This window comes from Cyprinus carpio, chromosome A5 (assembly GCF_018340385.1).
Source record: "Cyprinus carpio isolate SPL01 chromosome A5, ASM1834038v1, whole genome shotgun sequence".
Classification (NCBI taxonomy): Eukaryota; Metazoa; Chordata; class Actinopteri; order Cypriniformes; family Cyprinidae; genus Cyprinus; species Cyprinus carpio.
The window spans coordinates 23,787,425-23,849,541 of record NC_056576.1 but is presented as its reverse complement, the minus strand read 5'-3'; the positions used below and the strand labels follow the sequence as shown (position 1 = coordinate 23,849,541).

Genomic DNA, 62,117 nt, shown 5'->3' with positions numbered 1-62,117 from the left:
TAAAAGAAAAAAAGAGAAAGAAATACAGCAATGTCTCTCCTGAGACAGGGAGAAATTATTCATCCTCAAATGCTTTCCGCCACCACAAGTACTGTAACATATTTCCCCTTTAGTGTCTTTCTATCTTCTCCCCCTTGAAAGCAGAAGTGTTATTTGTTTAGAGAGAGACGAGTGGAGTGAGAGAAAGACAGGGAAGGAGACGAGGAGGAAAGAGAGAGAGAGAGAGAGAGACTAAGCTAAGCTTGTTCTGAGCAAGGTCAGTGTCAGAGGCCGAGGTGGCACCAGCTGAGGTCAATTCAGCCACCTGTTAGATGGATGCACACTTCTCTTTCTTTCTTTCCCCTCTGAACACTGCCCTGCTCTGCCAGCCCCTCAAATTAAATTAACCAGCAAAATGTTAATCTCACAGGAATACACAATCAGATTCCCTCAATTCTAATGAGGTTATTCCTGAGGAAGGGAGGGTGGGATGGACAGAAATGAAAATATGTTCTTTTAAAAAGTACAAAGTGGTGCCATCTTGTTTTGTCTGCCTCTATTTACTGAGCCTGAAAATTCTATTGGAAAATGTAATATTCTAAATCACTGATTCCCAATCAGTGGAACACGGACCCCAGGGAGCACCTAAGCAGGTCCTTTGTATTGCTAAATCTATAAATGACAATTTGTTGATGTATTAAAATAACTAATTATGAATAATGCCACATTTTTTTCTAATGCTATAATCCACTTTTAATGATTGAAAACAAAATAATGCATGCACATTTGCAAGAAGACTATCCTCTGGTGGTTTATATGTGACAAAATAACTTTCATAGCTGCTGATGTGAGAGTTTTACAGTTTAATCTGCCCCGGTAGTTGCTTTTTGGAACTATCAGTTATTGGCCAAAACCTACGCCAACAGACCTTAGTTAGGGCAGACACATTTCATTTTTGACAGTGTGTTAAATGGATTGATCTCTAACAACATGCCAGTTGTTCAGCTGATGAAACATCTTTCTACAAATCTTTCACTATAAAAAAAAAAAAAAAACATGAAACAGTTTGATTGGTGAGTTTTTAAAGCATATAGACTGTAAGTCTATCCCTCACAGCCTAGTTTTCATCTGTGTACGAGGTCTAAACTTCTTCTTTTGCTTATTTTTTTATTTTTAAAATGCATTTTTAAAGAACAAAAACTTAGAAAAGATATAAAAAGAGAAAACTTACAACAGGGTTTATTTATTTTATTTTTCTCTCTCTCCCTTTATTCTGCATCATTCATACACTGACAATGACAATACATCGAAACTAGTGATGAAGCATAGCTTTTTTTTTTTTTTAATTTAGCCCTCATTTTGTTTTTAGTCATTTCGATTCAAAGAGGATTTTAATTTTTCTGAAAATGCTAAAATGTTATCGCATTGGACTAAATCTTATTGACCAGAGCTCACACAGGGAATATCAACTTTCCAAGAAAATGTGGATAAATGTTGTACTTTGTGGGAATTTTTTTTTTTTTTTTTTTTTTTTTTTTTACCATCTGGTGAATGGATTATCAGCACAGCACAACAATTAATTTATTTTATTGCATAATCAAGCATTTCTATAGTTAGGTCATTACTGTTAATTTCTTAATATGTTTCAGAATTAATTTGCATAGCATGTTAGTTTTAAAATTATGTCTTTGTCTTTAAAAACTATCAACCGATTAATCAGTTATTGGCCTGATTTCATTCCTTAGCTACTGGTATTAGTAAAATACACTATCAGTTGACTTAAAGTTAAAAGGAACAGATTTCTTTTTTGTTTTCCCCAATGGGAAATAATGTTCATCATTTTTTAAAATCAGATTTCAACTGTAAGATATTTTAATCACTCTTTATATATACATAAAACTATACATACATAATCTCATAGTCATTCTTTATCACATCATCTTTTAAATTAATGTAAACTGTACAAATGATCCCTGCTAAAATCTTTCCATTTGTAACAAATAAATGTTTAATAATTTGTAATGTGATTTATTACCATGCATTAACTCTTATTTGAGAGAAGAGTCAGTGAGGCAGACGAGTGAAACAAAGAGTGATGGGGAGACTTGCGGCAGACACTGTGAACCCCAGCAGTTGGCTAGCTCGTGCTCTCCACACATCCTAATTCAATTAGATCCTAACCTTTCCTTTATAATTTAGTGCCCTCTCCCTGTCTGTGCCATTCATCTTTCCATGATAAATATTTCATTGTTTTCCAAGCTCCCCCCCTAAAATGCAAACCATAAATGAATATCCACTAAAGCTCTCCCCTCTCTCTCTGTGCTAACATAACGCTCGGCACAGCCTTAGAAAAGACATTTATATGAAAATCAGCAGAGCATGAGGAAAGGCAGAAACACAACAAAATGACTTCTAAATTATCTTTTGTTAAGGTAAATTGTAGCATTACGCAAATTTATGGAAATACTGTCGATGCAATGGTTTGTATTGAACTTGCATATACTGCAAATATTAGCTGCAAAATTACAACCATAGAAGGACACCCATGTGACATCAATGTGTCAGAGCACACATGCTAAACTGCAAAGAAAAGAGTTTAATAAAGCAACAGTAACAGGTAAAATAGTTTGCCTAATGCTTAATGCATATTTAAAATCGGCAAAAACACAATTTTGTCATCCACTGTTTATCCAGTATACTGTTTAAAAAGGTTTTATGGAAATAACAATAGTAACAAAAAGTTTTAAGGGTCCCACCAAACCAAATCCCTTTCAAGCATATCTCTGCGTGAGCTCCACCCGCAGTCTTTTTGAAAAATCTGAACATCCAGCAGAGACTAACACAAGATAAAGCACTCAGGGTAAGAACCAGCAGGACAGATGGCAACAGTTTGAACTCAAGGGTCGCTAACAAGCTAGACGGCATGTCATTGCATACCCGGCTGACATGGAGGGGGACAATGAGAGAGAGCAAAGGCCACCAAGGGGCCTGAGGTGGTCTGGGACAAGGCACAAGTCATTGCTCTGACTCTGGTGGTATACAGACCAGATTGGGAGGTGGAGACTGACATAACTAACATTCTGGGAGGGAACGATAGGGGTGGTCATGACGGCGTGATGTACGTCTTTGATTACAGCCCCCCGCAACTGTTCCCCAGCACTACAGTTTCTTAGTCCTATGCTTTCAAGTGCTGCAGAACTATGAGGCTCTTGCAAACAGTCTGTGAGGTAAATAAATGATGAAGAGTAGCATGGCATACACAGAACAGTACTCTAGTTCAGACAACACCGGGATAACACACTCTTCCAGGGGAAATATTTGTAGTCTTTATTACTTCCTATCAACATGACACCAGCTCCTGCGAATTTTTCACAATCGGCTCAGGGCCAACTTGTTAATAAGATATAAAACACAAAATTTTGTTGAATAGTGAGATACAGTTCTCTAGAAATAGCAGTTGTAATGATTCATAACTAAGAATTTGACTTGGTCTTAATGGTTCAAGAAAAAAAAAATCACTCTGAAATTGCTGAAACATGACATTTTGAAGTAGAAAGACTGAAATAGTATTTAATTTTCTGATAAACATACTTTAACAATATTTGTTTTATTTACAACATCAAAAAACGATTTATTTTTTTTTTTGCAGTGCATACTACCCCATTTGATGAAAACACTAATATTTAATAAATAAATACTATATAAACCATCACTTTGGGCCAGTGGTCATAAGTGGGTTCATGAGTTCACGCTTGATGTAAAAATCAGAATGTTGTGAAGCGTGATGCAAGCTCATTGTGAAGCTTGTGCGATAAGTGATGTGGGGTTTCAAGCGTCAACTCATGAATCAGACAGTTGACCAGAAACGATGGTTTATAGTTAAAAAAAAAGTTTAAAATATTAGTATTTTCATTACACAAACAACAAAATGCTTCTAAAACACTTTAGAAGACACTGATACATCACTTGGGGTTGTATGGATTCCCATCATGTTCGTTTTGCATGGTTTTTGAAGAGTCAACATTGGTGGTCCCATTGACTTGCATTATATGGACTCACAGAGATGGATTTGTTTTCTTTCTAAAAATCTTTATATTCATCTGAAGAAAGAAAGTCTTATACATTTGGGAAGGCATGAGAATAAGTAAATAATGAGAGATTTATTTTTGGGTAAAGTATCCCTGTAAAAAAAAACAATCAATTTGTTTATGTTTATTTTTGTGTGCACAATTATGGTTACACCCTCTTAAAATCTGGAAATAGGATTAATGACAGAAAAGAAAAAAAGAAACAATCTAAAGTGTGAGAAACAGAAACAAAATAAACCACTGTAATCTATTAACTATGAAAGGAAGTGTCTGTATTTATAGTCTGCTGTTCATTGGTCCAGGTCTGTAATCCTGAATCACTGAACAATGTCAAGATAAGTTCCTCTTTTCCCTGGAGTTTAAATGCTGGTTGTGTTGCCACCTCTCTCTCCTCCCAGGGCATGCAGATGCCAGATGCAATGAATAGAAGCTCACAATGACAAACAAGAAAACAGACAGAAGAGGCAGTGAATTATCGCAGTGCACCGCCCCACTAATTAAAATTTTCGCTTGTAACTTATGTCAGCATTGTGGGAGGGGGGCTGGTGATCTTCCCTTTCCTTTTCATTCCAGTCGTGTGTGCACGGCGGGTAAATTACAGGGACGGACTGAACGGGCAGCTCTTACGAACCCAAATTGAATACGCCCGCTTGCCCTGCAGCCCCGTTTGCGAGCACACTAGGGAATGAAATATTGGGAGCGTTCCACTCCCCATTGAGAAGCCCTGATTGATCAACACCAAAGGAGGATTTGTCAAAACAACAATGGCTGAGCCCAGTGGGACGTCAATATGTTTCATTTAGTCACCCGCTAAGACACAGGGCTTAGCTAGCAGGGACTGTCACAGGAAATCAGGGGACGCTGCTAAGTGGGTGCTAAGCTAGGGAGTGTGCATTAGCAAACAGAGCAGCGCTTTGAATGTAGATACAGACTAGCAGTGGGTTAAAATGTAAAAATGTGATAAATACAAAGAAAGAAAAATAAAGAAAAAAACCAAAGAAACAGAAAAAAAAATATAAAGAGAGAGAGAGAGAGAGAGAAAAAAAAAATAAATGGGGGGCATTGACCTCTGCTCCAGCGGCTAAATCAGCAGGCTCAGCCGGGAAGGCTTTTAGCTACTTGCAGGACAGATGCACTGCCCTAAGCCATAATCTGTGTCCCGCTTCAAATGACAAATGGCACGATGCAGTGCAGGAATATTGCATTATATAGTAAGTACCTCCTAGTCAGTAAGTTATAGGGCTGCACCTCGGCTACATACACTGCTGCAAATGTCCGCCTGCGGCCCACAGCACTCTACCACTCTGCCAGCCTGGACTTTGTTTTACAACACTCAATTAGATATGGGGCATAACCCCTGACTTCATTTAAGGTATTTAGTGACTTGTTGTCTGTTTTATCCTCATACATCCTGTCTTTGTACACATATTGGAATGGATGAGGTGTTTAGTGGTATAATTTACACTGATAAAAATTTGCATGAAAATATGAGGCTAGTGTTGAGGCTACTTTAAAACTCTAGCTTGCCATGCTAGTCATTAATTGAAGTAAGGTAAACTAGGATTAACGCTACTGTTAAAAACTACACTGCAAGCTGTCAACAAGCTAACTAATTGATCTAATGTAACAGTAAAGACATAACTTTTATATTTTAAATAAATGCTGTTCTTTTGAACGTTTTATTCATCAAAGAATTATGAAAAAGTATAACTGTTTCCACAAGATTATTAAGCTGCACATTTTTCAACTTTGATAATAATAAGAAATGTTTATTGAGCACTAAATTGTAATAATATTTCATTTTTACTGCATTGTTGATCAAATAAATACAGCCTTGGTAAGCATAAGAAACATATTTTAAAAACATCTTACCGATCTCAAACTTTTGAATGGTGGTGTACGTGTTTATGTATATATGTGAACATATTGCCATTCAAAGACATTGGAACCTTGCAGACTTTTGCCTGCTGTATCTGATTTGCCATATGAACAAATGGAGAGAGCAGCAGTGAGGGGAAATGAGAAACAGACAGAAATAGTACAATAGTATAGACAGCTTTGTGTTATCTGTGTGTACTAGACATGAGATGGCCAGACTACATGTTGAAGAAAGATATTCATTAAGCATTTTTTTTTTCATTATTAATGTAAGCTGATTACCATCTGCTGACCAATATTCAAAAATTAAAATGAATACTGAAAAATGAATTCCAGGCCAAACCAATTGGACTTATTTCCAGACATTTATATTCATATTATGAGAGTTTGTACAATTTAATTATAAAATTAAAATTAATACTAAACAAGCAGATAATATCAAAATCAAAGCAGACATAGCTTTTACTTCTGTAATGGGCTGATGAGATTAAAATTCTCCAACATCAATGAGAAATAGATAATGTGATAAGCTAAGAAATATAAATAATAATAATAATAATAATAATAATAGAAGCAGTAATGGTAAGGAATATAAATAATAGATAAATAATATCATATATAGGATCATATGTCGCAATACCTCTTCATTAGACAAATAATTCTCATCATAGCAACAATGAAAAGTGTCTTCAGAGGTACAAAAATATAATTTTTGGCCATTTGGCCTGGTTACTACAAGACATTAGTGCAAGACCAAGGGAAAAGTAAAGGGCAGAATGTGTGTTAAGACCTTTACAACCTCCTGTAGTGAATCTCCCCAAAGGGCCGTGAGTGGCTTTTACACAACAACTACTGTACCTTCACCTAGTGCAGGAACAATGATGTTTGTCTTTCACATGAATGTACTGTATGTTTGAATGAATTAATAAATTAATACTGTTATAAAATAAGTGTTGCTTTCTTTAATCTTTCAAAAATAAACACAAACAATTATGTCATCTTTAAAAGTGTCATAAAAATCATAGCATTTGCTGTGTTGCTTTGTCATTTCCATAACTAATATGCAGAAAATGAAAAGCAGCAAATCTATTTAGCTTTGTTCACAGCTGCACTGACAGATATCTTACACAATTTGTCTACTCCCCTTAAGTAAGCGTGATATCTATACTAAAATTGAAAAGCTGTGGCTACATTTACTTTCTTAGACAGGTTGTTAGCTCAACATACATAATGCTAACATTTGTTTAGCTTAAAAGCAAATCCCTTTGACTGGGCACACAGGGCCTCACAGCTTGACAGGCAAGTCTAATGACTGTGATGATTAATTGAAGCCCTAAGGACGTGTTTTTTTTTTTTTTTAAGAAGGGGCCCATGAGTCTAACCCTTAGGAGTCAGTAAGATTTTTGTTTTATATATATATATATATATATATCAAAATACATATATACACAAAAAAATATAAAAACACACATACATACACACACACAAACACGGTGTTGAACGGGTAACTGCTGTCACAAACAAAAGTCTATCATAGACGTAAATAGTTCCTTGCTTTTATCTTGACTAATTGAAATGGAGACACATTGTTTATGTAAATGCATCAACAAGAAATTTTAGTTTAACAAGAAAAAAAAGTTTGGAATTACAAAAAATAACAAATTACACATACTATCCCATAATATCACTATAGAATACTAGCATGCTTAGAAGTGTTTCCATACTGTAACTTGTAGCTGTAAGTTAGTCAAATTGTCTTAACTCAACTGGTTTTCATACTACTTTCGAGATGTTATCAGAGAGTGGGGCTCTAAAAATCTCCTTGCAAGGTCTACATTTATCCATTCTATCACCTCAGTCCAAAGATTACCAAAATGTTTACATGTTCATTAATCCTGAATTTCCGCTAATGGATCACTGACAATAACATAACACCCCCACTAGCAAGACCCTTCAGCTTAGTGCCAAACAAATAGCCACACAATAACATCCTTCCCTGCTAGTGTGCAATGCTAGTAGAAAATCAGCATTCATTCAAATATCCTTTTTTTATTACACAGCTGGAACAGTCTTTATATTTACCTTGGCAAAGACATCTACGACTCACAATTCCGTGACACCAGCATTTTGTGTAGACGAAGAGTATACAAAAGGAGGAAAAAAGAGTGAAAGAAATCTCTGGCTGGTTGGCTACTGATAAATGGAGGCCATCTGATGCTTGAGAGATATAAAAGAGCCTGGTGAAGTACCCGCACCTGTCAAACCTTATTGAGGGAGTATAATTTAGTGCAAAGGTACATTGTAAAATGACTTTATATATTACTCAGAGCCAGCGATCAGAATCATTCATCAGTCCGCGTTTCCAAAGGTATAGACAAAGGGGTTCTGTAGCCCTTCCTCAAGACATATGATGCTCTCTTCTGCCCTTGCGGGTTGGCAGAGATGGCTATATTCAAGACAGATGCCTGTTTCTTAGACGCCTAAGTGCTCCTAAGGACAAAAAAGAAAAAATACACACACAATCCAACTGGTGGGAGAGTAAGTGGGAGGGGTGACAGGGAACAGAATTGTGGACTTATCTTTGAAATTAAATCAAATTGCAGTCCCAAGGACAAATGAAGACACAGTAATGAGTGGAAGATTTCATGTACTCAAAGGAACAGGGACAAACGTGAAGGGTTTACAGACACACCTTGTGACCTTTTTCTCATTTCCTTTTCTTTTGTTGAGTAAGTTAGGCAAAATAAAGGAAAATGTTTACTATATTCTGTGCATATATGAATAATATTATACACAATAAAGGCTTATAAGCATGCAACTAACCGATATATAACAATCTTCAGCATAAATGCTTCAATTATTTATAAAATACATCAATAAAATGCACATATATTTAACACAAACCTGTATTTCACTTGTTATGATTATAGTATGCAGTTCTGCGAATGCACTAAAGAATTAATACTGTCGGGACTTTCGTTCTAATAAATATAAAGGTCAGTTAGCATTCTTTTGTCTAGAATTCAGTTGTCTGACTGGGCTGGGAAGATGTGGGCAAAAAGCCAATCTCTCCAATTTGAATCTGCTTGAGAAATGTAAGTCATTTTTTTCTCTGTGTCTAGCTAATAGCAGTATTACATCCTTTCAGAGACAGGGAAAAGTGATACAGTGAAAACTGTAATTAAAATGTCTAATTGGCATATTTCATAGAATGAAGTAAATTACCAGAGCCTCAGCAAATAATTGAAAAACAAAGCAATTACCTTCCGTGGGCCCCATTCACTAAGATAATTGCAGGGGAATGACTCCTGCATATGAAAACAGGATCATTCTGCTTGCCTCCCTGTGGAGTACTGCATTGCTCACATCTACCTTTCCACTCATAAGAGTGATTTCCACTGCTTGATTCTTCATAATTGTCACAAACACTTTATTTAAAGGGCAACTTACAGTGGTCTTACAACTATGTGTCCGATGTGTATATGGCACACTTATGACACGCTATGACGTGGAAAGATTTTTTATTTTATTTTTGCTGTTTAAATATAAAAATATAAAATATAAATATAAAGATAAATAAAATAAAAAATATATATATATATATATATATATATATATAAATATAATATATATATAAATAAAAAAAAAAAAAAAAATAAAAAAAATAAATAAAAATAAATAAAATAAAAAAATAAAAAAATCAGTTTCTCATAAAAAGCCATCACATGACTGCTGACTACTTGGAATAGACTGCATGGCATGAGTCATATGCACTTTAGAAACAACACAAAGTTAAAGGTGGGGTAAGCGATTTCTGGTAGCCAATGTTGACATTTAAAATCACCAAAACAAACACGGCCCTACCGCAAAAGGGTCTCGCCCCTATTTTGATAGCTCCGCCCCACACGTACGTACGCAACCCAGGCAACGATTAGCTCTGTGAACCAAAGCAAAATCAATGTTACACCGTGTCTACACCAGATGCGAGTGGCACGGTGCGACAAAATACTATAGAACTCATTATAATCAGTGATGCTGTCTACACCATAGATATATCTATTGTCTAGACTGGATGCGGCGTGGCACGACATGACAAATCCCAGACTGCTGCTGCATTCTATTTATGATGTATTTACACAAATTTCAAATGATTTTCAACATTCGCTTTGTCGCGTCCAGTTTACTAGACAGACTTTAGCTGTTGCGGTGCAGACACAGTGTTACTCACCTATCGAGAAGAAACAAAGCAACCTCGGCGTCCGATCGCAGGCCTTCCGCTCCTTGAGTTCTCTCCAGCACTGGAAATCTGATCCGATATTTACACGGGTCCTACTTCTTGCCTTATTTCCTGCCTGTGTTTCGCAGACATTTTCCTCTTTTATTTGGCTGATTGGCTACAAGTTTGTTTTGCAACTCAGCCCGAATCAGTTTTCCAAAGCGTTTTTGAAAAATCGCTTGCCCCACCTTTAAATAAATGATGACAGAATATTTATTTTTCCGTGAATAATTCCTTTATCTTCTAGAGAATATATATTTTATATATTTTACATATATATATATATATATATATATATATATATATATATATATATATATATATATAAAGAAACCAATTATTTTATTCAGCAAGTTACACAAAAAAAGATCAAACGTGACAATAAATACTTTTTATAATTATTTCAAAGAAATGCTGTTCCTTTGAACTTTCTTTTTATCAAAGAATCCTGAAAAAATGTATCATGTTTTCAACATTGATAAGAACAAGAAATGTTTCTTGAGCACCGAATCAGCATATTAAAATGATTTCTGAAGGATCATGTGACACTGAAGACTGGAGTAAATTCAGCTTTGCCATCACAGGAATAAATTAAAAATGTATTAAATTGAAAAACAGTTATTTTAAATTGAACTAATATTTCACAATCCTACTGTTTTTACCGTATTTTCGATCAAATAAATGCACCCTTAGTGAGCACAAGAGACTTCTTTCAAAAACATTTAAAAATCTTACTGATCCCTATAAAACTTTGGAACTATAGTTGTACTAGTTCAGAAAAAGCTTTCAAGGTTCACTGCTCTTCTAAAAGTGTATGGATGTTTTGCACCACTTTGTGCTTTTCAATACCTTTGCTTGATCTTTGGCCTCTTGTGTTTTTCAAATAAGGGTAGGTAACCGCTCCTGAAGAGGATGTGGAAGAATTCTCATAGATCTCATTTCTCATGCTGCTGACATCTCCAGCATGGTCAGATCCTTCTTTAAGATGCTCTTTGTACCAGCACTGTACCATGACAAAGCTTACAGCAAAACCTCATGGAGGATTCACATGGATGTAATTGGGCATTTCAGGGCCAAATTCACACTTGGATTGCTGGTCGTTGCGGTTTACCTCACTGGTTATAATGGCAGAATGTTGGGATAGGATATACTCCAATCCACTTAGGAGGAGTGGAGACAAGTCGGAATGCCAGGTATGTCTTTTTTGTTGTTTGCTATGGGCCTGCTGTCACCAAGGAGAAAGCCCAAATCTAACTATTGGGTTACAGTTTTGTCTGATGTGTATTTAGCACGAAACATGATACTCATTACAGAATTGTTCTCTGTGTGGGTTATGAAAACCAGTCAATGACGCTTCAGTCTTATTCACACTGTGAAATTGAATTCCTTTAGCCATGTGGATTTGAAGTCATAGTTCATCCAAAAATAAAAAAATCAGTCATCATTTACTCTTCCTCGTATTGTTCGAAACCTATATGAGGTTTTTTATTCTGTTGAGCACAAAAAAATATATTTTGAAAAATGTTGGTAGCCAAACAGTTGCTGGTAGCCACTGACTTCTATAGTGTGGGGGAAAAAAATGCTGTGAAAGTCAATGGCTACCAGCAATGGTTTGGCTACCAACATTCTTTAAAATATCTTCTTTTGCGTTCTTCAGAAGAAAGTCAATACATACAAGAAAAGAAGACAAGATAGCCACTGCCTGGGGCAGGTAGGAAGAAAAGGGGTGTCAGTTTCACCAAGGTTACATCCTAGACAGCAACATAGTATTGGCCTACATCCGGCCCACATCTGGCCCGCGTGAAATCCATGCTATCCATCCATGATCTGGGCCAAAACTTGTTGCTGTTTGGGATGGAGCATGAAAGAGCCTTGTAGTTTTCTGGGAGGAACGCTGGGAGGGATTAGCCCTTTCCTATTCTTCTCCAGCTTCCTCATACACTGAAGACTGGGATGCCAGCCTGACTTTTCCAGACAAGAGATGGCCTGTCATGTTAATGTACTGCTCCAGGCTGTCATGTAGCTAAAAGTTTCAGTTTCTCACCTTGTAGTTCCTTCTCGATGCCCTGCCACTCTACAGGCCTTCAGATCACCTGCAGGTATGCACTCTGTGGTAGGTAAGGAAATGAGAGGGGGGAAATCCCCTGGAATTTTTTTTTTCACTGTCATCACTTTAAGGGCCTCTTAAAGGTGACATTTTGCACTTAAAAAATAAGAAAAATCCTTTTTTTTTATACTTATTTTTGCACAACAGGGACTGCATTAAGTCACTTGAAAGTTGAACAAAAAAATAAGACTTGAAATTTTCCTGCACAAGAAGTTAAATGTAACAGAGCATCTTTACCAATTCATCTAATTCTGATGTCTTTTAGTTATTTTTCATGATTTCCGTCTAATTTTAGCTGATTTGGTGAATATCACCCTTCAACTTTGTTCTTCTAGATCAGTGGTTCTCAACCAGAGGCCTCAATATGTGGCCTCGCCTCTGCAAACTTCTAAAGAAGCCTCAAGATGACATACAATTATTAAAATAAAGACAAAACAGGCACTAAAATAAGCTAAATCAGCAACAACATCAAAATATTTCTCATTTTAAATTGTGATTTCTAGACATAAACAAGTCTTATAATTTGCAATCTTATCAATTTATAGGCATTTTTATGGAATACATTTTTCTAGTTATACCAAGCTCTAAATTATTTATTTTATCAGGTAGAAACTGGGAGTAAAATAATTTTACAAATCCTTATACAGTAAATCACATGGAACTGGAAAACTCATGGGGTCTTTGAATACTTTTGTGGACAATGGGGGCTTTCGCGTCAAAAGGCTGACAGGATGGATACACTGAATGATGAAATTTATTTAGCAAACCATACTGTAGGGACGTATGTTATTGAATATTAATTGCATCATCATATGCATCTACTACAATTGTTATGCCTAAAATTAAGTATGTATCTATATATCTATATCTATGTATGTATACATACATACATACATACATACATACATACATACATATATATATATATATATATATATATATAAATATATATATATATATATATATATATATATATATATATATATATATATATATATATATATATATATATATATATATATATATGGGCCAGTCTACAGAATTGGTCCAAGCTGCTGCCCCACAACCAAAAAGCACATTTAAAAAGCATTTAAGTATTCAAATCATAGATGTTTACTAAGATCGTTCTATTCTCTATTGAAACCAACAATAATATTTTAAATATTAGTGAAGGAATGGATGCCGAGTTGCCATATCCTTCATATTGATATTAATTATATTATTACATTATTTCTTGTTTGACTATAAATCAAGTTATGGCAAGAGTGAAATGTGTAACCTTATGTGCGCTTATGAGATATTAAAGAATCCTGCTTTATGCTGTACTTCTACTCTCTATGATGATGACTTCATTGTGTGTGTGTGTGTGTAACGAACCATACTGATAAAATTCTAGCTAGGGCTAGGCGGCCTTGAAGTTCTGATAAGTTTTCTGCGTATGTGTGTTAGTATCTGTCTGTACAGGGAGAAGCTCAGACAATCCCAGGACAAACATTGAACTGCCAATGTCCAGCGTATCAGATATACGTCTTTGGAGAGACGTATTGCGTCTTACCTCGGATCACTTGTCACCAAAATAGTTGTCAGAAGATATGTTTGAATCGTTTACGTCCATATGTGGAAACTAAGTTGATCTAGGTTTCGGAACCAATCAGAATTTTGTTGACTTATGCATTGACACAATTAGTATCCTCTGTCAGGGTATAATTGTTGGTGATTTTGAGTTGTATGCAGAGCGGCCTACGAACTCCATCGAGAGTACTGAAGCTGACTTCTGCTGATGAAACTGCAAACCATGTTCTTCAGTAAATTTTTCTTTACTTGAACGCATCTCTGACTCCTGGTCTTCATTCATCATATCTGGTCCTTGGGTTTTAACTGTAAATTCCCCTAAATTAGTAAGATTAAAATATATAAAATCATCATTTATTGGGTACTTTCAATTGGGAGGTGGCTGTCCTGAACCCTAACCCCTAAATTCCAACAATGATATTGAAATAATTTTCGTATTTTTTTTCATTGTTGTTTTTAAAAATATATTTTTGATTCTTTTAAAAAGTGAATTTAAAAACAAAATATATTTATTTTATATTTTCTTTTTAAATTATGAAACTTTATGTTAAAAAATGTGTCCCACATTTTCCATGTCACTTCTGAAACATGCATATTTTAGTCCATTGGCAGAGCCTGAAATTAACTACACCTCTACATTTATGATCAGGAAATATGTATGTGTCACTCTCTCTCACAGCTACAGGGTAAGTAGATAGGCCCCATAATTTTGAGAAAAACATGTTTAAAAATTCTGAAAAATCTGTGTGTAATGAACACCTTTTTTCTGCAATTAATCACACTTTTTTGGAATTATTCCATATTATTTAATTTTTATGTGTGTGCAGCTGTTCAGAACTGTGCTAGCTAACCATGTGCTGATTAGCATCTTTGAGCTAGGCTTCAAAAGTATCTGAAATTGTCACTACCAAAACATTTGGTGGAGTTTCGGTAGTGACATCTTTGTTTATTTTGGGTGTTATCCCATAAAATTGTCATTACCGAAACCGTTTCTGTAGTGACAAAAACAAACATACATAATCCTCATATCCTCAAATAAACAACATTTTAGTACAGTTATGTGTTGTTGTTGGTTTTTTTTTTTTTTTTTTTTTTTTTTTTTTTTTTTTTTTTTTTGTATTTTATTATATTTTAGTAGTGTTTTAGTATGTAAGTTAAAATTCTGTAATGGGATGTGGTCGCTACCAAAGCATTATTGTCTCTACTGAAAATGTGCAGTCACTACAAAACATGGGATGTATAAAGTATAAAGTATACTGAATTATCAACTAAGATGTTATGATAGTTTTGAGTTTAATGAAAAATTCAAACTGTTATTGATTTACCTCTGAAAAAAAAATAGTAAAATAGATAAAAATATATATATTTACAATGTAGATTAATAGGTCAATAATAGGTCAATTACTGTGCTTTGCTAGTGACAAATTTGAGGAGAGGACAAATATTCCAAAACTTTCTGAAAATACAATATGAGAATTAACTGCACAATTACTAGAAATGTGTACCTTGGATATTATACATTTTGCATACGTACAAATATTTTTTTTCCCCAAGACATTCTTAACTCATTCTGTAGAATGGCCCATAAAAAGTAATATATATATATATATATATATATATATATATATATATATATATATGTGAGTGTGTGGCTGCTTCCGCTTGTGTGTGTGTGTGTGTGTGTGTGTGTGTGTGTGATTTTAAAATATCATCCCAAAGTGAATCTATCCAAGAAATGTTATAAAAAATATATAAAAGCAACCTTCAACTTTCTATTTATTTATGTCCAGTACTCATTGGACAATGAGTTGTGGTCTCCTTAGCATCTAGCACAGAATTCTCACCTTGCTGGGGGGATCATCTTGTAATGACTAGACACCAAACAAACCACTCCCTCAGCCTGATGCATCAGCCGCCTGCGCTCTTACTGCTCCTCCCTGTCTGTCAGAGGACAGCAAAACACCCATTTACTACATCCACAAATCCCCGCTAATCTGATGAAGAAAGCAGATTTGTTTTCCATTTGATGTAACATATCAGTTTGATTCAGCATTCGGTATACAATTAGAGATGGCTCTGAGAAAGTTGGATGAATGTGTCATCTTTATGTCAGTGCAACGTTAAGTGTTATGCTAAAAAAACAAGAAAGTGATAGACAAACCAGTGGTCTGATGATAATTGAATATTTAGAAGACATTAAATGGAGATATGAATATGTATTAATTTAAGATCATCATTTGTATATGGTTTTATCAGTACAACTGAAATTGGCATTTTAAATATTTTATGAATTTTCACTAATGGTATGCTAGTCATGTTTCATTTTTTTGCATGCATGATGTGACATCATCAGTGCTGTAATGTTCGAGGGCTGAATGAATAAATTCTTTACATTAGAATTGTACATCTACATATGGACAGATGCAGTGCAGTAATATAGCAATAAAGAGGAAGGGGAACAAGTATGTTAAAAAAAAGAAAAAAAAATCTAATAGATAATTCAAGGCACACTTTCAATTCAAGTCCTTAAAAGGCCTTTATTAAACTGGCTATTTTATAGTAGAAACATTTAATGGTAATGGTTACAAAAAAAAAAAAAAAGGAATTCTTTGCTGAAGTGTGTGGGTGTGCAGCCCATTATTTGTTTTCTTTTTGAATCTTTCTACTATGAAATAGCCTGTGCTATAAAGGCAGTTTTGCCTTGGACTATCTTTTTTGGATCATAAAAAAGACCCCCCCCCAGGTCCAGGTCAGTTTAATTGCTGTTATATATTAATAAGCTGCTTTCATTGACACACACACACACACACAGAGAGAGAGACACCACACATAACTCACATGCACAGATAGTCGTTGTTTTTGAAGCAACTAAACTCACAGCTTCATTGTTTTTAGAGAGAGATGCGCAGACGCAGGTAATTCACACATTTAACTGTCACCTCTCTCTCTCTCTCTCTCTCTCTCTCGATCAATCGATAATAAACTCAAGTAAATGTTAAAATTCATTCATTTAAATAAATGTGATCTTACCGCACTATATCATCTCTGTCTGATTTGAAGCGGGCAGCACGCTAGAGCTAATGAGCCCTAACTGTCAAAAATAATAATTTTACCCTTCTGGTCAAATATTTTGTTGCAAACATCATTAACAGTTTTACTGTAACTTGTCAATGTTGGCAAATGACCGTGGTGTAAGTGGGATAATGGATGGTGCTTTCATTATCCCTTAGATATACAGTAGGTGTCAGTACAAAATCCAAACCCACTTGGCGAAAGATGAGTTTTGGCTTATCAATGACTTAAATCAAATTTTTCATCCTTAGATATAAATCAATATTAACAATCAACACTGTTCAAACAATAAATTTATTAGAGCCATTTGAACATCCTAGCTGTTGTTGGTGCATCTTGCTCTTCCATGCTGTTGTGTATGAAATGCCATTAAGTGTGTTGAAATTTGCCGTCAGCCATTGAGGCTGTGGATTGTAATGCCGTGGGGCAAGGATCCACCCAAGGGACAAAACAAGAGGAGGTGGGAAGCATCTCATATAATCGTCCCTGACACATCATCACCTTCATTGTGCATCTCAGGCCGACCAAAGCCGAGGCGAAAAGGTTTGCAGTGCTGGTGCTTAGTTTAGGCAGTAGTCCTGTACATAGTCCCAGGAACACCATCTGTCACTCTGGTGTCAAGTGGCACTTGTCTTCAGTGATTATCATTGCTGCTTCAGGTAGGCCATGACTAAGGCAACCATATGGTCTGTGGTTCTGTGTTACCACAGTGACCCAGATGAGATCTTCACCCCTCCAGCGTCTCAGTGAGGACACAGACTCATGTGTGTGGCATTAATTCTGACAGCTAACGAAAATTCAGGCAAGATTTAATGGAAACAAAAGACGTTGATAAGGCCTTCTGGAGAAGCATATCAAGTCCTTGACTTCAAGAAAAGCATCACTGACACTGTATTCAAAGCTGAGAGGTTTTTAGTGGTACAAATAGTGCATCAATAGCTCTTCTGTTAATGATATTAATTAGTTATTTGCAGTCAAATGGCCAAATTGCAGGACATAGACACATTTGTGTCTAAAGAGTTTGCCTGATCTTAATTGCATTCATGAAAACATTAATGCCTTGAGCTGCAAATAAAATGACCTAAAGCCAAGGTTCATGGTGGGCAGTGAGAGAAACAGCTTTCGTTTTATTCTGGCTCAGACATAAATATGGCTGCCAGCCAGTACATTACAGCTGAAAGCAACAATATATGTTACTGAGATGGTTAGACTATCAGTGCTATACACAAAGAGCAGAATGTTGGAGCGTCTGATGCAAATGTAAAATAAAAACCGCTGCTTTTAACAGGAACAGACCTAAAAATAAAATGTCCAAAATGGGGTTTCTGCAGTGATACCACTGAAGAACCATTTTGGGTTCCCCAAAGAACCTTTTACTGAACAGTTCTTTTTTTGTGTGTGTAAAGAACATTTTAATGAATTAAGAAATCCTTTTTACACTATAAAACACCTTTAGTGCCATGAAAATAATGTCAAATATTCTTCATAAAACCATACAAGGCAAAAAAGGACTTTTAACTTTTAAGAGGAAAAAAATAATGTCTCATGTGTTTGATTGGATATTGTAAACAAAGCAGTGACCCACTCCAGCCTGTAGCTGTTTGAATTAATTAAACAAACTGATTAGTATCGGCCAAAGATCCTGAACAATCTGATATCCGTATATCTCATCGGCTGAGGATGTTAATTAGAGAAGAAAAGGTCTATAATTTTTCTGTAGTGACACATGAAATATAATAAACAAATAAACAAAAGCCGAAGCTTAAAAATTACACATTGTAGCAAACACAACTTTTGTGATATTTATTGACAAGATTGGTCTGAAAAGGATGGAAATTCAAAACATAAAATCAACCATTCAATGAAAAAAGAAAGAAAGATTAATTACACACAAAATTTATATTTTTAAAATTCAGTTTGATGCTGATGCATGTTTCCAGCGTATTTGTTAGATCTTATCGTATCCATTTATAGTATAATTATTTTAATAATCAAAATAGAAAACATAATGTTCCAATACAAACCAATTCAACATGTTTCTGAAAAGGTGCATGATCCAGCAGCTGTCTTTATGGTGTACCTCTGAAAAATTCCATAAATGGAAAGAAAATGTGATCCGAAAACACTGGATACGGCACCTAACAATGACAAAATCACTGATGTCTCTGTCATTGAGAGGAGGCAGAAGCCTCTCTGTGATTTTCCAGCTGAAATATGTGTGTTTTTAGTTACTCAGAACATGCTAAACTGTAATCATAAGGAGTCATTTTTAAAGGCGGAGAAAATCTAGTGTGGACACATGCACACACCAGAACACAAACACAGTTGCTTAGTCTGAAGAGATGACAGCTAGAAAAGAAAGCATTAGGTCTAAAGAAATGATGACACACGCACATACACACACACGCTTGGACATACACGCGCAAAGTAGCTGAAACGCTGCTCGTGCCATTCATCTCTAAGGACTCCTGCTGAGCTGTAAGAACTGGCTACTGTGGCTGAGGGAGACTTCTGCATCGAATCTAACAACCTAAATTTACAAGCACATTGTGATTTCTACTCCTGAGAGAGCACACGCCGCTGCGGTCTTTGAGAACAAAACACTGCAACCATGTAAACAATTTATTAAAGAAATATAACTGGTACATATAGTCAGGCCACACATAGACATATACAGGCACATTTCCAAGTGAAAACATGTATCCAAGGTCTTCAGTCTGTGAGGTCAAGAGGTTGCTCAAAGCAACATATCACAAAATAGATTTGCTTCTTCTCTATCTTTCTCTCTCCTTACCGATGGAACTAATGCATGCTATTGAACTGAATGAGATTACATAAACCGTACTTTGTCAATAGCACACATCCTTCAGGTTGTGCTCTATCCTCCATTACCTCTCAGAGATATTTCCAAATTCGGGCCAGACTGGTGAAGGTGATCAATGAAACCAGAGGTTAATGAGAGGTCAGGATGAGGGACATACTTTTATTCAGACACCATAAAACAGGATACTAGGAACCTGAATAATTATACTTAGCTCTAACATTATCATAATTAATCTTATCTCAACATTATTAGCTTACTTATAAACTTAAAGAGAAATTATATGAAGGTTAAGGCTGTATTGTTAATGTACGTGTGTGTGTGTGTGTGTGTGTGTGTGTGTGTGTGTGTGTGTGTGTGTGTGTCTTGTTTCCTTGTTTTGCTTGTCTCCGAGCATTTATCCAGTGATTATCATACAGTAAGGATTGCAGGTTCTCTTGTTAAGAGTATAACACAGAGTAAGATGACTATTTTAATCCTAAAAGAAAACACTCATTGTTCTGAGTTAAGTAATGGACCTTCAAAGGATTTACATCTGCAAGTAAAGTTTTCATATTATGATCTAAGACATTACATTGTTGAGTTTTAAGTCCTATAATCATTTCATCTGAGCATTTTTTTTTATAAAATAAAACTGATCATGGGATGAGACTATTTTGTGTTTATGCATTTGAAATATGACGAAAACAGCATATCCCAGTAAAAAGTGATTAACAAAACATGAACCATGCTACGAAAACAGCATATCCCAGTAAAAAGGTTTCACAAAGGTTAGACAAATGTTAACAAAACATGAACCATGCTTTCAGTGATGCAGCTTTAAAAAAAATGTGTGAATTGTGTGAATAAAGTGAAAGATTAAATATTTCTTAAGAGAATAAAATTATTATCATGTTCTTACTGACATGATGAATCCATTGTCCCTCTCTTAAAATAACTGAACATAAGGGTGGAAAAAATTCCAATATTTATATACACACATACATACAAGCCTTTGTAAAATGTTCAGCGTGGTGGAAATCTTTCTATTCTAGAATCATTTCTACTGCCAAACAAGTGGGGGTGAAAACCATTTTAAAAAATGATGGTGGTGGTCATTACTGTTGATGAAGCATAGGCCATCTGCACACCACAGTTTGTAGCAAAATACTAAAATTCTTGCATATCGAAAATGTTTAATTATTAATATTATGATTGGATGTTGCTGAAGAATATACCTTCACAATCTATTTTATTCCCTTGTTAACTAATTTCTTTGATGCACCGATTTGAATTGAATACACAGTGCATATCAGGCTTCATTCCCTCCAAATATCTCTTTAGTATCCTGCTGGATTTCAAAACAATGTTTTATGGCTTTAATGAATGATGATCACATTGTATTGAACACCCATACAAATTCACCTACTAAAGTGTCTATCTATCATCCATCACTATTAAACACACACACACACACACACACACACACACACACACACACACACACACACACACACACACACACTTTAGTATCATCATGTTTCATATAACATATGTATGATGTATTTGTAGATGTTCTTTGACATAGCTGAACTATAAATGCTAAAAAGTGATCAAAAAGTGAAGTAAAACATGCTTGTGGTTTAAAAATATGTCAGCATTGTTATTACCAAAGACCACAGTGCAAATGCTGTTCCCCAAATAACTGTAATTTAGCGTTAAATTTTGTGTAACTGTGATCTTACATCTGAGAATCTGAGAAACACAAGACAGAAACTATTTGGATAATTTTAGCAGAAACAACGCCTAATTTGAAATATTTTTTATTTTTATTTTTTAATTCTCAAATATTTAATAATCACCGGTCATTAACGTGTTATTGAACATTTGAGCAGAATAAAGTGTTAATGCAATCTCTCGCCCATGTTTCCATATGTCTTTGTTTGGTGGTTGTGCTTTGGGTCGTGTTGCTAACACAAGAGGGCGTGTTTGTGTCTGCTATAGGACAGTGATGCTCTGCTGCCTGCATCCCTGCTGGCATATTTCGGCCACATGTTTTGTCTTGTCCCTCACTGTCAATGGGAGACTTACAAATTCGTTAAAATGTACCCTACTTTAAATTAATTCATTGTCAATTTAAAAGACATCTATTGAGAATAAGTTTTTGTTTTTAAAAACAAATCACCAAATAGTGTTGAAATACAATGACTCTCAAATGTTTTGTATAGAATAAACACAGTACAAATAAACAATTATAAAATTCCACACGCATTTCCTATTTATCAGTAAAATTTGTCCTGTCGTTGTAAAAGTTTGGTAACTCTGTGCTACGCTCTGCCTGGTTGTTCAACCATTCCATCCCTTATATTGAGCTTATATTACCACGTGCCTCGCGCAGTTTAAAACGGTCATTATATGCAATTATGTGCTGTAATTTCGTTTTAGTTTGAATAGCGACAACCCTGAAATGTGCCATCGATTTCAATCGTGTTATGCACCCCTGTGTGCAACTGCCTAAATAATGATTTGAGCCTTTCCCTCTGAAAATCTGTAGCTGGTCGAGGGAGATTCACTTCACATGACCATCAGTCCAAACAGAGATTTTTATTTATTTATTTATTTATTTATTTATTTATTTTTACCTCTTATAAAGCAAGAATTATCATAACAGCTTGATAAAAAATATCCTACAACAAATTTCATTTGCTCGATTGTTTATAATATTTCATTTTCGTATATATTACTGAAATAATAGCCTATTATAATTGTGTTATTTTAAAACGGGTTTAAACATGCTAGAATATCATGACTTAAACAGCATCAAACCGACATATTTTTCCCTTCTCAAATTTGAAACCGATTCTTTTAAAACAAACATTAAAGCGTAGATATTAAATTAACAATAATATAGAAAATGTTGTGATGCTGTTTAATTATTATTGTTGTTGTTGTTATTATTATTATCATTATTAACATATTTCTCTATTTAATTCGAAGCTGCGGTAATTAGGGGGGAAAATGTATGAATGAAGCAAGAAAAGTAGGCTAAACGCAACAACTCGTATGCATGGGCTCCGAGCAGCTGGTCTTCTTTCCATAACCAATCAGCTTCTCATAAAGGTGACGTACGAGTGTCCTACGTCAGACCAATAGAGAGAGAAGAGCTGAAGCCGACGGAGTTTGAGAGAGGGAGAGAGAGATAGGGACAAGAGTGGCCCATCAATACTGTGACCAAGCACAGGAGCTCAACACACACCCCTAACTTTAATCGCAAGCATCTCGATTCCGGGAAGTCCTGCAACACCTCGAACCCTCGGCCACTTTCCCAACCTCTCAGATCAAAACACGGGCACTAAGGGCCTTTTGTCCGGTTTTAAAGTGGACCTAACACCGCCTTACATTATTGACATGGGAGACATGGGGGATCCACCAAAAAGTAAGTTATACTTTAATGTCTTATATGTGTCAAATGACACTAACTGCTAAAATTGGCGATTTCTGTTGAACCACGCCTGTATGCCGATCGTTTTATTTTGACTTCAGTACTTTGTTTCGCGCTGTGCAAAAGTTAAAAAGTTCTGAAAATATCGTCACAAGCGTTGTTATAGGAGCTGATACCGGTCTTCCTCACTTTAAATCACTACAAATAGGGCCTATTTCTAACCATTTATTATTTGTAAATGTATTATTATTATTATTATTATTATTAGGCTATATGAATAATAATAATTAAGCTATATGTCGATACTAATTCTATTCCAGTCATTTTTCAGTTATACATCGTTATCATCCGCATCCATTATTGTTTTAAACATGTCGTGTGTTTAATCCTACATAAGAGCTTTTTTATAAAATTGGGAAATTAGGCCTAGGCAACTGTTATAATTAAATAAAAAATATATATATATTTACAGATTTTGAATTTTCCAATGCTTTCTCTTTCAATCAGAAAAGCGTCTAATCTCGTTGTGTGTCGGCTGTGGAAATCAAATCCATGATCAGTATATTCTGCGAGTGTCCCCGGACCTGGAGTGGCACGCGGCGTGTTTGAAATGTGCAGAATGTAACCAGTATCTGGACGAGTCCTGTACGTGTTTTGTGAGAGACGGAAAAACTTACTGTAAACGGGACTACATCAGGTAACGCAGATCAATTAGGTCATGTTTTAGTTTTCGAGTGTGGATGACTGAATGACAGTAACCTCTCATTATTCACTGCTGCATTACGGCAGCATGCTGTCATTCATTCATTCCTTTTTTTTTTTTTTTTTGTACTGGACAGCACCTATATGCTAATCTCCTGTCTTAAATGAGTCTGCAGCGCAATTACTCGACAATTATTGTGGAGCTTTGTTCATAGCGTAGGCTAGGCATTGCTGCATGTAGCAAATTTCATCGCAATATTGAATTGACATTTTTGACAGTAATGTAGCATTATTTTAAGAGGACACGTTTGTGTGGGAGACAAACACCATGGTGTAAAAATAATATACACAATGCGTTAAAGAGAATTATTATTATTATTGCTGTTATATAGGCTAATAATAATAATAATAATAATAATAATAATAATAATAATAATAATAATAAAGCTAACGAATTTTGATAATTACTAAGTCGGTTAATGATTTAGTAAATAAATGTTATTATGGTTGTCTTTAAATATATTTTATTTTAACATGGCATTTGTTGTTCTTACAATTATGTGCATTTAATTTCGTTTATAGCCTACCATATATTCAATATTTTTTGTTTTGCTAACTTATCCAGTAGCTGTTAAATCTGTTATTAGCTATGGATTTTTTTTTTTTTTTTACAAATTATAATGTACTTTTGGTGTTTCAGGTTATACGGGATCAAATGTGCTAAATGCAACATTGGTTTCAGCAAGAATGACTTCGTGATGAGAGCACGCTCGAAGGTTTATCATATTGAGTGCTTCAGATGTGTGGCTTGTAGTCGGCAGCTCATCCCAGGAGATGAGTTCGCTCTGCGGGAAGACGGGCTCTTCTGCAGGGCCGACCATGACGTGGTGGAGCGGGCAACAATGGGTGCTGGTGACCCATTAAGCCCATTACATCCGGCGAGACCTTTACAAATGGCAGGTAGGCATTCTACTTCGACTTACAAAGCGTTGTTTGCTTAAGGACTCGGGGATTATTTGTCTTAGGGAATTTCAATAAACACAGAGCTCTTCTGAACATTTTGATTTTTTTAACCCGTGTTCGAGATAAGAAAAAAAGAGCTTTATGATGACATTATACATGACGAGTTTGAGACGTATGATGAATAAATGCTGTGTCATATCAAGGCGTGAATGTTAATTTCTAGCAACCACACGTTTGGGTTGCTTTAACAGCATAACTCGTTTTATTTGTCCTGTTTGTCTGTTATTGAATTCAGCTATTCATGCATGAAATAGATATTCTCTGCTGATTAGAGGCCAACCACGCGACAATGTCAGCTTGTACATGTACTTGATAAAGAAATGAGATCCTTTGACAAATAAATACAAAGAAAATTGAACTTAATCTTAAATATTTATATATTATAATAGAAATATGCGATACATGTATTTATATGTGCGTAATAACGTAAAAATCATTAATGATATACATAAATAAATATAAAATAATCCTGAAAGTGCTTAAGAGTGTTTAACTTAGTACTGCTATTCTGCATTCAATACATTAAGGCATCTAATTTTCTCATAACATAATAAACACAATAATATAAATCTTTACAAAATCAGTTGTTAATGCGATTTAATAATAAACAGCTGCTTTTAAGTATTGTCATAGGCAACACACCGCTCGCACCTTATTATTTAAAATTCAGAGCTATGCACAGATTGCTTTAATTAATTGTCGTAAACCTATCTGGGTCATACTCGCCATCCAAATTTACTGCATCCAGCAGGAACGTATAATTGCCAGAAAAGGGACTGCAACCATGGCTGCATTTCAAGTTTATTAAAAGAATATTCGCATCACCATAGTACAGAATTAAGAATTTCGCCTCTGAGGGAGCAGATTTCCATGGAAAGAAATGACTAAAGAATAGCCTATATTTTTACACTTATTTCGAGATTTCCTCTCGACCTCGGAAACAACACTCCGTCCTCACGAGTGATTATTTGTAATATATTATTTATGATTGCTGTTATTATTATTTAATATTAAGTACCTCCACCCTAGGTGGGCCTTAGCCACCTCCGACTTGTCCATTTAAATTACGTGACAGTTTATTTTAGTATTCACGCATTCAGGACCTTATATAATATTTCTTTGCATTTAACAATTTTTTTTTCTTTTTCGTTTTTCTTGCAGCAGAGCCCATTTCAGCACGTCAGCCTGTGCTTCGACCTCATGTGCACAAGCAACCTGAGAAAACAACCCGCGTCCGGACAGTCCTCAACGAAAAACAGCTCCATACCTTGAGGACTTGTTACAATGCCAACCCTCGACCTGACGCCCTCATGAAAGAGCAGCTCGTTGAAATGACGGGTCTCAGCCCGAGAGTCATCAGGGTTTGGTTTCAAAACAAGCGCTGCAAGGACAAAAAAAGGAGCATACTGATGAAACAACTCCAGCAGCAGCAACCCAACGACAAAACGGTAAGCTTCAGTAGATGAACCAAAAAATATTCAACTCCGTATTGCGTAGTCATACACTTCACGCGGTTCCACTGTACTGTGTGTTGGGGTAGGCCTACTATAAAAAATGCGTTTCCAATATTTTAAAGCACTTTCTAAATATTAAGTTTGAATGTATAGGCTATTCAGAGCTTAAAAATATATTATCTTAAAATAACCATGGCGATTTCAGTTATGGTCTCATTCAGAACATCCTAATTCTTGGATCGTAAGACCTGAGATGGGCAGTTTCTGTAATGCGGCCACTGAACTCTAAATATGACTGCAAATAAATGATTCGTGGTCATTTGCAGAACATCCAGGGGATGACGGGGACTCCAATGGTGGCGACCAGTCCAGAGAGACACGACGGTGGTTTGCAGGCAAACCAAGTGGAGGTGCAGAGTTACCAACCGCCTTGGAAAGTCCTGAGTGACTTCGCACTGCAGAGTGACATCGACCAACCTGCTTTCCAGCAACTGGTGAGTGCGCACAGCTGTGCGTAAAGACATAATACCAGTAACAGTACTAAAAACACCGCAATAGTCTACTATTATTAATAATTATATAATTAATAATACAAATTTAAAATAGTAATAACATACATTGTGCATGTTTTAGGTGAATTTTTCCGAAGGAGGGCCAGGCTCGAACTCCACGGGGAGCGAGGTCGCCTCAATGTCCTCGCAACTGCCTGATACACCAAACAGCATGGTACCGAGTCCTATAGAGGCCTAGGCGAGTGGATTATCTCCTGCACCAGAAGTTTGGAAAAGGACGTGTCCGGGAACCAATCTCAGAGAGCGGCTCGTGAAGTTTCTTCCACCCCTATTTCATTTAGGGCCGCTCCTGAATAAAAACTCATCCTCCAGCTGCACGAGGCCTCTATATCGAAACAACCCTTGGTTGTATTTATACACTGTGATGACAATCATGGGATTTAAACACACTCCAACGAGCAAGTCCAACGAGTGTTGCGAAAAGACCATTTAAAGTTACAGACTCCAGCGAGAGTGACCCAGCCGGCGCACTTATTCACACACCGAACCTGACATGATGACTGCAGTGCTCCGCGGCCGAGTGGACCTGGTCGGCTACACTTTCGCCAAATACTCCTCCACATTTATTTATTTATTTATTTATTTTCACTTTTAACGACAAATCATTGGACCTTTACGGATACAAGACGCAAGAGAACTTAATCCAATTTACATTCATATAGCCCACTTTTGTGCGCAACGTGAGTAGCCTATGAAACCATGACTGTTTATTCAGTTTCTAGAAAAAGATCGAAATTGGACTAGTTCACAAAAAGAGGGTATGGCAGCCGAGGTCTACTGCGATTACAGTTTTGTCATATGGTCTCTTTTCAAACATCAAGCCCAAGTACTAAAGCATTGCAACAAGGTATACCTCTATTTTGCCACAAGCTTTGTGGGAATTTCATGTGTTCGTGTCCGTCCAAGAACTTTTTTTGTTTGTTTGTTTTCCAAAGATATGTATAGGTTTAAGTTAAGTTAATATGACTGATTCGCTCTGGAGGTTACGTTTTGTTCCTGTATTACAAAATATTTTATTATTTATTGTCGAAAGACATGCCACTTTTGTGTACTTTTACTTGCTGTAGAAGTAAAAAGGAGGAAAAGAATATTGTCGACTCCGAATGATCTATCACAATCGACGTGTCCTGTCGTTTGATCAAAGACTGATGTAAGAACAACGCCATATGTAGAGTTATCTTCAGGAATATTTGATCAATAAAAAAATGACGTGTACTGTAAGTAACCGGCCGGACACGTTGGGCTTTCTTAAATGTGACCATTTTTGTAGCCTATATGTTTCTCGCATGGCAATTTGAGTTTTGGTCGTTATATATTACACAAACAGAAGAAGATTAGGCAAGAGAAAAAAAAACAGGTCTCGTTTGATCACATAATGTGGTTAATGGCACTGCAGGCCAAAGCCCCCTTAAAGGGACAGGTCACCCAAAAATGACAATTCCATCATTAACATATTTACTTTCTATATACTACGAAATTATTAATAATATATTCAAAGACCACTGTGTGATTGAGAAAGAGGATAAAATCAAGAATTTCAAAATTACTTATATGCGCATTTGACCTGCAGTGAGCTTGCTACAAACAGTTAAGTAACAGAATTAAACCTCAATATCAAACTCTCCAGACTTTCAAAATATCATGTCAGGTGCTGGTACAATGACCTTGACTATTCCTCTTTACATGACTGATCACTAAGGGCATTATTCTCCTCAGCTTTCATGCTTCCTTTGTGCAAACAGTTGCTGCAAATTGAGATCATTTAGATACTCATCATGAATATAGTATACCTATTCAATACTATAAATTACCTTTGAATTAGAACTCTCTGATTATTGTATGCTGCACCTACCACAAAAAATATATTTATTTAAAGGTAAAAACACAGTAAAAACAGTGGGTAAATAATATTAGTTTTTGCATTTTCTCTTTGCATTCTAATTAAAAGTAAATTAAGGCAAACTGAATTAAACTGAATTTAGAACAAAAAGTACAAGACTATGACAACATGTCAACATCACATTATGAATTACTGAAGACATAGCAATATACCAGTCACGAGATGTAGGACACAATTAAACTGCAAAGCTTTACTCTTTTATTAATGTTGAAAGTTCTTAATATTATACGTCACTTTACAAAAGTTGTTTTCCCATGTCAAGCAAGCAAACTGTTTTTATTGTACTAGTGGTTCCAGTGACTAAAACTGATGTATAGATTTAATTCAGGCTTCATACAGATCAGAAATCAAGAATTTTGTCTGCTACTAAATTTAAAACAAATGTATATATATATATATATATATATATATATATATATATATATATATATATATATATATATATATATATATATATATATATACAGTATATACTGTGGCTCAATGCACATTTGGATTCATTGAGTCACATGTTGGTGAATTTGCTGTGAATATGTCCATGACTGAAGAACAACACTTGCAAGCAAATATGAAACAGTAATATTTAGCAAAAACAAAACATAAAAGAACCCACATTTGTAACGTGTCACTGTTTAGGTCATTAGTTGAGCAACGCATTGAGTGGCATCGAACTTCTATGAAGTAGGGATCCCCTGTTTAAAATGTCAGCTCTTTTCTCTAGTCCTCTACAGCCAAAAGAAGGGCGCTGGGTAGTACAAAACCTCCTGATAGAATAGTTCCCAAAGCTGGTCGAGCCTCCCGGACTGCATTCAACTTGCTGACTTACCGGAACAAAAGCAGCACTGTACCTGGAAGAGGCTCCATGGAACAATCACAGTCTCCTGGATGAGACCCGATTGCATTGTGAACTGGGCAAGCAATCCCTCCCCAAGGTCCAAAGCCTGACCACAGAGTCACAACACCAGGGAGGCTGGTGAGCTCAACCCACAATTGTTCAGCAGTGGCAACCAATGGCAGATGGTTGACGGAACTTTACTGTGCATCTGTAATTTTATGAGAATATTACAATATATTTAGAAGAACGAGACTTACTTGTAACATTGAAGAGAACAGAAAAGGGAAATTCATTTACTGTACTCACCCTCATGTCATTCCAAACCTGTATTACTTTCTTTCTTTTACGAAAAAGGAAGATATTTTGAAGAACATGGGTATAAACAACACTGGACCTCAATGACATTCATTTAAAAAGAAAAAAGAAAAAAAATACACTTTTCAAAAAATCTTTTTTTTGTGTGTGTTTTACAGAGTCATGTAAATGATGACAGAATTCAGAATTTTACTTTTTGGGTAAACTATCCTTTTAACTATTTTAATGATTTTATGTGTGAAATCATGTACAAGATCAGACTTGTGCTACTTGGCAACAGTATTTTAAACATTTACAATTCCATATTAGAAAAGTTTCAGAGATTATAACATTTATGAATAAATATTCCTAACCTGAAACAACAGATTGATAAATTGAATGAACCTTTGACCAATCTTTTCAAGAACAGCACCACTGACTTGCTTTAGACAGCAACTGAGTTTGTGCTTAAAGTGACACTCCACCCAAAAATGCAAATTCTGTTATCATTTACTGACCCTGTCGTTCCAAACCAGTAAACACCTGTACAAGATATTTTGAAGAATGTTGACAATGTTACCACTGACTTCCACTGTATGGACAATAAAAAAAAAACAAAAAAACAATGAGACTCAAAATATATTTATGTTTAATAGAAGAAAGTTAATCAATACAGTTTTGGAACAAGGGTGAATGAATAATGACAGAATTTGCCTTTTTGGGTGAGCTATCCCTTTATGAGTTTGGATGGACAGAATGCATTTTCAACATCGGCTCTTCTGGAGACTTCCAGAGTCTGTCAGCAGATCTAGAGAGAGAGGTGCTGGTCAAGCCCGATCCACTTTGGAATGTGTCGATGAAGAGGACACTCCAAGTGTTAGTTGTCAGCATAGCACGTGTGAAAAAAGAATGCTAAGAGCTACAGTACGTCGTCCTGTGAGTTGAGCCTTACGGATCCATGGGGGAATCACGCTCAAGGCTGAAAAGAGCACACTCCAACTTCTCAGCTCCAGAAAATCCTGGGTCTCTTCACAACAGCCCCCTGGGCTGACTCTTCATTCTTTTCCAGGGGTCAAAGTGGTCAAAACGGCCTCATTGGGAGTATGATGGCATAAAATGACATTGACTACTGAGAAGGGGACTTGTGGGTGACAAGCTTGGTTTGCATTCTGTGAGAACAGCAAAAGCTTTCATGCCAAGTGTGGTGCATTGTTCATGCAGGGTATTTGGTAATAACAAAATACTTCTGATTAATAGAGTTTACATTTTTGAGCATTCAATATAGCAAGTCAGCTGGCAATATAAACTAAAATAAAACTCACAAACAAATAATTTAGGGAAGACTTAACCGTATAAACCCTTAACCATAAGTCTACTGTATCATTTTTGCTAAGCGAAATTCTAAGGCCTCTAAATTGGCAACGCGATCAAAACTTCTACTACGTGCTTTCTGCCATTTGATGGGCAGTTAAATTATTTTAAGTAAGTAAAAGACCTTTCAGTATAATTCTAAAAACATCCTTCTTCAGGTTGTGGTACATGTTTCTTTTTGCTGTGAAATCTTTAATAATTTTTATAAACTAAATGCAATAGCTTTTATATTTTTGCTGAATAAAACAGGTGTTTTTTCCTTATTCTCCTATAACATAATACATGAGCTAGCAAACCCTGATGCATCAACACACATACACAACTTTTTTGAAAAAAATGTATTTATTTATTAATTTTGATTTTATCTGGAGGCTCAATAAATTGTTCACAAAAAAATCAAATGACTAAACGAAATTTTTGACTATTATTTCATATGTGAGGTTTTACGGGGTTTACAGGGTTAAACAACTTCTGATTAAAGCAAAATACACGTCAGTATGAAACTTTCATAATTAATCCAGCTAAATAACAAATAACATTAATGCTGAAATGAAACATTAATGCTCAAATATACATTACATTTCTCCTACTTCAATTTTCAACTCCACATCTGCTCATGGTATATCAAACTTTATATGGGGATATGATACAAACTAGGAAGTAGGCTTTTTACAATAATACTGGAGGCAGAGGTAAGAGTGAAGACAGGAAAACAATGTAACAAACGTATCAGCAATACAGGTTCCCTGAAGCATTTTTACTAAGACTAAAATAATAAAAGAGTTAGGGAAAGTAGAATTGTCTATCATAGGTCAAGGAGCATGTGATTAATCTAATAATAAGCTTTTTTATGTTCCTGCTTAAACAACTTTACAGGACCCTTGTAATTGTCTTGCCTTGATGGGAAGTCAGATGCTGGATTTACAGTGTGACTAACTGAAAAAAAAAAAAACATGTACCAGGTCACATAAAAATAGAATCAGACTATTTATTTTTGAACAGACAGAAGAAAAATTATATTATATCTTAACACAAATTGGAAAAAATATACAATCTCTACTGTTTTGTATTCTCATAGCATGTCAATACTGATTTTGTGTACTGTATGTGTGTATCAGTGATTGATAGATATTTTTTTATGCATAGCAATAAATTATAATGTGATACAAGTGGTTAAGAAACAAAATATCATTGCTGTTCTTATGTTAGTTGATTATTTTATCACTAATAATAAAATTAATTGTCAAAGGAGGAATAAATATTTAAAAAGCAATGTACTACTACAGTCTATACAGTATATTACATTCATATATATTAATATTATTAGTAAGATACATTAGAATGTGATGACCTAGCAAGTGTCTTATACTCAAATGACAAATCATTAATATGCAAAATCAATTTCATATGAAACTATATATGTATAGTTATCATTTTACACTTCATTTTACTTTATTCTAACCACATATTAGTTCCTGCAGTGTAGAGTAACCATTATACACTTCTTATCAGGAAGGAGATTACACAGACTTACCCTTATAAAAATTAACATGTAACTCTTGTCATGGCAACTCAAGTGCTGATTGAAGCGGGTGACTGGTTAGCTTACGACATGTATTAAATAGCCCACAAGCCACCCTATGATACCATCTTGGAAACCAAGGCAACGCAAATCCGCTCTAGGCATCAACTAAATCATCAAATAGCTGGAAAAAAACACCTGACTCTCCTTTACATCAGTTATCAGACTAAATGACCTGTGTGTGTTTTGTGTCCTACTAATGAATAGAATAGAATTGCAAAATCATGACATTAAATACTACCTTGATTACTTAACATTTGTAAACATATAGTTTCAAATTATTTCAAATTAAAATATGCTGGAACATTACAAGTTCACCCAAAAATTTAAATTCTGTCATCATTTAATCTCCCCCATGTAGTTCCAAAACTGTACAACTGATTTTTATCTGTGGAACATAAAACATATATTTTGAGATAGTTTTATAGAGTGGGCTCCAATGTTGTTTGGTTACAAAAAAACATAGCTTCTTTTGAGTTCCACAGAAAAAAGCAAGTCATACGGGTTTGGAACAACATGAGGGGGAGTAAATGATGACAGAATTTTCATCTTTGGGTGAACCATCTCTTTAAATCAGTACTGGCGCCCCTCTTGACTGACAGCAACATGAGTTTTTATGTAGTTTTTAAGATTTATAGACAATATTTATGATTTATCTGAAGCTGAGGAAATGGAAGTTATTTGTAAAAAAAAAAAAGTAAAATAATAACAAAAATACACCTATTATCAGATCTATCCACTTGATATTTTACTTGAATTCTACATAGAAGTCATATTCGTCATTAGGTGAAACTATAGCATGTCATTATAAATCTCACGTCTTTGATGAGAAATCATGATATGCAGCTCGGTAGAAGTCAAACCTGAACAGGTGGCAGGGCAAAGCCCTTCACATCCAGAGAAAGATCACCGATAAAGCCCACAATGACAAGAGTCACGTTGCTCCGGTGTCAGTCTCTTTAACAGGAGACAAAACACTATGCTTCCTTAGAAATCCAGTGGGATGGCTTTTCAGAAAACAAAAAACAAAATAACAAGTAATTGGAGGCTTATAAGTCGACTATATAACGTCTGTTTTAAAAGCAGTGGAAAGACCCAATTCTACTTGGACCTGCTTGGCTGATATCCAACAGAGATAGCACTTATAAAAAATTTATAACGAGTACACCTTAATCATTTGTTCATGGAAGCAGTCGACTGGGACAACCATGCACTGATGCTTTGTGACTCAATAGTCTAACTTTTTCCCCTCACAGCCAATTTGAGTCTGATTATTATGCTTATACAGATCAGGAGGCCCCAAGAGAAGAGAGGGGCCCCTGGGCCTCACAGGTGAGGATGTCTGAAAACACACAATCAGTCTTATCTCTTCACATACTGTCTGATGCCTTATTTTACTATCAGCTCTGTCAATTGCTAACCCGTATCACCTGCTTGAGAACAATCAGAATATGATTCAGTACGACAGTGTCTTGTGGAGGAGCACTCTGTGTGGCCGCCTGGAGGGTGCTTTTTAAAACTGAAATAACCATGTCTTCTAACCTTACAGTCTTTCCAGTGAGAGCATAATTTATATACAGACACAATGTATATTTAATGACTCACTTCCTTTCAAAAGCAGCATTGTTGTCTTTCTTTTAAGACAGCTAATCAAAATACTGCATATATAATTTGCTGCCTTTTGCTTTTATAAGCACTGATGCATCATTTCTCATCTGGGAGAAAATCCATCCTTCAATCCATTGATCATTTTATCTGTCTATATCTGTCAACATTTTAAGCATTGTTTTCCAAATACTTATTCTAATTAAAAATTATTTAACAGTTTTATTTTTATACTATTTACTTAGTATTTAAGAGTTTTATTTTGATTGGTTTTGTTTTGAAATTATTTATTTTACATTTACATTTTTATAAATTAATTATCAGCTTTTATCAACTCACAAACCCACAGGTATGACTAGTTGGTTCCAGCTGTGTCTGTTAATGGAATGTTTCTTATCTGATTCCCATGAGCTTCACATTTCAATTCCATAAAACTGAAATTGAAGCCTACAAAAATATTGCAACTTGAAACACCACAATTTCCAGTATATTTAAGAGAAAACGAAGTATGAAAAAGAGAATAAGAAGTATGAGGTCATGAAGACCATGGGGTTCAGATGCAAAATATTCTGGAGGCATTTGACGCCCTTTATCATCAAAAGAAATATTTCCATGAGGCTGCTCAGGCTGTCAGATTGTGAGGGGTCTCACACACCAGCATTATGTCAGAGATTGCAGGCAGAACAATCACACTTAGCATGGCTGTCTCTCTCCTCTACTACCCGCCATTATGAGTGTTTATATCGAATCTAATACTGAATCTCCCTGGAGGAAAAGGACCAAAAAAATATTAGGCTACAAGGCAAAAGTGCAGAGACAGATTTTTCAATGAAGGATAATTGTCCAATGATACAGAAAATGTGACTTGATAACAGAATACAACCCCTCATCTTCCTTGAGGATCCATATACATTATCCAAAATAATCATTCAATCAATATTTCTGTAGATAACAAGAACAATGTCACAAGAAGCATTTAGAACTAAACAATACCAAAGGATGTGTCAAAAATGTGTTTCTGTCTCAAGACAGAAAAGAGGCATTTTCTGAATATTTCATCATTGTTTACCAATAACAATAATCACAAAATGATGTGACCAGTGCACACAACCATCATAATGAATAGCAGACCTGCTTGTTTAACACAGCGGGGGTTGATTTAATCAGTAAACTCAAACAAATCGAGGGTGAAACTAACTAATTTAGAGCTACTCATTCCAGACATCTAAACAGAGATGCCACAACTAATTAAAACACTAATGGGACAAACTGCTTTTCCTGTGACGTGATTATGTGCTACCAAATAACGATGTGGAGAATCTGCAAGAAGGCCTGGTTCAAGGTCCCGTGTGGGAAAGCAGGCATGTCATGGGTGTCCTAGTATTTAACCTGTCCACCAATAAGCCGCTTTGCCTTGACTCCATCACACTGGCACTTTTACGAGTGCACATGAAAGAGATTAACGACTACGTCAGACGGGCATCTAGAATGCAAATGATTCACCTGCACATTCCCCGCACGACGTGTTGCCATGCTGCAAATTATGGGACGTTATTTATTTGCTTTGCAGACGCCCACACAAAGGGCAACTTAACATCGCAAACAGCTTTACATATGGACCATTTAGACTGAACCGTAAGGCACCTCCTTTTAACCTACACCCCTTCAGCTGCACATTGCCTCTGAATCATTGCACCATTGCACTCCAGAAGCCCTGCTTAGGGAACTGAACAGTTCAGTTCCTTGATAGCGCACTAAAAAAAGATTATGCCCACATTTTATAAAGCTAGCTCCTGGGGAGTAGTATATTTCCATGATTCGACTAAAAAAAAAAAAGATTTGTGAAAGGTTTGGAAAATTCTCTTTATATGAAGGGCCACTAGCAATACATAGCCTGACCACTCTAAAGGCTGCAATACACTATTATACTTTTGTACATATTTTTGCCCTGATTTGCGATCTGGATGGGTTGCTGAAAGTCAGAGCCAGTCTGCAAAATCTGAGTAGCCACAGTTGACAGATTTCACAGAAAATATAGAGGTGCATGATGGGCAAAAACTTTGATATTTGAGCTTCAGACTATGAATCCATCTAGCTGGAGGATATGAAATAAGCTTGATATTCTGGGCTGATTTAGAATAAATATTGTTTGTCGTGTCTCCAAGCAACAAGACGCATATTTCTGTGTGAGTTTGCTGTGTTCGGAACAATTTTTGGAAAGTGTATGATGCCTAGTGTTTTAAAATCTGTTCCAATTTTACATCATTTTAGCCTTAAGTAAATAACAGGGGTTGGTGGGGTGGGGGGGTAGATTTGTTGTTAATAATGCATGTTTAGAGTGCAATATCTACTTCTGAACAGTACAACTTCATATACAAATACCACACACACAAAACAATTGGCCACCTCAACCACACATTTGTTTTTGATTTGTTTATGACTATCATGGCTGCTCTCATACAACAATACAAAAACACACTTGGCCTCGGTGCTCTCCTGCTTGTAGAAATCTAAAGAACATTGACCTTTGTCACATGCAATCAGCGAGTTTTCAGTCAGAGTTGCTGTCAAAACACTCTGCAAACATGCAAAAAAACAAAAACAAGCTTGACTGAAAACCACTGAATAGGACCTTAGCGATTATGCATATTACCCAGAGACACTGATTCCGGTCCTCTTCAGTTTATGTGATGGGTAGAGGGCAGTGGGCTCTATGATAAGCATGGGCTAAACACAGAATCACTCAGTCATATTTGTTCAGAGGTATATTTTTCAACTTCTGAATTTAAATAAACCAATATACATGTACACACACACACTGGAAAAACAACCTATATGTTGCACATACTGGCTATTCCACAATTTTAGAGGCTTTAGCTTGACAGGACTACTTTTGTGCTTCTAAAGAAATAATAATCTAAGCAAATGCTTCCTCTGTTATTGTAATAGTATACTGGCAAAAAGCTGCTTATGAGCCAAGTTAACTAGAAAAAATGTCAATAAAAAATAAAAAAATAAAACTTTGAATAAGTGATACAAGATTATTTCGGTAGACAACCGTATATGGGTAAATTATTTCTATTTGACCTATATGAACAAAATCTTAAACTCTTTAAAATTCTCTCTAGTCAGTAATATCAGACATTGAAATCTCATGTATCAAAAAAATAAAAAAAATAAAGTACAAACAAAAGGTTTGTGCTCTAGCCTAAACAACCAGTCTATTTTTGTCTTCATCCATCCAATGAAAATTAATCCTTCCATCACTCTGATCAATGTGTTTTTGTGCATGAACAAAACATTAATTTTTAGCTTGCTCAGGCTAGAAACATTATTGAATTTTTTTTTTTTTTTTTTTATTTTCTTATTCCATATCTTTGGTTGCTCATGCTGCAAAATGGAAGGTGCTTGTTTGTCAAAGGGGCTGAGAGCCTTGTCCATTTTGACATTCACATTCTAGCAGTAATGATCCTAAAAGCTGCAATTAAGCTGACTGTCACATCCCGGGGAGCACGCGGGCGGCAGCACAAGGCCTCGTCCTCGAGAGCTGCACCCATTGCGCCTGGCCAGGATTATTCCCTCAACACATAATTTTTCCAACCCCCATCTCCTTTTCTCCTCACTTTCCCTGTTCTTTTATTACAGCCTTCATCTAGATTTTTGTATTGGCCACGCACATATATGTGATGTTTTTTTTTTACTTTATGTTTTGTTTTTAAGGAAATAATATGTATTATTTACATATGCCATAAAGCTTTTAATTTAGTTCAATTTAAGTCAATTTAATGTAAAATGGACTACATTTTGACCTGTTTTGTTTTGTGTCTTTGAAACGATAGCATGATGTTCTAAAGCAGCAACATGTTCTATCTGAATAAATATTCCCAATGGTGATCAGATCATTCCCTGTTGAATCCCAAAAGAGTAAAACAACAGAAATGCAGTCAAAGCAAGCGGCTTGAGTGCCACGACTTATTTCTCTTTTTGTGTTTGATGCCTGGACCCACTCCTTTGGGAGATGAAACGAAAACTCTCTGTTATAAAATCATGAAAAGGATATGGACAACACCAGGTGGGCAAATCTATCAAAACCCCTGGCAAACGCATATGCGAGCATACACACATAAAGGGGGCAAAATCATTTTAATTAGCTGAGTGAATGTGATTTGCTGAATGCGGGGAACTAGGCTCTGCACACATTAAAATTGGTCTAATTTTCTGCAAAAAGTCCCATCTGAGTGGACCTGGCCACAGTCAATCAAGTTAAAAGCTACGGGTGCTTAATTTGATTTACCAATATAAAATGCAAATGAGGTGATTAAGTGGAGAGGGGAGGCAGAGTAGGAGCCTCTTTTAAACCATCAAGTTAAATGTGAACAGACATTGGACTGGCAGCAGCAAAAATGTTTTAGCATATTCGTTTGATTAGAGGTACAAAAATTTAATTAGTGTGGCTAATTGCTTGACAAATTGCAGCACACTCCTGAAAAGGCAGATTTTTTTTAAAAACCGTGTAAAACCCCCTCCGTGTGGAAATTTTGTCCAAATGGCCCCTATGCCAATATGTGAAAAGCATAATTAAATAAATGGAAGATGGCACAACAGTACCTTACAATAGAAAATGAGATAATGCCTGCAATTAGGCGGGACACAAGTCTATGTCCATATGCTGTGTTTCTCTTCAGCTACTCTCCGTTCCTCTCATAGGACAAATCTAATAAGCTTTCTTAACTAGGCGAGGCTCTCCTGGAAAACTGAAGAGCTGTCGGACCGAGCCGCAGTGCTGGAGCACTAATCAGAGTATGACGCATATAATCAAGCAAAGCTCCTGTGTTGCAACAAGCATGTTTGTTTTTGTTTTTTGTTTTTTTGCATGAAAAGTTATATGTTTATGTGGTGTATTAATGGTTTTTGTTTATGTGCTATACTGTATGACTATTTTTTTTTTCTTAATAAAATAACAGTGAATGGATATTCTTCATACCTTCTAGCTCTTAAGTAAGTTCTATCTAGTATCAACCTCTCCAGTCCACCCTGAAACAAAGATGTGTTTACAAGATACTGTGCTGATAAACCACGTGCTTTAGAGGAAAAATGAAAGACTGTAGTGTAGTGGTCAAATGCTTTTAATTAGCAAGTAAACAAGGTATCCACAAGTAGAACTCTAGTGGATCTTAAGCTGGAATGTGCACCACACTTCATGTAAAAAAACAAACAAACAAACAAACAAAATTGTCTGGTTATCCAGTATTAGGGAGGTAATGATGCACCCCAAGCCGGTTGAAAAATAGATGAAAATATGTGATGATTCAAGTCAGTTGAGAATCACAATACAATTAGGGGTGGGGGTTTACATGAATGTATCTCTGAAGGTAGACACAAGGTTACAAGGAAACTTATAGTGTGCCTCCTGAGATCTGAGATTTACTTCACTCACTCCCATCCGGGTCACGGCACCAATGACTGTTTCAGACTGGTTTCCCAAACTCCCCCATCTCATATTGGTGAAGCTAATGCTGCTGTGTTTACAAACAGACCGATGCTTTTATATAGTGTTATGTTATACTAATGTTTTTATACTGTACTAGTGTAAGTATGCACTTATTATTTGCAGACATTCAAAGCCATAGCTTAAGATGGAATATGGTTAAATATATGATAAATATAAATTACACAAACTCACTGTTTTATCTAAACATTTGTACTTGACTCACGTTCTATAAAAAGTCATAGTATGGTCTATAGTTATCTTACTGGCTTAAATAATGGTCTATATGTAACATTTTAAACATTAGCAATTAGATTTAACATGAAATGACATGGCAGTACTACATGGTGTCCTACTTTTTGCATTAGGCTCAGTGTCAGATAGTGTTAGTCAAGTGTTATTCAGTCACTCACCTTTGCTCATTATTGGTGTGAATCGCTTAAAATATTCTGTGACCTATTAAATTGCATTTTCAAGTAGTTTACTTAAACTATATAAACTGTACTCAGCAGATAAGAGTTCAGTTTATTCCTGAGTATCACATGCATTGTCAGATCAGTTCAGATGAGCTTGTTCCTGAACTTTTCTCGCAATAAATATGAAGTCATGGCAATAAAATGGTGTGCCTCTTGTCATTGTTTATATAAATTATTTGAGATGGAATTTTACAAGCAAAGGTTTTTGACATGAAATTACATGTGCCTTTGCAATTAGACTCAGATTTCATTGAAGACAGCCCTCCATCTTCTTTGAGATAATTATGGTGTTCAGAAGACAGTGGTAGAGATGATATCACCTAAATAGGTAGATATTGGATGTACCCTGTCAGAGATAATGAAATGTTTAAGAGTTTCTCATCACTCAAAGCTGAAGAGACAGAGAACCAGCACTAAATAACAAGTTCGTAATAGAAAATATTGCTAAAAAACTTGCTTTGTTTAAACAAGGCAATGAGCACTGTCATTTTAAAGACACATGCTCCGTTTTGATTGAAGACAACTGATAAATCCTGAACAGTCTTCTCATTAACATATGTTTTATGTCATAAATGTCAACATAAAAATTACACCTTGTGCTTACGTCAGTCACTGTCAACATGATATTCAACGAATCTGATTTTGGCACAACTATTTTAAAGCAAAAACATCTCAGTGCCTCATGTGTAACCAAGGAAACAGCTGTAACATTTGAGGCAGATTTTCATTTAGAATAAATGTCAAAAAGTAAACTGGCTACCAAGACACAGGGCTACAATAGACATTTTCAGAGCTCGGTCAAAATGGAAGAAAAAAAAATTGCAGCTGTGTTAATAGAGATAAAGATTGGCCTGCTGAGACATAAATGCTGTCCTCTATTGGTCTGACATTAAGGAGCACAGTGACTCAAGTTGAGGTAAAATTGGATACCATGGCTCTCTCTCTTTGGTCATAAAATAAGTAGACTATATTTATAGATGCAATCAGTATTTGCCGGCACACAACTACTGTTTTCATTAAAAAATGTCTAAAGCTAGAAGCATTGGATTTGACAGCATACTTAAGGATAAGAAGAATCATAATTATTATTATGATTGCAACTTACAAAGAACTTTATCTGGGTTTGTTTTGCCAGTAAGTTTACTCATTTTGTTGTGTTCTTGTCAGAGCATTACTTTTTGCATCTCAACTAGTAGACCAAAGTCCCTTCATTTGTCAAAGTTTTAAAGTCCATGCACCTAGAAGCAGACAGCTGGTGGTCTACTTACTGTGGAGAGGGGACTCTTGTGCATATGTTAGGGTCTTGTCTTGAGCTGCTCTACTGAAGGAGCTGTGTTTAGAATATTGATAGGCACTACACTGGGAGATTGCAGGCCTCTTGTCAACAACTGACTGACACAAACTGTTAACATGCTATTTTCAGCCTCTGGCTTTTCACTGTGGTGTTCTTGTTAGAAAACCACAGAAAATCCTGCGTTTGTTTTCTGTTTTGTCTTGAGGTAATCCTTTCTTTCTCTCTGTGTATTCCTGTATTAATGCAGCAAGCTCAACTTTCAGGAATACTGTACCACACAGGCCCTTTCTATTGAATGCTATGCATCTTGACTGTCTATACGACCGGTTGAGGGCTTCATCAGTTTAACGCTAATAAATACTGCATCATAATATTTAAAATGTTACCATAAGCAGTATTCTTACCATTCAAAAGGTCCACCAAGACTTTTATTCAGATATTATTCTCATTATCCATATGGCAGAGTGGCCTTTTTTTTTTCATTTGTTTCATGAAACTCTCAACAGTTTTATGCGGAAGGGAGGGACACATTTGAATAGATGACAGAGCACAAAAGCCATGTCTTTCAGCGCTGTCAGCATGTTGATAAAAATCAGAAGAAAAGAGTCTTTGGGTCTGATGCCTAAGTCTGGACCCAAGGGTGCACATGACCTATAAGTCTATAAGAAAGAAAGATACTTTCCCATTCCCATTGTCCCTGGTCATACAGTATAAGATGAAACCCTCATTTACAGGCAAATTACATTATCACTGAATCCGGTGAACAGCATAATCATGTGTGTAAAACACCACTTATGTATGTACAATGTAAATATGCAATATTTAACTCCTTTGCAAAGTAATTATGAAGAAACTCTATTTAAGACATAGCGTTTTAAATCCATAAATGTACAAAGCTACACTTGGAAATTTATATATATATATATATATATATATAGTAAATACACACACACACGCACACACACACACACACACACACACACGCACACACACACACACACACACACACACACACACTGTACTTAATTAACGTAGCAAGTGGAAGAAAATGAAAATATCTCTATACCATATAAGGGTGAAGCACTGCACTAAATGACAGTTCGTAAAAACTTGACATAGGGTTTAAAAGGCGAATTTTAAAAAATCCTAGAGGTGCACCAGCGTTTTCCAGAGAAAATTGTTATGACATCGTTTTTATAAAGTGCACCTGCAGTGATAAAAATCATGCACATACTCAATGTGTTCCCCATGTTTATTGCATCTCTTCTTGAACAAAATGCTTTTCCAGGCGCATTTACAGGTGGCCTCTCTGCTTACCTCTGCTCGCCACAAAATTAGGCTACTTGTATTTTTAACATATAGGCATTCACTTAGGCAGCCTCAACACTGTGCCCTTGGGTCTGAAATAATTCTTGTTATTGTAGTTGTCGATTACACTGTGTATTACCTGAAATTTGACTGCCTATTTTTTAATGGAAACAGATGCAACAATTTACTGTATGAATAGAGAGTGAGTTCAAAAAAGCACAAAAAGTTAATTTAATATATTCTGACGACACTTGAAACATGTCTGATGAAAATGATATATGACGTATTACCAGACTCAAACAGTGGTTTACAAATGGTTTTCAGTGCAACTTGTAGACAGCCAGAGGAATATTAGGAACTTTTAGTCATAGTAATGGGTGGATATCCTCTATTGTATGTTAAGGTGGATCACAAGTTTATTTATTTGTTTATTTGTAAGTTTACATCTTCCCTTATGGATTTTTTTTAGAAACATTTAAAAATCACAATATTACAGATTATTTAATGTCCATATTTCACATCTGAATACATATAGGGTACAATGAATCAGATTCAAATATAAATTTCAATATGCCCTTCAGCTATTTTGTTAAACTTTGCCACACACTGCGCTTGAATTAGACTGCCATTATCCCGTTAAGCCACAAGTTTCTTTTCAAACTTCATCCTCCTAAGACATGTCAGCAAACTTGATCTCAATGATCTCCGAACGGGAAAGAAAAAAGAAAAAAAAAAAAATTCTGACCACTCCCTTGACTTGTTTTTTCTTTTTCTATTTACAGAGTATAATGCTAAAATTAAAGAAACCGTCTTGTTGAATTTTTGACAAAATTTAATGATACTCAATTTATCAAGTCAATAAATGGCACAATAAGAATCTAATGAGAACTGGGATCTTCAGTGAACTTCTGTCAGTTTTTTTTTTTTTGGAGTAAACTGAAAGAGTTCTAAATTTGGTTCTTTTATTTTAGTTTTGTATAATTTTAACCTTTGGAGAAGTGAAATAAATCTTTTTAAATATGTTTTATACAGTACATCCAGAAGATGCCACACACTGATTTCACTGATGCTGTAAAGCCAGAGAAAGTGCGTCAAGACCGCAAGGAAGCAAGTATAGCCACAGTGCTCAATGATATCCAGTCGTTCTTCAACTCAAAGTGACAGATAAAAGAAAGAGATACTCATAGCCGTGATGAGACACATAAGCCGGGGGCACAGGATCGACTTCTAGGCAGATGAAACCCTGTCACACATCTGCATACAATGGCAGGGGAGAGAATGCTATCTCATCTCATTTACAGCATCGTGTTTAATCAACAAACAATTAAAATTGAATGGGATTCATACCCCTCAGGCACCAAGTGTAGCCGCTACCGTTAAGCACATGTACTTTGCAGAAGTTGCAGGTCAGTTTCTTTATGACAGGGTTAGGTGTATATATATATTTTATAAGGAACATTTTCTTGCAATATTCTTGATGTGCAAAGGGAATCAGTCTCAAGGAAATGTGATCTTTCTTAGATGGGGTCTGGGCATCATTGAGGACAGAGAGAGACTGACTTTAAACCAGATCCAGTGCGATGTGATCTGCCTTTAGTCATACCTTGTGGAAACGCAGAGTTTTGCCATATTGAGTTTTTTATTTGAATGATGTAACGTGATAAAGAAGTAATGTATAGGATTTTCTCTTGTGAATATTTTCTGTTACTGCCAAAATCTGATTTATTATTGCCTGGTATGATTGTGTTGAAAAGTACCAAATAAAACACTAAAACATCTTAGTTTTATATTTTGTGCAGTGTCTGTAAAGGTAAGCTCATGTCGTTGCATACATACGAAAATAGTAAAGGACAGCAGCATGTGTCAAATGGTCAAAATTACTAGGTTTGCTAATAAGACTCTATTATGTCAACAATTATATTTTGCATTATTTTACAGTCGTTGATGTTGATTAAAATGTATTGAGATGAAATTATTTTACTCCACCATTTTAGATGATAAAGTTAACAAAAATTGTAAGAAAAATATGAGAAAAGTGTGTAAAATCTTTTAATTCAGTATATTTACTGTTCACTGATCTAATATTTTCTCTATATTAAACATTTGATAAGTCATATTTTAGGGCAGCCTATGCTTACTTTGTGAATGTGCCTCGTCTTGTAAAAGAAAACCTTCTACTATATACAGGAGTGCTGTTCCAAACCACATTGATCTTCTTTTTTCTGCATAACAGAAAATAATCTGAGTACTTAGCTGTACATAATGTAGACTGCCCTTATCAGAAATATATCTCTTAATTTATGAATCATCCAGTAGTAGATTTCAGGTCATAAGGAAATCTAGGCCAGTGTTTTTTTTTTTTTTTTTCTGAGGTTAATCACAGTGAGGAACAGTCCCCGCAGCCAACAGATCAAATGTGTGAAACATGATTAATGTTCACGTAAACCGCTTACAGAAATTAAGAAAGGCAAAACCTAGATTAATCACCAGCTCACGCCGCAGTTTGAATTTCTGATGGTTTATTGTAATTTCTCTAATCTCTATCACAAACATCAAAAGAACAAAATAGTATTAGGCTATCTGTGTATATAAAAATGTGTAATTTGAAATTCAGATATCAGAAAATGTTACATAATGCTTTTTGTTAGTTGACCTTAACTGCGATAAATATAATCCCTAAATATTACTAACTATTTCAACACAATATTCTGTGGTTTATTCTGTTTAGGAAATACAGACAGTCTTCATACTGATATCTACATGCAGCTTTACAAGAGAGGTGTGTGAGTGCTTTTAGACATATAGGCTAATACAGTGAATCAATATAATGAAGTACGCAGAATGGGACAAATAATTCAAAAGGAAAAAGAGATGTGTCAGCAGTTTACCCTGCTTAAACTTCATCATAAAAAATGGAGAGGATAGAGGTATAAGATCTGTAACCAATTTGTAAGGTAAACCTCTGTGAGTCTCCTCAAGCAATTAATGGCAGCACGGAGTGGTGAAATGAAATTTCAATACCAGTCTCCTCTTCAAAACCTATACTGATGTGCTTCAGAAGCTGATTTTACTGTATACTGTATATGGGCCAAGCGGTATTTTTTTTTTTAGATGCTCTTTATTCAATAAAAGTATTCAATGCGGGACTCTTTGTCTTGCATTGCAGTATCAGCCTCAGAGGAGCTGGCCTTTTGTTAGATATCTGTTCTTATGGGCACATTTCTCTCTGTTCACCTCCAACATATCAAGTTTAAAGCAATGTACAGTAGGGTTGGGGGAAACACAAAGGAGTTTTTTTTTCCTTTTGTGGGAAAGAATAGCTTGAGTGATGAATTCATAGTGTACGATCGTCATAGCGCTTTAATACTACAAGCATATTAGCTTACAAGGATTAGACTTTGGGGGCGTTAACACATCGCATCTAAAAACGCGGGGAAAACGCTAGCTGCCTCGCTTTCAAAAGCGCTCGGGTTGCGTACAGTCTATGGTTGAGTCTGCCGTTGCTAAGCAACCATGAGCTGTGCTCATGACGTCGCGGAAATTTCAGCAAAGAATAAATGAATTTCACGTAGACTACCGAAAATCGCGTGCAGTAGATCTGCTACTAGATTAAATTTGGTATCAAAATTGGTATCTAATGTACAGCTGTGATCAGCTCTTCCTCCATCTTGGCTTGCGTGCACTGCTATTACTGAAAGGGTGGAACTGATTAGTTGGTTCTTGTCACATGACGCGCGGTGCGCGAGCGGCATTCTGAAAAATTGAGACGTTTTCATCTAACGTTAGTTGCGACCTAGACGAACATGAGCGCGCTTGCCGCGCGTCTACATTTGAAACAACAGAGCGAGCGCGCAAAAGATGCGACATGTAAAGGACACAGTCTGATTTAGGCAGATGCACATCTTCAGATACCCCTCAAATAACACAGGAAAGCCTGTGAGGAAAAAATAACAAATTTATATCTATTGACTACTGACTGTAATACTCTTGATCACACACACACACGCACGCACGCACGCACGCACACACACACACATCTCTATATATTTTTAATAAATATATTTAAATAAAAAAAAATTGAATAGGCCTACACATTAATTCATAACTTGTACCATAACTTTTCTTAATTATTAATACATTAATTCTCAAGAAATATATAACAGACTGGCCTAAAGGAAAATTTTACAATAATAAAATGTAATAATAATTATTATTTGATAGTTACTTGGTAAAGGTTCTTATTTTTCTTATTAAGTTTAATGAAATTAATTTGCCAATATGAAAATTATTGATATAAAATATAATTAGGCTATCGAGGTATATAATGACTAAAAATTGCACAAAAGGTTCCCACTATGACAATTTGTCATCCGTGGTGCTAATTATGAGCATGGATACACAATAGTGGGCTAGTCATAGAGTGAATGGCATTACACTGTTGCGCAAATTGCTGTTTGTGGTAAATAGCCAATCATTTGATGAGCTTCCCTTTGTGCCCATCTGTAAAACTTGGCTCATAAAGTCATAACAATGGTGAATGTAACTGGATACAGAGAATTCCTCTGAACCAATAATACAGCCTTGACATGGACTGTGTTTGATAAATGTTGCAAAATACACTGAGTTACCATCATTCCTTTGTACTGTACACCAATTCAAGTACTTTTGCACAGACAGACCACACAAAAGCTATTATAAGAAACAATATGCTCTGTTCTGTGTTCTGATGTGATCTGTTAAGGCTGATTTATACTTCTGCGTCGGACCTACGCCGTAGCCTTTACGCCGTAGGCTATGCGTCAGTTTTAATTTATACTTCTGCGTCGTTGTCCGCGTCGACGTGCAGTACACAAAACCGCTAGTCGGCGGTGTCCACGGGCATGTTGGCTGGTGTAACCCGCAGTACCATGACAAAAAGCCGAAGAAGAAAGCGGCTCGGCGGAGAAGCATTATTATAGCCGTGACGGCGACAAATAAATATTAAATCAGTATTTTAAAAACTACAAAAGGAGACAACAACGGAACAAGAGAAGATGGCATTCTTTCAATCTTCACAAGGACTTGTACCACGGCAGATCAACATTGTTTATCGCGGACAAATACTGATGTGTAATGCTATGTAGTATAATAAATGATAAGACACTTGTTCTTTGATTTGTGTTATTTTATATAAGAAGGTGTAACATTAAAAATATTAAAGTTCACATTATAAACACACACCAAACTCAAGTACATACGGAGGAAGGGGATCTAGCAGACCAATCACAGTGCTTGCGGTCCGCGTAGAATTGACGCGCTGTTAGATTTTTGGAGAGGTGCACGTCAGGTCACGGCGTTGGCTACGGCGTAGGGTGTGTGTCTATGCGTAGGCCACGGCGTAGGTCCGACGCAGAAGTATAAAGGCTGATTTATACTTCTGCGTCGGACCTACGCCGTAGCCTTTACGCCGTAGGCTATGCGTCAGTTTTAATTTATACTTCTGCGTCGTTGTCCGCGTCGACGTGCAGTACACATGCAAACCACTGTCCACGGGCATGTTGCTGGTGTAACCCGCAGTACCATGACAAAAGCCGAAGAAGAAGCGGCTCGGCGGAGAAGCATGACGGCGACAAATAAATATTAAATCAGTATTTAAAACTACAAAAGGAGACAACAACGGAACAAGAGAAGATGGCATTCTTTCAATCTTCACAAGGACTTGTACCACGGCAGATCAACATTGTTTATCGGGACAATTTGATGTATAATGCTATGTAGTATAATAATGATAAGACACTTGTTCTTTGCTTTGTTTTATTTTAAAAAAGAAGGTGTAACATTAAAATATATTAAAGTGCACATTATAAACACCAATTCTCAAGTACATACAGAGGAAGGGGGTTTGCTAGTAGACCAATCACAGTGCTTGCGGTCCGCGTAGAATTGACGCGCTGTTAGATTTTTGGAGAGGTGCACATCAGGTCACGGCGTTGGCTACGGCATAGGGTGTGTGTCTATGCGTAGGCTACGGCGTAGGTCCGACGCAGAAGTATAAATCAGCCTTTAGTCAACAGGAGAAGATTTTATGAGGAAGAGCAGGTAAAAGTCTTCCACTGTTTCCTGAATATCTTTTTTCTGCCTTTGGTTCATTGGTTATAGTAGTTTGTCATCTAGTGCCCCTGGCTGGTGTCAGTGACCCCCCCACCCCACCGTAGTCAGACACTCTTTTCATGGTCAGGTGGCTGAGGGAGAAACCATATATCAGCCTCATAATCCACAGGAGGTTTGAATTGGGGACGAGACAGTTATGAGAGAACTCAATCCATGGGACATCCTGTATTCTGATACAAAGGAGAATAGCCCCGATGTGAGACTGAATTTTTTTTTTTGCCTCCAGCGACCTTCATCTTTCTTAATAAGGGACCCTCATGTATTGTCTGAGCGGTATCACCTTTGCTGTTTTCCCATAGTGGCCAGTTGACCTATGGCCATCTGGTTAATGTCTGCTTCTGCTGATCATCTGCCACTCACTGGTTATCACGCCGCCTCTATCTCCAAACAGGTGATAAAACTGACTACTGTCCAGTCTGGGAATGAAGGACAGTAGTAGAAAATAGAGCATCTGTAGATGCTGGTTACTGCAGACGGTGCAATCGAGAGAGAATATTCCAGGACAGTGATATAGCCAGATATAACAGAGATGTCCTATATTAAGAGCACATGCTCCAGGAGGTTTGAAATATGTACAGTATATTACAGTTGGCATCCAGCAGCTGAACAATTTATATGTCTGTAAATTTCTCATTAGGATTTTAATAGATATTTTACTCATGAACATCAAACAAGGCCTCTAAAATAAATAAATAAATAAAAGGAATGAAAATATTTTGTAAATACAAATATACAAAGTGTTGTTTTGCACTAATTTAAATCGTAATTTTAAGATGATGATTTTATCATTCTTTTTATGCATTTTATGGTCTTAATATATTGAATACAATATTAAAACTCACAATATTTAAATATGTAAACTATATTAATTTGCATTTATTACGAAATCAAAATTAAATGTTACATTTTAAACAATTTTACTACTTTGATTTACCAGATATTACCAAGATTTTTTCCATTTCTTTAACCGCAATGTAAGCTAAACATGTTTTCTGTGAAATTGCTTTTTAATTACACTACACTTTTTATCCTGTTATTCTAACAAACAAAATCCAGTTCAATAATGGCAGCATCCTCAAGGAATGACATCTTTTTTGGTGGGACAACAATAGCATGAACATGAGGAAGTCTTTTATGAATTCAGTGTTGTTTTGTGATATAATTCGGCTTGTCTTCAAAATGTTCCATCCTTTTGGATTAATTTTTAAAAGATGGTTAAAAAAACATCAAAATGAATATGCAGATACCATCATGTATTATAAGTTAACTCTCAATCATTATAATTAAGTTAAAGTGCCTAAATGTAAGATACCCATTTATAGAAAGACATCCTTAAATAACAATACGGCATATATTTATTTAAACATTTCATAACCGAACAGAAATGCTTGTACAAGTCATATTCAGTCAGGTCAACCTTTACTTCAGAATCAGTTTCTTGCCACCTATTTGCTGTAAACAACATGGAAATCTAATTGTAAGAATTAAATAAAAATGTGGACTGTACACATCAACTGTAAAAAGGATTTTTTTAAAGTGGGAGAAAGACGAAGATGTCATTCCTCCATGTACATATTGGTATACAAGTATGACAGCCTCCAAGAATGTTTCTATGTAAAGGGTGTAAATGTTTTAGACTGAAGCAGATGGTCAAGATGTTTCATTATGTGTTTCTATTAAAAATTATGAAAATATTTACTTAATAAATGTACACATCCCTTATGGTTTCCATGAAATCCTCAAGCTTCAAAAAGAAGATTGCACTGGTTTGCTGTGTTACAAATCCAGCGCCTCTCCTGCCAAAACCAGTGACATCAGAGGGCATGTACAATACACTCATAGGTGATCTGTATTTTCAAATTTTGGATTTCAGATATCAATATCTGTGCCTGACTGAATCACTGACTTACCTCAAAATTTTGTGCACATCTGACCTTAATCATCATGCACAATCCACAATCCGCAATCCACATTTAATTAACAAGTAAACGATTAGTATATATATATATATATATATATATATATATATATATTATATATATATATATATATATATATATATATATATATATATATATATATAATGCTGTGTCTTTAATACGGTATGTCTTGCATAATGTTCTGCTAAGATGAAGCAACATTATAGAAGAAGCGTGTAATGATTCCCTGAGTATCTAGTAAGTGACTCCTATGCCAACTTGATATAACCCTATTTTAGATTTAGACACAATCTGGAAAATAACACATTCTAGTGGAGAAATAAGCTTTTGTTTGATCTTTCTCTCAAATTTCCAAGATGTCATAATCAAACTGGCATCTCCTACTGTAGCAATCACATCAAGAAATCTGCCTAATGCGATATCGCCTGCAACTATCCTAACACAACTGTCACATCATCCTACAGCAAAGTGCACCACTCGAGCCAGAGAAGTAAATCAGCTTGGCTTACCTTTAACAACAAACACATGTACAGTTTTGTCAATGGAGCAGCTCAAGAAACACAAGTCTTTGCCCGCGAGGTGCTAAAAGTGAACTTTAGAAGAGCTGTAACAATGAGCTCATCTGAAATCACTTTAGTTCAAGCGGCACTTTTATCCTTATCAAAGAATCTTTCATAAAATGCCCATTCCGCACCTGTTTGATGTTTCTCCTCCTCCGCCTGACTATTTTTCCACCCAGCCCACCATAGACAATACGAAAGGTGCACCCCTCAGGTGTGCTGGGCTCAATGATTGCTTCTTCCTTTTTTTCATTGGGAGAGAGAGGCCACCTCATTCACTCCCTCACACGAACTGCTCAACTTTGTGTGGACTCGGTTTCTGTCCACTGAGGGGGTAACTGAGATGGGGGCAACAGAAAGTGGCTTTAGAAAACACGCTTGAAAGAGGACAGCTTTAGTCTGAATGGAAGTCTATGTGCTTTGTTGTTTAAATGAGCGCTGTCTGTTGCCGTTGCCACACTGTTCGGCTGGGAGAGGAGAGAATTAAGTAGGTTGGCTATTTAGCGTCAATGGACGGTCCTCATGAGGAGATTGGCTTTTGTTGCATGGGACAAATGCAGAGTCATGCCTCGCATTGAGTGATTTGTTCTGGTTTTAAGCATGCTGACATAGAAGCTCATCTTTTTCCTTTTTTGACGAGGTATAATGTGTCATGGCCTCTAAAAGCATCTTAACGCCACAGTCTTTCATTACTGTTAGTTGCTAATCAGGTGCATTTACATATTCTTTTGGCAGACACTTTTATCCAAATCGACTTACATTGTATTCATAGTATACCAAAGTATATTAACAGTTTACAAAATTTCAGAGAGAGAGAAAAAAAATACAAACATTGTACCTCTAAACTGTCAGTGAAGCAGTAGCTCCAGTGGTGCATCTTTCTGCCTAAAATGTCCATAATGCTGTGGTTCTCAACCTTTTTGACTCCAAGGCTCCCCATTGTCCACAACAATATTTGAAGGCCCCTGAGTTCAATTTCTCTAGCCACAGCCAGGCCTGATTCCTGCCACACCTGTTCACAATCAAGAAATCTCTTAAATAGGACCTGCCTGACAAAGTGAATAGACCAAAAGATCCTTAAAAGCTAGACATCATGCCGAGATCCAAAGAAATTCAGAAACAAATGAGAAAGAAAGTAATTGAGATCTATCAGTCTGGAAAAGGTAATAAAGCCATTTCTAAAGCTTTGGGACTCCAGTGAACCACAGTGAGAGCCATCATTCACAAATGGCAAAAACATGGAACAGTGGAGAACCTTCCCAGGAGTGGCCAGCCGACCAAAATTACCCCAAGAGCACAGCGACGACTCATCCAAGAGGTCACAAAAGACCCCACAACAACATCCAAAGAACTGCAGGCCTCACTTCTGTTCGTGACCTCAAGCTGAACCGAACTTGGGTTCTGCAGCAGGACAATGATCCAAAACACACCACCAAGTCCACCTCTGAATGGCTGAAGAAAAACAAAATGAAGACTTTGGAGTGGCCTAGTCAAAGTCCTGACATGAATCCTATTGAGATGCTGTGGCATGACCTTAAATAGACGGTTCATGCTCGAAAACCCTCCAATGTGGCTGAATTACAACAATTCTGCATAGATGAGTGAACCAAAATTTCTCCCCAGCGCTGGAACAGACTCATTGCAAGTTATCACAAACGCTTGATTGCAGTTGTTGCTGTTATTAGGTTTAGGGGGCAAACACTTTTTCACACAGGGCCATGTAGTTTTGGATTTTGTTTTCCCTTAATAATAAAAACCTTCATTTAAAAACTGCATGCGGTGTTCACATGTGTTATCTTTTACTAATATGATGATCTGAAACATTAAAGTGGTAAAGTGTGACAAACATGCAAAAAAAATAAGAAATCAGGAAGGGGGCCAACAATTTTTCACACCATTGTGTATATACACACACACACACAAACACATCTAATATAAAAAAAAACACACACACACACACATACATTTCCTTATAAAACAAGGTTTTGACTGGTGGAATGCTGGTTATTCGAAAAAAAAAGAAAAAAGCAAGCTGTTAAGAGAAATTAATTAATATATGAGAATTAATTGTTTTAAAGCTTTTGTTATATTTTAAATAATTTGAAGACCTACTGCCCAAAAGAATATGCATATTAGTACCTTATCTCTGTTTTCTCAACCAATAGTATAGATTGTAAATTGGTATAGCAGATTAAAAGTGGGGAAAAAGATCATTTGAATATTTTCTGACCACTGATGACCAAATCTCAGTGTCAATAAACAAACAAACAAACAAACAACAAAAAAAAAACATCTTGCATTTTGGGTTTTTCAAACTTCATCGCAAGGAATGGAGAACAGAGTTTTAAAAAGCATGATTATGACTTTGAAGTGGTTATGCAGACTATATCAGCTGCAATATTTTAAATTTTACAGGGGAAATAAAAATGAAAGCAGATTTTAGATATGTACAAAATATTAGAATTTGATATATATATACAACCCTGGGTAACAAGTGTTCAGTCGTTGAATCGAACCTGTGGTGTTACCAGTACCATATTTAAACTGCAGCAGCACATTACTTATTATTAAAATCTTAAACAGAACACATAGTCAAAGAACACCATGAAGCGTGGCTTATAAGCACAGGTCAGCAATAACTCTTTGTTTCCGTTCCTGTTTAGAGCCTTTTTCAAAAGTGCAGATGTGTTCAGTCAAAGAGTGCCACATTGTGCTTACTAATAAGTACTTTTCATTAGTCTTGTCCCAGGTGAAATTAGGTCAGGATGGCACGTTACAATTATGTGTTTGCAACTGTACCCCTTCTTTTCCATTGCTTTTATACACTGGGCTCCATAAATGTTTTATTTAACCCCCAAGTATTTTTCCACCTGTTCATCAGCACTTTGTAGACTGTTTTTGCTTTGCAGCGGCTTTCTTGGGTTTATTCGTAAAGTGCTGGTCTTTTGTGTAAGCAGACTATTTAGTGGTGCCTCCTGTGAGGGCCCTGGAGCTCATTATGTCTTTTTAGCCACCTGGAATCGCACTGAAAATGAGATGAATTTATGCTTTCATTTCTTCATCCATTTGTTTCCGTCAGAGCAGCTGAACAGGTCCATTTACCCCGTTCATCTCAGATATGAAAGGTGACTAGTGTCCTGCATTGGAGAATGTCACAAAAACATGTCTTGTGGTGATCTGTGTGCTGTCATTGTTGTCTTCGCTGTCACAGGAGATTTTTTTTTTTTTTTTGTTAAGCAGTCTCTCACTGCCGATTCCTAACCATAAAAGAAATCCCGACTTGGATCTGTTAGGCTGTTTGGAAAAAAATAACCCTGAAGCCAGAGGTTCATAAACAAACACAGACAGGGAATCCCTGGGGCTTGGTGGAAAAGAGCTGCATTGTGTCTGTCTCTTGACAAGACTTTGGCAATACATGATGTAAGATGGGGGCAGAAGATTAATTAAGAAACAAGTAACACGCTCTTGAGCTGAACAGTTGGCTTCCTTTGAGCACTGGCATTACCCATGAGATTGACTTGGCCTCATGGTCATCGCTACTAGCGCCTCCAACCAACACAGATCAACTCTTTCCCCATCATCACCTGCTCTAAACCCCCTTGGCAGGAGACCTTGGACTTTTGTCACTGTTGAGTTATTGTATTTCTAATGAAGTGGACTTCATTTCCTTTGCCTAGGCTAACCATGTAGCCATGTGGCTCTGGTGTAACTGACATTTATTAGGTGTCAGATATCACCTGGAACAAAAGCAAACAATTATTTTAATTTCAAGTGATTATCTTAACCTTTCATTTTTGAACTCATTCACATTTGATCAATTTATTTATTCATTCATTTCCCCTGGAGTCTATAACAAAGCTGTCACAGTGTAATTAAAATGATTGAGGACACATGCTACAAATAATGAACATGAGGTGTCTTTGTTCCTCAGACAGAATAATATTTCTACTTCAATTTCATTTTTTACAAATCAAGTACATTTTGAGGTATGAATACAAAGTTGTTTAGTATTAGATACCGTAAGGAATTCTGAAATAAAATCTCTAAATATCAGCAGATACATACTATAATTGGTGCTAAATGTTCTATAAAGAGCTCACGCTTATGATTAATGAATATAGTGGCTCTTACTAGTTATCACATGTGGTGGTCTTACCTTTATTAATTGTGAGTTACTGTCTGTCTTCAGAGGTGCAGGTCCTTCAGTACCATCCTTGATTGTCTGAGTCTTCTGTCCTCTGTCCGATCTGGTTTCAGGGCAGAATAAAGAGCCAGAACACTTTTGTGGAGGGACTGAATGAACCGCATCTCTCTCTGGCTTATTATGTAGCAGAGGCTGGTGCTACTTCTGACCTATTTAAATGATGTAACAATTGATCACTAAAGGTTTGGCCGGCAAAGAGCCTGAGTGCTCCTGAGCGTCTGGGTGCTCTGTAGCGATACAGGCTTTTGAAATGATCACAGTGATGCAAATTATATTAAAACAGTACAAGTGTACCTTACGTTTAGAGCATATGTTTTTGGAATTATTTTTAAATATTAAAAAATGTGATCCACAGCTCTCCAAGAACATTTTTTGAGACTTTTTTTGCATATACCCTTGTAATATAGCACTCTATCTCTTATACTTTAAATCTGCAAACTCTGTTAACCCATCACAAATCAGCTTTGTCTTCTGTATACAGTATATTAGGCTGGATGATTCTTAATATTATAACATTTGCTGAGTAATACCATATACCAGTTCTTATCCTCTGCTACATCAGAAAAGTGATCTGATGCAGTGATTTGGCAGAGGGCCAGTGTAAAACATCGGTGGTTCCCCTTACCATATCCCCCCCAGGAAGAAAAGCTATGATTTCATAGCCTCAGATTACTCACTTAGGCAGGTAATTGTTTGTCTGAGGTAAAACTGTACATTTCATCATGTAACTCTGACACATAAAATATGATGCCACTTTGGGAAACATAAATTTAGTTCAACTGACATGCTTCCTTCCGGAGCATTATATTAGAAATACTACTGATGAACTAAATGAATGGTTAGATTACTTCATCAACTATGCTGGTACAGGTAGCTAAATAATGATACTTGAAACAGGTGTAGAGAGACCAGCTTAGCTACAGCTTGTTTATATATTCGTTACAATTTAGTAAATCCAAGACAATCATTTTTCAATAGATAATTATACATCTTTCAGCAGCTCCAATGCCATGTTGTTAGTCTTGGTGCAGTGGAAAGAGGAGCAATACTACACCATGACTACATTAATCTTTTACTTTGAAAATGCTGATAATTGGCATAGTTCCTCCAAAAATGAAAATTCTGTCATCATTTTCTCACCCTGGTGTTGTTCCAAACTTGGTATGATTTTCTTTCTTCTGTGGAACACAAAATAAGTTATTTTGAAGAATGTTGGTAACTGAACAGTTCTGGTCATTACTGACTTTCATTGTAGGAACAATAACTCTTAAGATTCTTCTCAAAATATCTTCTTTTATACAGTCATACAAGTTTGGAATGACATGACTCTACGACAGAATCAGGCATACATGCTAAACCTGGATAAATGGAGAGAAAAAAACTTCTAGCTGAGTGTTTTCTGATAATTTCTACAAAATTCAGAACCATTGTGGTGTTAAATTCAAAAAAGAGATAATGAAGTGAAATGACATGACGTGTAGCATGGTGTCCCATACTCGGAATTTGTGATCTGCATTTAACCCATCCAACTGCACACAGTAGTGAACACACACACCCGGAGCAGTCGGCAGCCATTTTTGGCAGCCAGTTAGGGGTTCAGTGCCTTGCTCAAGTCTCTCCTCACTTGTGGTATTGAGGGTGGAAGAGAGAGCTGTACATTCACTCCCCCCACCTACAATCCCTGCCAGAACCGAGACTCCAATCCGCGACCTTTGGGTTACAAGTCTTACTCTCTAACCATTAGGCCACGACTAATAATAGACTAGGTAAACTAACATCTTCTGTTTGGACAGAGACACGCAGTGTAGCTGTTTGATTGTTCATTCCATCCAGTAAAGGTTTAATGTCCTTTACTCTTCTACAAATAATATATAATTTGACTGGAATGTTTTGAGTTTCTGCCTGATGTAAGCTCTAACAGTGTGCAGGCAGTTCACAAATTCTCAGTGTTTTTGAAGGAAGGATTTCATAACCTGAAAAGGGTTGTTTTTATGTTTGAATTCAATCCATGAATTAGGTTTATCTGCTCTTAAAAGATTAAATCTTTTTTGTGAAAATTTTATTTCATAGATCATATAAAGTATTTTTTATTTTTTTAAATTAACCTTTTACAGTGTTATGAACCTGTTGATTCAATGATTGTCTCAGGCTCAGATGCAATCAATGAAGCAGCCTTGAACATCTTTGCTTCCCAGCAGACCAGCTCTTGCTAGCGTGGCCCCATTAGATCCTGCTGGCAGTACACAAGCATCATTCTCCATTGACAGCCAGTTAAATGTAACCATATATTCTTACCATTTTTTAAAATTTTACTGCAAGCATATAATTGCAAAAACTTCACTATAAGATGAAGACAAGTAGATGTTTTTCTAGTGTCAATGTGTGAAATTGACTCTTTTTCCCTGCCTGCTATCTTTCACATCTTAGCTATGATTCATCATTAGTACAGGATTTGGGTCTGCACGTCTTCTAATGACAAGTCACATGGCATTTACAGCTCAGGAATGAATGGGATTGCTAATTATTAGCTTTTTCCAGGTATAGACCCTCATACTCATACTCATAGCTCATCATTCACTGTCTATTGGCTAAGCCTTAAAGTAGGCATGAAATGAAAATTCATCTTGTCTGTTTGCATGTCACTGGTGTTATTGTGAACAATTCATCCATGCATATGTTTTGTTTTTGAATTTTGTTTTGACTGTCATAACTCAAATTTCTGGTAAACTTTCAGCAACTCAGTAATCCCATATTATTTCCAAACTTATTAAAGCCTTTGCAGAAAGTTTTGAGCTTTAATTTCTTTCTGCAACTTTCATTTGTCACGTTGTCTCTCCTCTCCTCTGTAGTTGCCAGCAAATGCTTCAATCTGTGGTCTTTGATTAATGGTCTCTGCCAAGACCCGTGTTTCTGATACCCCAATTAGAGACACCTTATGCTGAAAGAGCTGCTGGCCAAGAGTCCGTCGGATTACCTGCCTCCACTGCAGCAGCGGCCCAATTCTCTCTTTACTGCCACCTGCTCTTTCTCTCTCCTCCGTCTAGAAAGCCAAGCAGCTCTTATCCCATATAATCCGGAGAATAAAGCTGTCTGCATTCAGAGGAGCCTGCGCTGGAGCTTGACCCTCTCTCTAATCAAGCTAATGGAGCCTGCAGGTATTCTATTGATCTCCCTCTACGTGTGGCTTCCGCAATGATGGCCACATTTTGAACGGGTCAGGCGTCAAGGTTTAGGGTCACCCCCCCACTACAGCGATCACTGAGGATCATCTTTTCGGTGTGTTTGCTTCTCTTCTCCACTCCTCCTGTTTTTCCTTTGTGGTCTACTTTACAAATCTTTTAACCTTCTCTTCTGATCTGTAACCTTTCAAAGGCTTTAGCTCTTGTCCTGTGAAGTGGATGCCTTTATCTCTAGCTATCTCTATTGCTAGCATGAGTTTTCATTCGCACAGTCCAGTGATTCAAATCAACTGGTACGAATCAGAGGACATCCAGCTAGATGTCATAAGAAACAGACACGTAATGACAATTCACTTATCCCTCCGTGAGAATCAAGTCTTCCACAATGCACCTGTCACAGAGCCTTCAGTGAGGGCAATTTGTCCGACAGACTGACACTGTAATTGGGCTTGAATTTTTCAGTGACCATTTTGCAAGCACTTCTTTGAACCATAATGAAAATCTCAAGCTCACAATGAGCAGCAGACAGGCTAAAATGAGCTATTTTGTCTTAATTAAAACTTCACTGCTTGTAAAACTGCGAACATTTTAGTGTTATACTGGTACACAGAGACATTGACAGTAGTAGTTTTGATGAACTAATCATGCCTTTTGGGAATGTAGAAGTTTTTGTGACACAAAATAGCCCATTGAAAAACTTATTTGAAGACTTTTCAAATAGCTTTTCTAAAATGCACTTTGAAATTGTTCTGTGATATCGTAATATTGGCTTGTTGTTACCCCCAAATGTTGTCATGTCTGTTCACACAAAAGGCATTCCCTCCCTTCAAGTCATTCTCACACAATAAAATATTATTTTTTGGATAATGTTATGTTTGTGGTAATAGAAGTTCTAGTCATCTCTCATCAGATTTTTCATGGTACAAAGATCAACCAGCCAATTAGAAATTTTGAACACACCAATGCAGAGTACATTGCTTTCTCATTTCTGTAGGAATACTCCATATTTAGATTCTGTATTTTTGATCATCTCAGACATATGTAGTTGGTACAGCAACATCCAAGCTAGGTGACCTACAGTATAATCTTATAAATAATGGTTTTTCAATGTTTCTTTGAAGCACCTTCACAGAATCTTGTATAAAGCACCACAACTAAATAAATAAATAAGGTTCCTCTATGGCTCAGTAAACTGGTGTTTTGCATCATAGCTGTTATATAATGTTTTTTTTAGCATGATTGGAACAATATCAATCATGACCAGAACTATGAATATGCGTAATAATATTCTTTTAGCTCTAATTGGAACATTTATGTTTAACAGTGTACTGCAAAAATTTATTTCACCCCCCACCCCCCCCCCCCCCCCCTCTGCCTTATAGAATATCAATGTATAAAACTGATTATACTTTGTACATGATGGACATTAATGTTGACCCCATCAGGTTCCCCTTATGAGTGCTTGAAACCATCAGTAAAGTAATGTTCAATTATGTAGAACATTTATTATCTTCCATCTGGCTTAATTACAGGCTGAGGTTAAAGCCTGGCAGAGGGTCTCCACATCACTTCAATATCAGTGTCCTAAAATGCTTTGACCAGGAGGAGAAAAGCCGTCCTTCCACTAAAATTAGTGCTTAGAACTCCACTCCACCACCATAATTCACCCCAGTGTGAAATATCTCCCCTCACCGTATTGACTTTTTTGCAATTTGTAATAGCCTATAATAAAAATTGCCACTTTACCATAATATGAATACAAATTTCTTAACAGCTTATACAATAGCTTTTCAAATTAGCATTATTGACTGAGGTGCATTTAACAGCCTCTGAAATAGTTAATGGAGGGTTAATGTCTGAGTCCCTAGAAAAGGTGCTTTGCTTAAAACAAGTTTATTGATTACACAGCATGATGGGGTATTCAGAGGACAGTTAGATAAATGTATAACTGTTTCTTTCTTCCAATTTATATATTTCCTGAATACGTAAACACAGGGCTGTAGAGTGTATATATAGATCATAGCGAATGGTAAATCAATCACTGTACAGCAAATGGGGCATAGAATGACAATCTGTTTGCTCATAGAAAGAAATTATAATTCGTATGTTACAGATTCACCATTATCTGATTACTGCTCATTAAATGGAAATAAGCTATTTTTTTTCCTACCATATGTTTTGAAAACATTGAAATCATGAAACATTTAAGAGCCATATTAATTTTTTAGTTGATATTTTTTTTTATTTTAGATAAGATATGTTTTTGTGAAGCGCTTCATAGCTTTTTTCTTTGGCTGTAACAATAGTCACTGCTGTGATGAAGAGATGCTTAAGTTTAGTCTTTGCTTCAATACATGGTGATGTAATTGATAAAAACTAGGGTTCTTACTTGGGTAATGTATTTTTTTTTTCTCACTTTTTTTTTCCCATTTTAGTTGCATATTATAGGTGGCATTGCATTTGTACAAAAGTTAATGAAAATGTGCTCTCTATGTACATTCCAAAACACAAGTGTGTTATCAGAAGCGCTACCTAAAGAATATAAGAAATCAAGGATTTTGATTGTGATGTTTAATGTGTTCTTACAATGCCCTTGTCTGTGTCACTTAACAGTTACATCAAGTGTCATCAGATAACCAAGGATGCTTGTAGGTTGCACGGTAACAAGTTCACGGTTTAGCACGAAATTATGATTTGAACCTGTGGGTGGGTCCGGAAACACTGTATCAATGCAAATCTGCATCGGTTGCCAGACCTCCAATGTCACTCTCACGTCATGTCCCTATTTAATTTCTCAGGAACACACTGTCAAATACTGCAGTAATCAACCCCGGCTGTGATTGACAGCACTGAAGATTAAACACACAGAAGGCAGTAAAATGTGAGTGTGAAAGATTAGGCCCAGTTCTGCATTATAACTCGACACGTTGGCCAATGATTGTATGCCTTGATTAAAAAAGAAAAGA

General features: G+C 36.1%; 1 protein-coding gene across 2 annotated transcripts; it reads left to right on the top strand.

Annotated features, from left to right (window-relative positions):
* Positions 1-22,935: 22,935 nt before the first annotated feature.
* Positions 22,936-28,218, top strand: LOC109061514 (insulin gene enhancer protein isl-1). Of its 2 annotated transcripts, none has more exons than XM_019078638.2 (6): positions 22,936-23,208; positions 23,722-23,911; positions 24,617-24,876; positions 26,104-26,387; positions 26,720-26,887; positions 27,027-28,218. In XM_019078638.2, exons 1-6 carry the CDS (start codon positions 23,181-23,183, stop codon positions 27,141-27,143), a joined length of 1,047 nt encoding a protein of 348 aa, XP_018934183.1. In that variant the 5' UTR covers positions 22,936-23,180; the 3' UTR covers positions 27,144-28,218. The 2 variants fall into 2 exon arrangements, with proteins under 2 accessions (XP_018934183.1, XP_018934178.1); XM_019078633.2 differs by having other exon boundaries at positions 22,938-23,208; positions 26,101-26,387.
* Positions 28,219-62,117: the final 33,899 nt, after the last annotated feature.

Excerpts from the sequence above, each read along its gene's own strand:
- LOC109061514 (XM_019078633.2), top strand. The coding sequence starts at position 23,181 with ATGGGAGACATGGGGGATCCACCAAAAA. Across the intron at positions 24,877-26,100 it reads GAGACCTTTACAAATGGCAG|CAGAGCCCATTTCAGCACGT; the intron begins GTAGGCATTCTA and ends TTTTTCTTGCAG. Across the intron at positions 26,388-26,719 it reads AGCAACCCAACGACAAAACG|AACATCCAGGGGATGACGGG; the intron begins GTAAGCTTCAGT and ends GGTCATTTGCAG.